This window comes from Engystomops pustulosus, chromosome 4, assembly GCF_040894005.1.
Source record: "Engystomops pustulosus chromosome 4, aEngPut4.maternal, whole genome shotgun sequence".
NCBI lineage: Eukaryota > Metazoa > Chordata > Amphibia > Anura > Leptodactylidae > Engystomops > Engystomops pustulosus.
The window spans coordinates 222,646,833-222,718,921 of record NC_092414.1 but is presented as its reverse complement, the minus strand read 5'-3'; the positions used below and the strand labels follow the sequence as shown (position 1 = coordinate 222,718,921).

Here is a 72,089-nt window from a genome sequence, read left to right as displayed (position 1 = left end):
GGTGAGGACACAATCTATATGGAGTGTAGATGGAGACACGAGGTGAAGTCACAATCTATATGGAGGGTAGATGGAGACACGAGGTGAGGACACAATCTATGTGGAGGGTAGATGGAGACACAAGGTGAGGGCACAATATATAGGGAGGGTAGATGGAGACACGAGGTGAGGACACAATCTATATGGAGGGGAAAAGGAGACACAAGGTGAGGACACAATCTATATGGAGGGGAGATGGAGACATGAGGTGAGGACACAATCTATATGGAGGGTAGATGGAGACATGAGGTGAGGACACAATCTATATGGAGGGTAGATGGAGACATGAGGTGAGGTCACAATCTATATGGAGGGTAGATGGAGACATGAGGTGAGATCACGATCTATATGGAGGGTAGATGGAGACACAAGGTGAGGTCACAATTTATATGGAGGGTAGATGGGGACACGAGGTGAGGGCACAATCTATATGGAGGGTAGATGGGGACACGAGGTGAGGGCACAATCTATATGGAGGGTAGATGGGGACACGAGGTGAGGCTACAATCTATATGGAGGGTAGATGGGGACATGAGGTGAGGTCATAATCTATATGGAGGGTAGATGGAGACATGAGGTGAGGACACAATCTATATGTAGGGTAGAGGGAGACAGTGGGTGAGGACACAATCTATATGGAGTTAGATGAAGACATGAGGTGAGGACACAATCTTTATGGGGGAAGATGGTGACACAAGGTGAGGACACAATCTATATAATGGGTAGATGGAGACACAAGGTGATGGAGCAGAGCAGTGCAGTTATTACATTTTTTTACATCCTAAACAGGAGGGTTTTCAGGTTACATCTGAAGGATTGGACGGTGGGGATCGTCTGAGACATTCAGGTAGAAAGTTCCAGAGTACGGGAAATGCAAAAGAGAAGTCCAGGATACAATTGTGAGAAAAGCTTATTTGCACAGCTTTATAGTCGAGGACCATGCATCATAACAAATCGGGCTTACATTATATTGTGAAAACTATCAGCTGGTTTACAGTTATTCCAGCATTTCACTGTATTTCCTCCATATCCAGGAATCCAATCTGACGGCGGTCACTGAATTTATTCTCTTGGGATTTCGAGTTAGCAGAGACTTAAGGACTGCTCTGTTCTGGCTGCTCCTGGTAGTTTGCTGTGGGACCATATGTGGGAACCTCCTGATCATCGCTCTGGTGTCCACCAGCAAGAACCTCCACACTCCCATGTACTTCTTCATCTCACAACTGTCCATCAGTGACATCTTGTTGACCATAGATATTGTTCCCAAGATGCTTTACATCCTATGGAATAATGGAGGGGCCATTAGTTTCACCAGCTGCATCTTCCAGCTTTATGTTTTCTGCAGCTCAGAAACCTTTGAGTGTCTTCTCCTCACAGTGATGTCCTACGACAGATATATGGCCATCTGTAACCCCCTCCGCTACACCTCCATCATGACAAATGTATTTTGTATCATATTGTCGATCATTTCTTGGATATATGGATTTTCAATTGTTTTGATTTATACCACAACATTAGCAAAGTTACATTTTTGTGGGGCAAATATTATTGACCATTTATTCTGCGATCTCATCCCTTTGCTGGAACTTACATGTTCCGACACCTTTATTGTTCACTCAGAGATTTATGTAATAGGTGCAGTTACCATAATAATCCCAACCACAATCATTGTCATATCTTATAGTAATATTGTTTTGGCAGTCATAAGGATCCCATCTAATACCGGGAGGCAGAAAGCCTTCTCCACCTGCAGCTCCCACCTCATTGTGGTCTCCATATTCTACTGGACTATTTTTGGTGTTTATGTTGTCCCATCAAAGGACCTGACACTCACTGTGAGTAAGATCCTCTCTCTGCTATATACTGTGTTTACACCTTTGGCCAACCCCATTATATACAGTCTGAGGAACAAAGACATTTGGAAAGCCCTACAAGAAGTAGTTGATAAACATGTGATCTGTTAAATCCTTAACTCCTTAAGGACGCAGCCATTTTGTAGCTTAAGGCTCAGCCCAATTTTTTGGATTCTGACTTGCTTCGCTTTATATGGTTATAACTTTTGAACACTGTTACTTATCAAAACGATTCTGAGATTGTTTTTTCCCCCACATGTTGTACTTCATTTTAGTGGTAAATTTTGGCAGATAAGTTTTGCGTTTATATACAAAAAAAAAGAAAATATGATACATTTTTTGAAAATTTTGCCATTTTCGAAATTCTAAATCATTGCGTTTTCAGGCAGATAGATTTACCACCTAAATAAGATGCTGAATAACATTTCCCATTTGTCTACTTTACATTTTCATAATTTCTGAAATGTCACGCGGCTTACAAATAGAATATCGCTTTTCCGGATTTTCAGAATTGACTATTTTGGGGATAAATACAGTTTTGAATGAAATTTTACATATTTAGCATCAAAACCCCCTATATAACCAACCCATTTTCAAATCTGCACCCCACAAACTATCAGAAACAGCTTTTACAAAGATTGTTAACCCCTTGAGATCTTCATAGTAATTGAATCAAAATGGAGGTGAAATTTAGAATGGTCATATTGTTCCCTTATACGTTCATTTAGCCCTAAAATTTACACATTTCCAAAATATAAAAAGAGAAAACTCACCATACAATTTGTTCTGCAATTTCTCCTGAGTACAAAGACCCCCCACATGTGGCTGTGACTTGTTTTATGGGCGCACAGCGAGGTGCAGAAGGGAAGGAGGGCGCGGCAGCTGCCAGGATTTTAGTTTCCTCATTGGCCCCTTTTGAAGGCTATAAAATTTTCGCTTTTTCATTATTGGGGCCATGTGATGCCATTTTTTTTGCGGGATGAGATGCTTTTTCCATTGTTACCATTTTGGGGTTGGTATCACCTATTGTTGAAAATTTTGGAACTTTTTTTGAGGGCAGGAGTAGAAAAGCATCAATTCTGTACTGGATTTTTGACTTTTTTTTTTTTGGTGTTCACCGTATAGACCAGTGATGGCTAACCTATGGCACTGGTGCCAGAGGTGGCACTCGGAGCCCTTTCTGTGGGCACCCAGGCCATTACCAGAGAGGACTCCAGGTATCTTCCTGCAGTCCCAGACAGTCCAGGACTTACTGTGCACAGAGCTATATTAAAGTGACAGCTGTACCTGGGACTATTTTCTGCTTTATTGGTGCCTCAGGTGCTGGTATCAATGAAAACTGTGACAGAGAAGGGAGTATAGATCACAAATTGAATTTCTGTGTTGGCACTTTGCGATAAATATGCGGGTCTTTGTTGTAGTTTGGGCACTCAGTCTCTAAAAGGTTCGCCATCACTGGTATAGACTAATAATCATGTTATCTTTATTCTATGGGTTGATACGATTACGGGGATACCAGACATGAATATATTTTCTTACGTTTTACTAAATTTGTCAAACAAAACCCTAATGTGGGGAAAAATCTATCATTTATGTATTGCCGTCATCCAAGTGGCATAACATTGTTACTTTTTTGGCTACGGAGCTGGTTGATGGCTTGTTTTTTGCGGGACATGTTGTACTTTGCACCAGTATCATGTCTGAGTACATATGGTTTTTTGATCGCATTTTATAGCATTTTTTGTGGGATTGAAAAGATAAAAATCATAATTTTTGGAGGGTTTATAACAGTTTCTTTTTACGGCGTTTATCGTGGGGGTTCAATAATAATTTACTTTTATTCTACGGGTTGTTACGGACGCGGTGATACTATATATGTGGGGTTTGTGTTATGATTTAGACTTTTTTTGAGTTATATGTCTCTTTATATGTTTTGGGGTTTGGGGCATTTTTAGTGATTTATGACTTTATTTTTTTATTGAATAACTTTTTTTTTTTACTTTTTCACTTTTATACCATGGGACATGAACAAGCAATCATCTGATTGCTTGTTCATGATAATATTCTGCAATACTCATGTATTGCAGAGTATTATCAGTGTCAGCCTATACACTTGCATAGGCTGGCACTGTGCCAGTAAGATGACGTCACAGACGCCATCTTACCGGCAGTTCTTGCAAGTAACTCTGGGGTCCAGATCGGACCCCAGAGTTGCTATAGCAACGATCGGCGCCCCCCGAAAACGGTTCGGGGGGGCCGATCGTGGGGGAAAGACCCCCCCAGATGCTTGTTAGATGCCGCGGTCGCGCTGACCGCGTCATTTAACGGGTTAAGCACCCGCGATCGGATACAACTCCGATCACGGGTGTTACACTGGGGTGCCGGCTATTAGTTACAGCCGGCACCCCGTGTTTGGCTCTGATCCGATGCCGGTTTGGCTCTGATCCAGAGCCGAGCCGGTATAAGCGCCGTGGCGGATATATCCGCCACTGAGCGCTAAGTCACTGCGCTCCGTGGCGGATATATCCGCCACGGAGCGTGAAGGGGTTAAAGGGAACCTATCATCAGGGACCAAATTTTTCACTAAATACATGCTCCAAAAGCCCATTAGGCCTTTGTCCTTTATTTAAGAATTTTAATTTCTTTATAACTGTGTATTTTTACTTACCTGCCTCCCTGCCAGAATCCTCTGCTGAGTTCAAGGGGAGGGGACACATTTCAAAGTCAATGCTCATTTTGTGCTTTTCAATCCCTTCTCCCTCCTCCCTTCATCCACTCTCCTCATCTGTCCTGCTCCCTCTCAGCCCCTCCTTCCTGCTCACTCTAAACTGCTCCCTTCTCCTCATCTAGAAGTGCTTGCAGTGGTGGGAGGAAATCAGCTGGAAGAGAGCTGGAGGAAGCAGGATAATGGTTTGTACAGGAGGGAGGGTACTGAGCAAGCATGAAATAGGGGGTTGAGTGAGAGCAGGAAGGACAAGGAGGGAAGGGCAGGAGGAGAGATTGAGCTTCACAAGAGTGTTTACTTCTGAAATATTTGCCCCTTCTCTTGGGACTAAGCACACAATTATGGCAGGGAGCCAGGTAAATTAAAATACACAATTATAAAGAAATTAAAATGCTCAAAGAAATAACAAAATCATCTTTTAAATGGAGGTCTAATGAGCTTTGGGAAACTGTCTTTAGTGAAAAATAAATTTGTCAATGACAGATTCCCTTTAAATATGTTTTATATATTGGCGATAATAATGTAGGCATCAGTAGGAGCCTAACAATATTTAGTTTTTGTAAGGATGACATGTGATATGGACAAGTCCTCGTAGTATAAACTACACATCCAAAAAATACAGGAGAATCTTTCCATATGCTCCCCCTCGCTCAGTGTTTGTTGATCTGTGAGTATGTATGATCTATGAGTATGAAAGCAGAAGGGGAGGGTTTACCAAACTAAAAGGTCCTCTGGTTGTGATGAGTTATACTATGAATGATAGGAAAGATTTCAGGTTAACGGAGAAGACATTGCCCTAACTGAGTGTAGTATAACGTTGTGAAATGTTGTGTAGGGATCATAAAGCACAAATAAAGTTTGGGGATGACTTTCCCTCCTAATTTCTAGAGTTATGGACTTATATTCCTGTCTTAAATGTATCGTGCGCCTGGTTTGCTGTTCTCCCATGCACCATGAGGTCATCAGCTGGTGATTGTCTTCTTTGGTGGCTCCCCGGGAAGTGACTGCTGGACGGCATCCCATGTCAATGTTGGTTTTCTTGCTATTTGCTGGCAGAAGCAGCATTGTTGGAGAAGAATAAACCAGGGGGGAGCCACCTTAAAGATATCATAGTTCATTATTATGTGAGCCGGGCTTTATTCGATGCTGCTCCTCATCTGCACAGCTTGAATTTGCTGGCAGGTCCTTTAAGGTGATGTATTTGCTAACTGCCATATTGGTAAAGTTTCTTTAGAGAGACAGCCATAACATACCAGCCAGTCAGTGGTGAGATGAATAACTGGGATCATCTGTAGAATTAGCCTTTTTTCATTAATTAGATGACTTGGATAGTGTTAATGTTTTTTGCCTCCAAGTTAATGGGGCAGATTTACTTACCCGGTACATTTGCGATCCAGCGGCGTGTTCTCTGCGGTGGATTCGAGGGAAAATCAGCGCAAATCGGAAATATTCGGGTAACAGGTCGGGAAAACGCGAATCGGGCCCTTAGTAAATGACCCCCAATGACTCTGGAGTCTGTGATGGCCACTATCTCAGGATAACATTTAATAATAGTGGGTGCTGAATCCCTTTGGTAAGTTGAGTCATGTGCTGAGGGTGTCAAAGAGGGTTATACATTTATATTTCCAAATACACCTCTCATTTTGCGACCTTAAAGGGAACCTAACACCACGGACCTCATTTCTTCTAAAGACAGGTTGCAGGAGTCAATTACAGCTGCAGTGCAATATATCTTTCTATAAGCATTTGCCTTCCAATATAATTGTGTGTTATAACTTACCTTACACCCAGGCAGAATCCTCTGTGTAGTCCCAGGGGCTGGGCTTTGGTTTAGATGCATTTCAAAAAACAACATGTAACTCCTCAGCTCTCAGCCCCCACCTTTGTGCTCCTGCACAGCTCCTCCCTCCTGCTCCGTCACAGAGCTCACAGCCTGGTGAGCTGACATCATCGGCCCCTGCATCCTGCAAACCCCCAGAAGTGTTTGGCTGCAGGCAGATGTGTCTGTTTATATTTTAACTTTTTTGCTCTCCAACATAAAGGACATTTTGGGGGGACATGAGAATGTGGCCAGGATGTCATATTCCTGCTGTGTTTTGGGATCTGTACCCTGTTTGTGGTAAAATATAAGCACAACTTTGTGGTTTCGGCTCCTCTAGACCCCAACCCTGAATGTCATTAAAAGTTGGAGCCCAACAATAATAATAATGATAACTCTTTATTTATAGTCCAGATAAAGCCCAGCCCCCCTGTTCTCCCACCACTAATGTAAAATTGCTAGAGGCATTTAAATTGCTGTAGCAGTGATGCATTGTCATTTTGGGGAGGATTGTCGCTCCCCAATGTGCACACCTGCAGTCATTTATATTGTGACTGTGACTTTGCCAGTGGCATTTAGGGAAAATATGCAAAGTTTTCCAGGATGGGATAAGGATAACCCCGCCTCTTTTAGCTACCTTGTAAGGCAGCTCCCTTGACATCAAGCACGACCTTCAGGAAGCCTTATAACATGATGCGGGATGAAAACCAAACCAGTAAGGAACAGACTCCCAACTGTAGACAGTGGCATTTAAACAGTTAACACCCGCAATTGGTTCAGGCAGCTATCACGGGTGTTACTGGTGGGGGTATGGGTCCAGATTTTAAAAATTTGGTTTTGGTTGAATTATAAGAGAGGAATGTAGCATTTTTTGTCTGTATTGCTCAGTATGACCATGGGGGGGGGGGCGGTGGGCTCATTAGGGTGTCCTCTCATGTGCAGATAATGTAGTGTCCTTCACCACTCTTTCTCACATCAAAATGGTGGAGATGGTTTGGAAATGGCCTATAACTATTGCTGGCCAGTGCTGGGCAGACACAATGGGGCAGATTTACTTACCCAGTCCATTCGCGATCCAGCGGCGCCTTCTCTGCGGTGGATTCGGGTCCGGCCGGGATTCACTAAGGTAGTTCCTCCGCCGTTCACCAGGTGGCGCTGCTGAAAAGCATCTGAACGCACTGGAATTCACCGAGCCGGACCAAGTGAAGGTAAGCGCGTCCCAAGCGACACTTTTTTTGTTTTAAATGCTGCGGTTTTTCCCAATCTGTCGGGTTTTCGCTTGGTCACGCCCCCGATTTCCGTCGCATGCAGCTCGGCGCCGATGCGCCACAATCCGATCGCGTGCGCCAAAATCCCGGGGCAATACAGGGAAAATCGGCGCAAATCGGAAATATTTGGGTAACACGTCGTGAAAACGCGAATCGGGCCCTTAGTAAATGACCCCCAATAGGCTTGTTGAAAGGAAGAAAATGAAAGCCAAGAAACAACTACACGTGTAGCTGTTTAAATGTAATTAGATATCATCATATCAGGCAACAAGCTCCATGAAAAGTTATTGAAAAGTTAAAGTTTCTTTCAACTCTTAAGTTAACTTAAAAGTCATCTAAAACTTTAGCTTTTTCTGTACTGAACATTAGAAAGTTGCAAGACTTTTCTTCAATTTCCTAAATTTCTCTCTCTTATTGCAACAGGATAATTATTCAGGGTTATTATAAGGTTAGTTATTTATTCTAGCGTTTCTTTTTATATCTTTAGATTTGCTTAAACTAAGTTGAGTCTAGAGATGAGGGCAAAGCATCTCCCCAGACTCCCGGTAGCGGGTACCTTGCCTGATATGTAGTGTATATATATGCTGTATACTGTATACAGCCATGCACCATACATGGACTCTACTGTAGCCATACAACGCGCCTGAGCCGCTGTCACCAATCCCAATGTTCTCCCTCCAAGACTTTTCTTCAGGTCTGAGGGTCATCAAGGAAATATGAATTTTTACAGGAAAATAAAATCTAATGTAAGTAAATAGGAAGCTTCTTATATCAGCGCACGATAAAGATGATGCTGTTATTAATATACAGGAGAACCGATGCAGCAAACCTCACAAATACTCGGTCTCCATTCCATGAAAATAATTGTGCGCAGCGCTGTAGGGTCCTGTAAGAATAGCCATAGAACTTTGCTCCTCAGATATTTTCATTTCTTAGTTAAACTTTTTGAACAATACTTAATAATTTGTCTTCATCTGCACTGTAAATAGAATTGTCTTCTTTTTAAGGATTCTCCTTATTTCTTATGGTGAGGTTCTGAGGTTAGGATTAAGATTTCTAGAATCTCATCCCTATGGTCATACAGATCAGTGCAGGGGGGGGGGGGCTTCCTGTGATTCACATTCAGACTCAACACCGTGTGCAAAAATGGTCCATAAACCCAACACAACACTGCTTGCCAGTCCCCTCTCTATAGAAAGCTGAGCCACCACAAGTCCGAGCAGGATTACGACCTTCCCTATACCTTGTAGTGCGGCCGCTCGGCTCAGTCACGGTACAGTGACACGGTGTGCTCATCGCACTGGGATCTGTTAAAATAGAAGTGGCCATGATCATGAGGTCTTACTCTTAATACTGTTTACAGATAATGAAGCCATCACAACACCTTTTGGTCTTTTTGACCTCATCAAATTCCAAAGTCACTTCAGGCCCAAGCCCACATAGTTTCTGAAACGTAATGTCGTTTCATCTGTCACTGGGTCTTGAATCTCAGTCGTTGTTGCAGGAAGCAATATAAAAAAAATTCTCCCAAAGGCCTTTTAATTGATAATTTTATATCATTTATCATCATATAAATAAATAAAATAGAAAAGAAATTACAAAAATAAAGTACAAAAAAAATATTAATGGAAAAGAGGAAAAAAGAAGAGCTTCTTGTGTGGATCTTCCAATTCAGCAATGTACAGTACACATCATTTAGATGGATTCTCACCTTTAGTGTTGTTTTACCTGGCACAACTTGTGGTTGAAGCCGGCAGTTTGTTGTCCACAGCCGATGCGGAGTTCCTCCGTGCCGGTGGCAGAATCTCCAGGATCCCAGGAAAGTGGCTGGACAATTCTATCTCAGGCTCAGGCCGACCCAATGTGCCATCTCAGTAAAAACTCACAACAAAATGTAAATTAAAGTAAAAATATGTTTTTTCTGAAGGTTTTTTCTTGAATTTGTGTGTAAATTGGAACAGGTATATTTTGTATGTGTAACAACTTTTTCGTTAACAGTTCCAGTGATGTAATCTCTATAGTACTGCTCAAACAAGTGTTTATGTTCTAAAATACGAGAGAATTGTTTCCGATATTTTAAATAGACCCTCTGGTTTTAACGTTTTAAATTTAAAAATCTCTTAGGGTTGAATTCCAGAATAAAACTGGAGGGTGGATAATTCTCTTAGCATTGGCCCATTTACGGTTTATTGTTTATACTGTTATGATTGATGTTGTACCGGTGCTGGTTTAAACTAAAGTGTTAAGGTTGTGTCGTTCTTCTTGCATATTGTTATTTACACTTGTATTCGATCAGAGGAATAGTAGACAATTGAGAAGCAGCACTCCGGAAATTCCACTGAAGAACAAAGTTTTATTCCACCATAATAGTGCGACGTTTTGCCAATTCAATCAAGGCATTATCAATTGTCTACTATTGCATGTTGGGGTCGGTGTCGGACCTCTTAAGAAGACCTGCACCTGAATCATTCTATACACGGTGCCGCTCTACACATTCTGTTTTGGATTGTATTCGATCAGATATGTCACATATTTCATGAGCGACTGTTTTTTATAGTATTTGAAACAGTCCTTCATTTTCTGTAAGACAATCTTAGTTGTTTTGTATTTTACTTAAAAATAGAAATGAATCTCGGAACCGCAGGTCAGGAGAACCCATTCTTGATGAATAGTGACGAGCGGACCAGTTAAAATCTTTAAAATAAAGACCAGTGGGAAGGTGGGTGGTATTTGAGCAGAGCCCGGCTCTGAACTTCAGTAGGGGGGACTGGAACAGTTCATTGTGGACTCCTAATTTGCGGTTCAGCTCCGCTTATCACTATCAATGAATCAAAGAAAAAAAATCTTAATTTTCATTTACACCAATGCCACGTGTGCCACAATTATCAAGAGTTTACGACTTTTTTCTGGTCAATCACTCACACCAAAAATTAAAGGCACGCCTGTCAACGGGATACAGGAATGTAAACTACAGACTGAACCATTTTTCAAACCCAGGATATAGTCGATAACTGGTCACTAGTCTAAAATGGAAAGTGAGGCGCAAAAGCTCCAAAAAGTTGCTGTATCAATGGCATAAACCTGAAATTACAACTTATTCTGGCCGTGCACCTGGGGTGCTGGACATCATACACCGGCTTCATTGCTTCTAATATGAATTTTATTAATATTATTTTTTTATTCATGCAGGAGACCAACCTTACTGTGATCACAGAGCTTTTCCTCTTAGGATTTCAAGGCAGTCAAAGATTAAGAATCTCACTGTTCTGTCTTTTCCTGGTGGTTTACTGTGTGACAATATGTGGGAACCTCCTGATCATCACCTTGGTGTCCACCAGTAGGAAGCTCCACACTCCCATGTACTTCTTCATCTCACAACTGTCCATCAGTGACATCCTGTTATCTACAGATATTGTTCCCAACCTGCTCCACATCCTACTGAATAATGGGGAGACCATTACTTTTATCATTTGCATCACTCAGTTTTATTTTATATGTGCCTTGGAAACATTTGAATGCCTTCTCCTAGCTTTGATGTCCTATGACAGGCACGTGGCCATCTGCAGACCTCTACATTATAAGAGTATCATGACCTGGGGACATTGTGTGATGTTGACCTCCATCTGTTGGCTTCTTGGATTTTCCATCATTTTGACTTATATCATAACAACAACGCAGCTATTTTTTTGTGGACCCAATATCATTGACCACTTATTCTGCGACATTGTTCCCTTGCTGAGACTTTCCTGTTCTGACACCTTCATTGTTAATTTGCTAATTTACGTAGTAGGTGTCATAATTGTCTTCATTCCCACCACAATCATTGTTGTGTCTTATACATATATAGTCAGGGCAGTCTTAAGGATCTCATCCAATACCAGGAGACAGAAAGCCTTCTCCACCTGTAGCTCCCACCTCATTGTGGTCTCCATATTCTACGGGACTATGGTCAGTGTTTATATTGTCCCAACTAAGAGTCAGACCTTCACTGTGAATAAGATCCTCTCTCTGCTATATACAGTGTTTACTCCTCTGGCCAACCCCATAATATACAGTCTGAGGAACACAGACATCATAAAAGCTGTACAAGAGACAATTCGTAAATGTGTGATCAGGTAAATTACTAGAGCTGATTCACTGTGAGTGATCAGTCTGTGATAATGGAATGTGAAAAGTGCCGTACCATGGACTGACCACACTCCTGGGGTCGGAGCTCCGGGCATCTCATTGATGTTCCTTAATATGCAGCAGATCCAACATCACTAGTTCTGGTTTTGATTCACATGGTGATAACAGAACATTACAAATGGCGTGTCATGGACTGACCACGTTTCCAAGGATCAACTCCATGCATTATATGGATCTATGAAACAGAAATTCTGTACATCATATATCGAATTCATGGAGTTCCGTCTAGAGATGAGCGAACATACTCGTCCGAGCTTGATGCTCGTTCGAGCATTAGCGTACTCGCAACTACTTGTTGCTCGGACGAATATTTTGCTTGCTCGAGAAAATGTCATCTCGCGACGTTAAGATTTTTGGCGGCCATAAACAGAGCCAATCACAAGCCAGGAGACTCTGTACTCCACCCAGCATGACGTGGTCCCCTTACATGTCGATAGCAGTGGTTGGCTGGCCTAATCAGGTGACCCTGGAATAGACTAGCCCCTGCCAGCGCTGCTCGGATCATTCTCTGTCTGGATGCCGCTAGGGAGAGAGCTGCTGCTGCAGGCATAGTGTTAGGGTGTTATATTAGAATACTGTTAGGCAGGAGTGAGTCTACAAGAACCCAACAGTCCTTCTTAGGGCTACAATAGCCTTATATATTTTTTTTTTATTTGCTTGTGGCTGGGCTTGCTGGCACTAGTAGTGCAGCTACTACCATATTGTGAGGAATTTGCAGGGAGACTTGCGAACATTCTATTTAGCTCTAAGTGACACACATATCCATCTCAAACACCTAAGTGGGACAATTTATTAGGGGTTTGATTGAATTAGGCACAGTCTGACGATTTATTTATTTTTTTTCAAAACTGAAAGTCACAGGCACAGCACAAAATCCTGTTGTGTGCTGTCAGTGTAGGTTAGAAACGAGCCATAGCAATCATCATCTGCTGTGGTTGCTGTGTGATTTCTTCTGCACGTTTAGTTTTATAAAAAAATAAAAAAAAACACAAAAAATAAAAAACACAAAAAACTGAAAAAAAAAACAAAAAAAAAAATTACAGTTTATATTTCTGTTTTGTCTATATAATAGACTTTAATTTTGAAAATGTTGAACCCGAGGGCTAGGGGTAGAGGATGAGAGCTTGGGCATCCAACTACTGCAGGGGTCAGGCCGTGGTCCTGGGCGGGGTGAGACACCACCTGCTGATGAGGGAGCAGGGGAACGCCACAGAGCTACACTCCCTAGGTTCATGTCTCAAGTTACTGGGACTCATGGTAGAGCACTGTTGAGGCCAGAACAGCGCGAACAGGTGATGTCGTGGATTGCGGACAATGCTTCTAGCCATTTGTCCACCAGTCAGTCTTCCACGCAGTCCACCCATGTCACTGAAATCAGCACTCCTCCAGCTCCTCCACCTCAGCCTCCTTCCCCCCAGTAAGCCCCCTCCCAGGAAAATTTGGCATTTGAACCGGCAGAAGGGTTTTCTGGACCCTTCCCAGAGTCACAAACCACTTGTCCGGTTTTTGCTGAGCTCTTTTCCGATGCCCAGGTTTTCCACCGGTCGCAGTCTGTGGGTGATGATGACCTTCTTGACATAGTGGAAGAAGTGTGTAAAGAGGTGTCGGACGATGAGGAGACACGGTTGTCAGACAGTGGTGAAGTTGTTGTCAGGGTAGGAAGTCCGAGGGGGGAGCAGACTGAGGGATCGGAGGAGGATGAGGAGACAGACCCAAGCTGGGTTGATAGGCCGGGTGAACACAGTGCTTCTGAGACGGAGGCGAGTCCTATAGCAGAACAGGTTGGAAGAGGCAGTGGTGGGGCCAGACGGAGAGGCAGGGCCAGAGCTGGTGCATCAGCGCCAAATGTTTCACGTAGTCAAGCTCCCGTGGCGAGGGCTAAATTTCAGAAGTCTGGAGGTTCTTTAAAGAAACTCCGGATGACCGAAAGACTGTGGTGTGCAACCTATGCCACACCAGGATCAGCAGGGGTTCCACCACTACTAGCTTAACCACCACCAGTATGCGCAGGCATATGAATGCTAAACACCCCACTCAATTGAACCAAGGCCGTTCACCTCCGGCCGGGTCCACCACTGCTCCTTCCCCTCTGCAATTTGCTGCCTCTGCTAGTCAGCCCCCTGCCCAGGACCCAGGCACAAACACCTCACAGGCGGAAACCACACCTTCGCCTCCACGATCCTCCACAGCGTCCACCAATGTCTCCATGCGCAGCGTCCATCTCTCTATGCCCCAGATGCTGGAGCGAAAGAGGAAATACAGTGCAACCCACCCACATGCCCAAGCCCTCAACGTCCACATCTCCAAATTACTCAGCCTGGAGATGTTGCCCTATAGGCTGCTGGAGACCGAGGCCTTTTCGCAATCTCATGGCGGTGGCCGCCCCTCGGTATTCGGTCCCCAGCCGCCACTACCTTTCCCGATGTGCTGTCCCAGCCCTGCACCAGCACATGTCAGACAACATCACCCGTGCCCTGACCAACGCCGTTTCTGACAAGGTCCACCTGACCACGGAAAAGTAGACGAGTGCTGCCAGGCAGGGCCACTATATATCGCTGACGGCACATTGGGTTAACTGCGTGGAGGCTGGGAACGAGTCTGACCCTGGGGCTGCTCATATACTGCCGACACCGAGGATTGCGGGGCCTACCTCGGTCCAGGTCTCTCAGGCAGGCGATGCCTCCTACTCCTCCCACCCCTCCTCCACCTCCTCCTCTGAATTACCATCCGTGGGCATGGCGCCATCAGTCGATACCTCTAGGCAAAGCAGCAGTGCCGTTGCTAAGCGATAGCAGGCGGTGCTCAAACTGCTGAGCCTAGGCGATAAAAGGCACACCCATGGCCGGCGCCAGCACCCGGCTTACCCGGGCAAGTGCCGGGGCCCCAGAGGTCCCAGAGGGGCCCACGGCACACACTGACAACATAAGAAAACTCAATTACATCGGCATACTTTGCCGATGTAATTGAGGAAAGCGCCACACTCACAGTGTCGGCGCGGCTGACAGGGGGGTGGCACCGCAAGCGGGCACTCACAGACCATAATTGCATCGGCGCGGCCGATGTATTTCTGCTGCGTCTAATAGTGTGCAGGACGCTGGCCGACGTGATGACTTCATGCCGCCAGCGTCCCTGCTGCTGCACGATAGACGCTGCTCTCACACAGGAAGATGTAGCAGATGAAGAAGATGCGAGCAGCCCTTGAGGTAAGTTAGCGTTTATAATTTTTTTTTTATGTGTATTTAATTAATTAATGGAGCCTGGGGGGGGGAGTGGGGTGTATTAATTAATAGAGCCTGGGGGTTATATTAATTAATGGAGCCTGGGGGGGGGAAGTATATTAATTAATAAAACTTGGGGGGTGTATATTAGTTAATGGAGCCTGGGGGGGGTGTATATTAGTTAATGGAGCCTGGGGGGTATATTAATTAATGGAGCCTGGCTGGGGGGGTGTATATTAATTAATAGAGCCTGGGGGGTATATTAATTAATGGAGCCTGGCTGGGGGGGTGTATAATAATTGATGGAGCCTGGGGGGCTGTATATTAATATTGGTTTCTTAAGGTCTGCGTTTTTAATGCCACCACATGAGCTACGGGGCCCAGTGAGGCACTCTCGCCCAGGGGCCCAGTGAAACCTGGAGCCGGCCCTGGGCACACCGCCCAAGAGCTATTACAGGGGATCACAGCGCAGACTGATCTGTGGCTGGCACTGCTGAACCTGAAGCCAGGCATGGTTGTGTGTGACAACGGCCGTAACTTTGTGGCGGCTCTGCAACTCGGCAGACTGACACATGTGCCTTCCTGTCCCGTGTGTTAAATCTCATAGTTCAGCGGTTCCTCAAGACATACCCCAATCTGTCTGATTTGCTCACGAAGGTGCGCCGCATCTGTGCGCATTTCAGGAAGTCCAGCACAGATGCTGCCACTCTCAGGGCAGCGCAGCGCCGCCTCCAATTGCCCGCTCACCGACTGTTGTGCGACGTGCCCACGAGGTGGAATTCAACACTAACCATGTTATCCAGAGTTTACCAGCAGCGCAGAGCGATTGTAGACTGCCAGATGTCAACTTCCACCAGAACTGGTAGTCAGGTCAGTCAGCTTCCTCAAGTCTACAATGAGGAGTGGACGTGGATGTCTGATATCTGTCAGGTGCTGAGTAACTTTGAAGAGTCAACACAGATGGTCAGTGGGGATGCTGCCATTATCAGCCTCACCATCCCGCTGCTTGGCCTGTTGAAAAACTCTCTGGTCAGCATGAAGTCGGAAACTTTGTGCTTGGCACAAGAGACGGGGGAAAAAGATTCCCTTGTTCACAAGCTAAAACAGTATTTCCCTTCTGACAGCCCTAGCGGCTGAGGGCGTTCTTCTGCGGGACAAGTAGCGAGGGAGAGTAGGCGAACAGGCAGCTGGTCCAGCACTGGCAGGGGTACGCTTTACAAGGCCTTTGCCAGTTTTATGTCACCCCAGCAAGACACTGTCACCTGTCCCCAGTCTCCGCAGAGTAGGGCTGATCTTTACAGAAAGATTGTGAGGGAGTACCATCATCCTAAATGATGCCAATGATGCCTTGGAGGTTCTTGCCTGCCCTGCCGCTAGCGTGTTGTTTGAGTGGGTTTTAAGTGCAGCTGGTGGCATCATCACCGATAAGCGTACACGCCTGTCGACTGACAGCGCTGACAGGCTGACGCTTATCAAGATAAATAAAGCCTGGATTTCTCAGGATTTCCATTCTCCACCAGGTGAAAGAAGCTCAACCTGAATAATGTATGCACTCCTCCTCCTCATTCTCCTTCTTCTCCTCCTCTTTGTACACTAAAGCAGAGGAAACTGGCTATTTTTTGCCAGGGCCAACTGGCTCTAGCTATAGTACTCTATATACTATGTATTTAATTTTTCGGGATGGCCATCTACCCGCTCCTCTGGTTTGAAAACTTTTTTGGACTGCCACATATAGGCACTATGCAAATTTAATTGTCTCCATAGCAGCCTCCACACGTCGTCCTTATAGCTGCCTCCACACGCTGTCTCCATTGCTACCTCCACACATCATCTCTATAGCTGCCTCCAAAAGTCGTCCACATAGCTGCCTGCATACATCGTCCCCTTAGCAAACGAGCTGTGTCAGGCAGAATTTTGCATTGTTTTCATGGCTTCCACATAAAACTTGTTAACTTTGTCTCCACCCTGCTGTGTTATCCACAAAATATACTGCCAATCTTTTATCATTTACCGATATTATTTCAGAGCTACTTGCGCATCTGTTTACGTTCCCCTCACCCGCCATAACCAAGCCAATTACTTATAAGAACAGTACTACACTTGATATTATACAAAAGGTTCTTAGAAGTGCTGTTTGAAGCCCCAGCCTGCTTTGAAAATTTAAATTTTTTCAAAGTAAACGCATTGGCCCCCAGGCCCATTTTGGGTGGCGAGGAGCCGAGAGACAGGGGCTTGGACAGGTGACCGCCAGCTCCATCCCAAGATCCATTTAACATAGTTTTAACTGCAGCACCTTTAATCTACTACTACCTTAGTGCCTCCATACATCGTCCCCTTTTCAAACGAGCTGTGTCAGGCAGAATTTTCGGGTGTTTCACCAGATACATAATGGAACTCGGCCCATCTGTCGCCGCTATGCTGGAGACCTGAAGTTGCAATCATAGCAGCACAATATGGATGCCCCATACTGTCGCTCTTAATCATGGAACCATTTCCGAAAAAAAATTAAAAATAGAACAGCTATGCTATTCCATTATTCCTAGATGAAATATTCAAACGGCCCCGCCTGCTTTGAAAATTATAATTTTTTCAAAGTAAACACTTCTGGCCCCCAGGCCCATTTTGGGTGGGGAGGAGCCGAGAGGCAGGGACTTGGACAGGCGAAAGCTCGTCTGGCAGCGGACCGCCAGCTCCATCCCAAGATTAGGTAGCCTCAGAGGCATCCATGCATGCTGCCCCTGCTGTTTCCTTTCCATTTCGCCTCCACGATCCTCCACAGCATCCACTAATGTCTCCATGCGCAACTTTCAACTGTCTATACCCCAGACGCTAGAGCGCGAGAGGAAATACAGCACATCATCCCCTTATCAAACGAGCTGTGTCAGGCTCATTTTTTGGGTGTTTCACCAGAAACGTTATGGAACTTGGTCACTATGTCGCCACCATGCTGTGTTATCGACTAAATATACCGTTAACCTTTTGTTGACATAGGAAATCATTTCAGCGCTTCTTGCTCACCTCCTTTGGTTCCTCTCTGCTGCCTTAACCAGGCAAAATACTGATACATACAGTGCTACACGTTTTCTTCGCCAAAAGGAATTTTTTTAATTGGTTTGAAGCCTGAGTCCATTTGGGGTATGTCGCCATGACACTCTCTAGCCTGCTGCCGCTGCCTCTGCATGCCGTCCCCTATAGTGTCAGGGTCAATTATTGGATGTTTTAGATGCTATCTAGCTTCATTCTGTCACTCTGACATGGCCATGCTGTTGCCCATAATTTTGGCATAATGGTGCGATTAAGCAGCCTCAGAGGCATCCATGCATGCTGCCCCTGCTGTTTCCCGTCCATTTCCGTGGTGTTTCCATCCTTTTCTGAGGTTCCCAGGTGTTTGGCCAAGCTTCCCTGTGCAGACCCTTAGTCCCCTTGAAAAATGCTCGAGTCTCCCATTGACTTCAATGGGGTTCGTTATTCGAAACGAGCACTCGAGCATCGGAAAAAGTTCGACTCGAGTAACGAGCACCCGAGCATTTTAGTGCTCGCTCATCTCTAGTGGTCAGTCCATGATAAAACACTTTTCACGTTCTGTGATTATTATTATTATTTTTTAAATAAACTCTTAAATCCTAATTCCGAGTGTGCCATCTGATTTGGACCATGAACTTAGACTATTGAGTGGGGGATAGTATATTCTTGTGTGCCTGCTGAGCTTAGTAAATGTTACCACAGGTACAATATTTGGACAGGCAACACATTTGCCACATGATTAACACCCCCACTTTGATGGTTTAGTTCCAAAAATAGTTTTTGGTCTTTCTGAGTCATAATGACTCTGTAGCAATAAATACTGCAGTTTATTAGATACTGACTGTAACACTGGGATAGGGGGTCACATATTGACAAATTTCTGCCTTTATTTGCAGGCATAATTATTATACTTTTTTTCATTTTGGGGCACATTTACTAAGGGGCTGCACGGCGCATTTTCGTTGGGTTTCCCGACCATTTCCGATTTGCGCCGCATTTAAGTGGGGTTTTTGGCGCATACGATCGGCTTATGGCGCAAATCAGGGGGGGGGGGTGTCTGACGGACAACCCGACTGATTGAGACTGAGCGCGGGATTTGCAATTCTAATTGTGCCGTAAGACAATGCACTCACATACACCTGGAAGATGAAGGTGAACTACGGCGGACCCTACGGGGTTTTTGGCACGCGCGATCGGATTTTGGCGCATCGCCCCAGGCTTGTGAGCAAGCAATTTGTAGCAAACACCCTATCACATGACTAAGACAAGAAATGGATCGGGGATTGCCCTGATGGGCTCACAGTCTGACCGACAGCATCATTGAGCCTGCATGGAGAAGTCAGCAAATACAGATGAAGCACTGGATTACATGACCCGCTTAACCCGTTAACCAGACATGATAACTCAGACATGCAGGGAACCGCCCATTTTCTGTTATAACTAAATGAGTTAACTTCCTTTAAAGGGCATCTACCACCAGGATGAAGGACTGTATGCAAATGAGCCTGAGGGACTCCAGGCTCCATAGGCATTAATGGAGTCTGGAGCCCCTTAGGCTCATTTGCATAGAGTCTTTCATCCTTCTGGTAGACCTCCTTCAAGCCATGTTAACCAGCACTCCACCCGCTTTTATGAAATCACCATCCTGTTTCCAGTTTGTTAGCTGATAATAGTCCTGTCACTGGAGCAGAGAGCACATACTGAGACATAACAGATTTGCCAAATCTAGCTGTGTCCTAGAGATGAAAATGAGCTCCTTCAGGGGTTAATATTTCTGTTATGCTGCTGAAAGAGAAGTGCCTGGATGGATTTAAAGGACTGGATTTCCCTTCCTAGCTGTCGCTACCTAATTGCCCAGTCTGGGGCCGAGGTAGGAAGCGGTTTGGTCTATGTATATTTTTTACAACCCAGGATGCCTCCTCTTGCTCTGCTTGCCTCCAGTTGCCTCCTCTTGCTCTGCTTGCCTCCAGTTGCCTCCTCTTGCTCTGCTTGCCTCCAGTTGCCTCCTCTTGCTCTGCTTGCCTCCAGTTGCCTCCTCTTGCTCTGCTTGCCTCCAGTTGCCTCTTGCTCTGCTTGCCTCCAGTTGCCTTTTCTCCTGCTGAACCTGCTGTATAAAGTGTGCGTCCTCTGTGTGCACTTTCTGTCTTCACACCTGGCTGCTGCCTGAGAAACTTTGGCCACCCATCACCTAACATGTGATGTGCCAACCAGGTGGAATTTCACTTCCGTTCTGCAGGGCCTACAATATGCCACCAGGAGAGCTTCAGGAGAGCTGAACACCCTTAGTCATCGAATAGCTAATACACCCTAAAACATACATCCCATAATTACCTCCGATCACCATCACAGGTATAAGGATGTCTGGAAAACATGGGGTGGTTGTCAGTGTGTTCATGATTTAAAAACTTTACATAATAATAAATATAATTTTTTGGCCCAGTGACAAGAATTAAAAATAAAGTTTCATTATAGACATTTTACAGCTGATCATTGCAGCTTGGGACTAAAATAACATCCAGAGACTTCACCAGAAGTCTCAGTGGGGAGAGAGGTCGTCTGTAACTAGGGGTTGTCTGTAAGTCAGGAGTCCTTAAAGGAAACCTACCATTTAGAATCTCCGGCATTTCCTATGTAGGCGCGTGCACGATCGTGCGCACGCAGCGCCAAAGCCTCTTCTGCTCTAAAGTTTAAAAAGTGTTAAAACCGCGATACAGCGGTTTATAACACTAACGAAAGTAAGTACCGGCACCAGCTCACCCTGAGCTCACCCTGAGCTGGTGCTCGGTACTTACAGCTTACCCCTACCATTCTAAATGGTAGGTTTCCTTTAAGTCGGGGACCACCTATTGTATACTCTGTTTAAGAAATAACAAAAACGGTAATGTAGAAGTAAGTATCACATTCCATGACAATTGGTCAATCCAGTTTGCAGGTGTCTTAGGTGGAGGTAAATACGAAGCTCCCGCGTGCACAAAATGTTCCTGCACGCGGCTTTCTGAGGGCATATGCATCACATGACACAGATAGTCCAATCCTGACACTCACAATCTGCTTAAAGAGAGACGTTTCTAAATGAAATCCTCTTTTAAAACTGAGTAAAAATAAAACACAACAAAGTTAATAGTGAAACATAATGGGACTTGTGTGTTTTTCGTGCCTTTTTCTTTAATTTTTGAGCCTTTTCATGGTGCTTGGGCTCATTTGGGCGTTTTATGCACCTAAATCAGTCTCCTTTCAAAGTCCTCCATTATCTAGTTTTCCGCAGTGTTCCCTGAGGTGTCACCTGATTCCAGATATGAAAGTTACAACTTTTTAAAATTTTTGTGCAAATCTACAGCTGCGCCAGACCAGGCGTAGAAAATAGCTGAGAACTGATTATGGCTTTTGTGACTTGATTTAAAAAGTTGCAAATTCTCTACAAACCAATTGCCACATGTATAAATGAAGAAAAACTCTAAGATACATCTGACCAGCAGGAAATCCAAGAAAAGTCTCAAACAACCGACAAAAAAAAACGGACTTATGTTTTTCCAGAGTCATTTACCATCAAGAGCTATTTGGATTGTACTGGCGATTGTGTTGTGTATATGAGAAGTAGCACCTCCCAATGTCCAATGTAGTATCAGAAGATGTAAACGGAGGTGTCTGGTATATATAAGGGGGATTCAAATTTTAATTGATTGAAGTGCATTGTCACGGGTGCCCCCAAGATCCATGATCCTGTGCCCCTCTCCATGGTGTTGCGCCCCCGGTTTGCACTCACCTCTCCACGCTCCTGCTCCTGTCCCAGCACTCGAAGATGTAAAGGGCCAGCGTACCGCTGATTGGCTGACACTTCCGGGTTTCCCATAAAGACCTGCAGCTCCCATCACTCCCCGCCGGATCTTTGTGCTCATTAGCCATAGTGAAAGCTTCCTTGCGAGTTCCCTGTGTTATTGTTCTTCTACGCCTGATTCCCTGCATCTGTGCTGCCTGCCCTAACCATCTGCCTGTGCCTGACCTCGACCCTTGACGCTGATTCTGTACCTCGACCTTGGCTGCCAACACGGGCTAGTCGCACCTGCGGAACAACCTGGTGGCACCACGCCGCAGCAAGACTATCTGCGGGCTCTAGTGAAAACCAGGTGCCCCTTAGATTCCGGTCCCAGGTGTTGGCTTGTGTCATCTCCTGCAGTGGTCCAGGGGGTTCACTGACCCAAGTCCTCACATGCATTATATCAAATGGAAAAGAAAAAGAGTATTTCATGAGCAATTTAACATTTATTATATATCATTAGATAAGCACATGACACCTAGAAGCCCTGGATATTGAGCAAACTCATCCCCTGGCTAGGGTCCTGCGGGATCACTAGGCTTTCTGGATCTTTCACCTTAACTCTAGATATCCATTAGGTATAAATTAGCCACCTCTGCACCGACTCCACTGCACCTAGTGATCCTAGGATTGGATTATCTGTGTCATGTGATACATATGCCCTTCGGAAAGCCATTTTGTACACGCATGAGCTTCACATTTACTTCCACCTGAGACTCCTGTGCTCTAGATCAATCAATCTCCATGGTATCTGATTCTTACTGATTCTGTTTTTGTTATTTATCAAACACAGTAGGGCTCATTTACTAAGGGCCCCGCGGACACCCCGACGATTTTGGCACAATCGCACCAGCTTTCATGCGACACAAATCGGGGGAAGGGCCGTCGGATGACGGATTCGGACAAACCGCGGGTTTTAACTTCAAAATTGTGTTGCAACCCAAGCACTTACATGAACCGGGAGGAAGATGGTTAAACTCTGGCGGAGCTGAGCGGGGAATCGACACATGCAGGAAATTGGGCGCACGATCTAAGTGAATCGGGGCAGAGTGCATTCCGGATGTACAATGCACTTTGGGAACTCCAAGGGACCGGGTAAGTAAATGTGCCCCAGTGGGTGCAGATTTCTCAAAACTCGTGCAGTCTGTACTATGTGCAGTTTGTCTGTGGATTGTGCAGGGTGCGTTAGATTAATCAAAAGTGTCATCTGGTCTTCAATAATCGGGCACAACCTGTACACACCGATCCTGCTTAATACTGAGCGCACCAATATATATGTAAAGTTTGTAAATCATGTACATGCTGACAACCATCCCATATTTTCCCTACATCCTTCTACATGTGATCATGAATGGGCTGGAGGGTAGGTCACTAATTGTGCCACCCTATGTGTAAAAATGGGACGTCAGAAAGGCGCTGGTCATCAGGGGTATAGAATCTTTTTTTCTGCCTGTGAACCAAAAGAAAAGAAAAAAACCAAACGAGGAAAAAGAGGAGGCCGTAAAAGAAGACAACAGAACCGGCGCCATACCAAAATTGAGGCCACCCAACAAGATTCAACGATAAAAATCTTCAACCTGACTAATTATCCTCTCAGCCAGAATGAAGAATCTCTTCTATCAAAAGGTCTGTCTTACAGTCCTAACAGTCTTCCAAAAGAGTTTGATCTCTTTTTGGATATCAATCAATTTATTAGGAAACTCACCCTAAAACGCCATTTCTCCCTGCAAACAAAACGCAACAAAAGCCACACACCCCAAGAGGCAATGGGCCATATACAACCAAGCGTTGACACGAACAACATGGCACCTACGAATGACATGTGCGTCCGTACCACAAAAATTAAAAACAAATCCAAATTCTATCCCTTACAAGATCAAGGACACCACCTTAAAGTCTTTCAAGACCTAGTGATGGAAGACTTTAAGAAACTCACTACAGTAATTGCTCCACCGAGTTCTAGAACTAATAGGGGGAACCTGCGACCAACAGAGCGCAAAGCACTGAAAGATCTTAAAGGAAACCAGGACCTAGTTTTCAGACCAGCTGACAAAGGTGGAGGGTTAGTCATTATGACTTACACCTACTATAATGAAGAGGCTCTAAACATCCTATCGGATACTACATATTACATAAAAATAGCCGCCAACCCAATGCCTGCACTTCAAAAGAAACTCAAACTACTTCTGGATGCGGCCTTCAAGCAAAAGACCATTACCAAAGAAGAACACAGATTTCTTTTTATACCTTTTCCCACTACACCCTACTTTTATTTTCTACCGAAAATCCACAAAAATGACAAAACACCCCCCGGAAGACCCATCATATCGGGCATTGGCTCCCCTACCAGCAACATTTCACATTTTCTAGACCTATATTTACAAGACTACGTTATACAATTGCAAAGCTATCTGAAAGATTCAGACCACCTCATCAGAGACCTAAATGCCACAGAATTGCCTGAGAAGTTCTCCTTTCTAACAATGGATGTGAGTGCCCTCTATTCCAACATCGATAATGAGAAAGGAATCGAGTGCACAGCTTATTTTCTGAACAAAGATTTGGAACTCCCTACAGAGTTTAAGAACCTTTTGATATCACTCTTGAGGATAACTTTGGAAAACAATTTCTTCTCATATGGATCTTCACTATACCTACAGCAACGTGGTACGGCCATGGGCACCCGAGTGGCCCCGTCCTACGCAAATCTCTTTATGGGTTTGTTTGAGGATTTGTTTATTATATCACAACACCCATTCCGGCAGCATATATTTTCTTATCGCAGGTACATCGATGACCTATTCTTCATCTGGACTGGTTCAAACAACGATGCCATTTCATTTCTGCAATCACTCAACCAAAATCCGTGGGGTATCTCCTTCACCATGGAGTACAGCGACTCTCACATCCACTTTCTTGATCTGAACTTAGAAAATAAACATGGACGAATCATCACCTCCACATACTTCAAAGACGTTGATACTAACAGTTACCTAAACTACGAGAGCTCCCACTTCCAGAAATGGAAAGACAATATACCATTCAGCCAGTATCGGCGAATCCGGAAAAACTGTACCGACACCTCCACTTTCAAGTCCCAAGCAACGATCCTAAAAAAACGTTTCCAAGAAAAAGGGTATCCTGCACATATTCTTAAAAATGCATACAAGAGGAGCTCCAAACTCACCCAGGAAGAATGTCTCACTACCGGAGCTAAAAATAAAGACCCGATCGATCTGCCGTTGGCGTTCATCACGCGATACAACGACAAGCACAAACAAATCAAGGACATTCTCTACAAACATTGGCACATCCTAGAAGGTGATAATGTACTAAAGGAGATCATCCCCAAACACCCCAAGGTTACCTTCAGGAAAGCGGCCACTCTCAAGAATATTCTAGCCCCGAGCCAGATTAAACAACATGGGATCAAGAGAACAGTATCCACTGGACCAGTAGTCAACAGATGTGCCCAACCTCTATGCCTGTGTTGCCACAACATTAAACACAATGCTAATACCTTCCGGTCTAACACCACCTCTGAATGCTTTCAGGTTAAACACCATATGACGTGTCAGACCAAATACGTCATATATCTCCTGGAATGCCCCTGTGGACTCCAATATGTGGGGAGAACGACACAGGCCCTGAACAGAAGGATCAATGGCCACAGGGCAAACATAAAGAAGGGCTTCCAACTGCATGGGCTGTCTAAGCATTATCTCATGAGACACGCCAAGAATGAGAACTTGCTAACAATCATGCCTATCGACCATATTATGGAGGACGTCCACAACAGATATGAGACACTCTGCAAGAGAGAGGTCTTTTGGATTTTCAAACTTAATACCCTAAGCCCCACCGGTCTAAATGAAGTTACTGAGACTATCATTCATTGAATTCATTCCATTCTACCTCTTCCACTGCCCCAGACAATAATCCTTCATCTAATCAGACCTCTCCCCCTTCCCCTCCTCTTCAAAAAATTTTAGTTTATTTTAGTTTATTTTATGTTATTCCCTTTTTCACTATATATATAATTTTTTTTTTTTTTTTTTTAGAGACAATCCCTTTTTTTTTTTTTTTTTTCTTCTTTATTTAGAGACAATCCCTTTTCTTTTTTTTTTTTTTTTCTCTTTTTTTTCTCCTTTTTTTTTTTTCTCTTTATTTTATTCAGACACTCACACCTATAAATTTCCGCCAAAACAGGGGAACCTAGATCACTTCTCCAGCACAACAAGCCTAGGTGAGACAAGCCTCCAGACTTCTATTTAGACATCCATCACAACCAGCTACATAGACTATTGGCCCACAGCTAAACACAACTCCAGGGCCCCTCATCTTTAAGCCATCCGATGCATACTCTTTGTCACAGGTCACTATATTTATGATTATGTTGTACTATGTAATATTCCATGATTTTAACCAATTGGTTGTTTTTAGCCTATAGGTTTATTCATGTATATGTATGTATGTGTATATATATATGTATATATATATTTTTATTTTTTTTATTTTTTTATTTTTTTTATCATGTATTATCTGTCTCTTCCACTTCCAATGTGATCACCAATTACCTTAGAGAAGGCCATAGGAATATTTATTTCCCTCAAATGTATCATTTCCTAACTTATATGAACTTTTTAAAGCCTATGTTTTATCCTTTTTGGTATACCGAGCCTCTGCTTGCTATTCTCCTTTTTAACTTACCATAAATATTAAAATTAATTTATTTTTGTGTATTGTATTAGACCTGAGGAAGCACTCGTTGGAGTGCGAAACGCGTTGTCCTAAATATCTCTGAATAAAAGGAAACCTCTTACCCCTGATGACCAGCGCCTTTCTGACGTCCCATTTTTACACATAGGGTGGCACAATTAGTGACCTACCCTCCAGCCCATTTGCTATACGCCCTTGTTACCCAGCCTTGGAGCGAGGGTGGGGACGCGGCAGCGGTTACTTACCACATATGCCTGACCCAGCGTTGTGCCTGTCTCTAGCACAACCAGCAAAGGTGAGTACCCAATCTCACCCAAGAGCACCTCTTCCTCAAGAGCACCCCCGAACTAACCAAGGATAATCTCGCACTAGGTAGCGCTGTTTCTCTCTGTTCCCATCCCTTTTTCTCTGCATATCCACAGTGATTACATGTGATCATGATTGGAGATTATGGGGCATATGCGTTACGTTGTATTAGCCTTTCGAAGGCCGTAGACCACACCTGAAATGTGCAGCCAAGTCCTTCCACCTATTCTCTGGTCAATGTACACCGGATGTCTATGAGGGAAATGTCACAATAAAGTTGGAACTAAGTTTTAACCTCAATCTGGTGCAAAAATACATTTTTCATTGTTTGTCATGAATATCTGCCTGATTGTTTCCATTAGATAGAGAAACTTTTCTAAAAGTTTAAACTTCTCACATAAAGTTTTACTATATCACTGAGAAAAGTTTTTGTAATCTCTTGACAACAGAAGTAATTATCAGAAGTTTCGATCCTCCATAAGTCGGACACAAGAGACACGAGGTCACAGCTGATGTTATCCAGAGGGTTTGGTTCTTCTTCCATCATGTGTTCTCTATATATGTACGATCCTGTATACAGCAGAACCTCACATAGGAGACAACACTGCAAAATATTTGTACATGATCATTGTTATCCTGGTTATTATTAACAAAGAAAAGATGGAAAGTATCTACAAGAAACCGGAAGAGAAATCTTTCCAGAGGAATATGAAATTATATAATGTAAGTTATTATTATTATTATTATTATTATTATTATTATTATTATTGTTATGTTCTATGTTTGATGCTGTTATCTTCAGAATGGTGACATAAAATGTCTGTACAATTGTAATAATTACCAAATAAATATAATTTTAGAAGAAACTAAAGAAATACAAATCAGCTAAATTACAGATGGTGGGAAAGTCAGACACACAGGGGGAGATTTATCAGAAGTTTCTGAGAGCAGAACTGTTCTAGTTGCTCATGGCGATCAATCAGAGCTTGGTTTCCATTTTTTCACAGCTGTCGATTTTATTAGACCTGTATTCTGATTGGTTGCCATGAGAAACTAGAACAGTTTTACATCAGACATTTCTTATAAATCTGCTCTACAGTGTGAAAGGATTTATAAAGAGACAATTGAGCAAGTGGCCTGAAGACACTAGCGCAGAGATGGTGGGAGAACAAAAGGAGGGGTGCTGGAAGTAATGAAACAGGTGGTAGAAGAGGGGAACTAGAGCTAGGCTACTGAAGCTGGGGTAGAGATAGCTGTAGAGATCAAGTGGGGCTGGGGAAGAGGGGAACTAGAGCTGGGTTATTGAAGCTAGGGTAGAGTTAGTGGTAGAGATAGAGGAGGAGTTGGGGAAGAGGGGAACTAGAGCTAGCTCCTGAAGCTGGGGTAGAGATAGTGGTAATAATAATAATCTTTATTTATATAGCGCCATCATATTACGTAGCGTGTGGTAGAGATGGAGAATAGGTGGGGGAAGAGGTGGACTACAGATAACTACTGAAGCTGGAGTAGAAATAGTGGTAGAGATGTAGAATGGGAGAGGGAGGAGGTGGACTACAGATAACTACTGAAGCTGGAGTAGAAATAGTGGTAGAGATGTAGAATGGGAGAGGGAGGAGGTGGACTACAGCTAACTACTGAAGCTGGAGTAGAAATAGTGATAGAGATGGAGAATAAGTGGGGAAGAGGTGGACTAGAGTTCGCTACTGTAGCTGGGGTAGAGATAGTTGTAGAGATGGGTAGGGTTTGGGAAGCAGTTGACTACAGCTCACTACTCACTACTGGGGAAGGGATGGTGGTTGAGATAAAGAAGGGGTGGGGAAGAGGAGGACTAGAGGCAGCTGCTGGTGCTAAGATACAGATTGTGGTAGAGATAGAGGAGGGGTTGGGGAAAAGGTGGACTCGAGCTAGCTACTGAAGCTGGGGCAAAGATGGTGGTAGAGATGGAGGTGGTACTACTACTCAGGTATACATGGGCACAGCACAGTACTACTACTCCTTTCCCATATATGTGGGCAAAGTACAGTATTGCTACTACTATCTTGTAAATATTGGTATGGTACTTCTACTCCTATCAGATATTTATGGGCAGAGTACAACATTACTACTTCTATCCTGTATATATGAGCCCTGCACAGTACTACTACTCCTATCCTGTTTTACTCCTAGTCCTATCATGTCTTTATGGTAGTGTATAATATTATAAATCTCCTATCAAAATCATTAGAAGCCTTTCACATCTTTTTTCTGGAAACAGCATTGAGTCGGTGTTGTGGGTGGATGTCCCTCGGAGTATCGGGCCTTATCTAGATTTTACATCTTGGCTCCTTTATTCATGGAAGAACATACGTTGAGGGGGATATCTAGATTCTAACCGCTCGGTTCTTTGATTCAGTATTTTATTATTTTTCTTCCACCAGGTTATTCTTTTGTTTCAGAATCTTATTTTCGATGTTTTCTTAGCTATTCCACAGCCTCATGTTCTTTATGATACTGATACTTACATATTGGGCTTGATGTGGTTGGAAGTCTAGTTGGGTTTTCTTTACATTTTCTTCCATTGTTCTTGCAGCAAAATCTGACTGTAGGCGCAGAGTTTTTCCTTTTAGGATTTCAAGGAAGTCAACGTTTAAGAAACCTTCTATTTGTTCTGTTCCTTGTTGTTTTTTTCGCAACAATATGTGGGAACCTCCTGATCATCACCCTGGTGTCCTCCAGCAGGAGCCTCCACACCCCCATGTACTTCTTCATCTCACAACTGTCCATCAGTGACATCATAGTAATAACGAACATTGTCCCCAACCTTCTTCACATCCTGCTCCATAATGGGGGGACTATCCATTTTGGTGGATGTATGTCTCAGTTTTACTTTTTTACAGTATTAGAGGCTTTTGAGTGTCTTCTCCTCACGGCGATGTCCTATGACCGATATGTCGCCATCTGTAACCCCCTCCGCTACTCCTCTATAATAACTATTAAATTGTGTGTGGAGTTGGCCGCCATGTCTTGGGTGTTGGGGGCCTTTGTTTCGTTCATTGTCACCATCACACAATCGTACCTTCATTTTTGTGGACGTAACACCATTGACCATTTGTTCTGCGACATCGACCCCTTACTAGAACTTGCCTGTTCAGACACGTTTATAATCCACTTGGAAATTTACCTCATGGGAATTCCAATTGTATTAATCCCAACCATAATCATTGTGGTGTCTTATACTAATATCGTATTGGCAGTATTACGGATCCCGTCCAGTACCGGGAGACAGAAAGCCTTCTCCACCTGCAGCTCCCACCTCATCGTGGTCTCCATCTTCTACGGGACTCTTTTCAGCGTTTATGTCTTTCCAAAAATTGGAGAAACTTGGGTGGTTAATAAAATTCTTTCCCTTTTTTATACTGTCTTTACTCCATTGGTTAATCCCATTATTTACAGTTTAAGAAATCAGGACATTAAGAAAGCCGCACAGGAGACATTTCACAAAAGTAGAATTTTGTAAATATTTTACGGGTTTTCAGTTTAACTACTTCAAAACTAAGTTTTTTTTAGCTTTTTTTCGTTCGTTTCAGTTTTTACTCCGCTCCTTCCACAAGCTGTAACTTTAAGATTTTTTTCCTTTACATGTTTTATCTGTAAGCTCTTTCTAGTGGCTTCATTTAATATTTGGGGCCATGTACTGGAAAGCTGGAAAAAAATCCATTTCTCTCCATCTCCTTCATTTATTTGCTCTATAAGATTACTGAAATACCAAATGTATATATTTGATGTATTTTTTTTTATATCTTTTAAAAAACGGAAAAGCCTTGCATTAAAAAACGCCTAGTGTGGCCTCATTTATACTTGAGGGTCATTGTGTGCAGGATGGGATTACATTTCCAGTGATAATTTATTGAAAACTGTACGACCTTTAATAACTTCTTTAAAATAATTTTATTGGAGTCAAAATGTTACAGAAGTGGTGACTCAGAAATTACTTGAGTATAAGCCAACCTGAGCACGAGCCAAGGCACATAATTCTACCACCAAAAACTGGGAAAACCCATTGACTCGAATATAAGCCAAGGGTGGGACATGCATTGGTCACAGCCTCCCCAGTATATAGCTCGCCAGCCCCCTGTATTGTATAACCTGCCAGACCCCTGCAGTACATAGCCTGCCAGCCCCTTGTAGTATATAGGCAGCCAGCCCACAGTAGTATACATCAAGCCCCCTGTAGTATATAGCCAGCCCCCTCTAGGATATAGCCTGCCAGCCTCCTGTAGTATATAGCCAGCCTTCCCTCTTTAGTATATAGCCAGCTAACTCACAGTATTATACATCAAGCCCCCTGTAGTATATAACCAGTCAACCCCCTATAGTATATAGCCTGCCCGCCCCCTATAGTATATAGCCTGCCCGCCCCCTGTAGTATATAGCCTGTCAGCCCCCTGTAGTATATAGCCAGTCCCCTGTAGTAAATAGCCTGCCATCCACCTGTAGTATATAGCCTGCCAGTCCCCTGTAGTATATAGCCAGCCAGTCCCCTGTAGTATATAGCCAGCCAGTCCCCTGTAGTATATAGCCAGCCAGTCCCCTGTAGTATATAGCCAGCTAGCACACAGTATTATACATTAAGCCCCCTGAAAAATATAGCCTGCCAGCCCCCTGTAGTATATGGCCTGCCAGCTACCTGTAGTATATAGCCTGCCAGCCCCCTGTAGTATATAGCCAGCTAGCCCACAGTATTATACATCAAGCCCCTTGTAGTATATAGCCAGCGCCCTGTAGTATATAGCCAGCTAGCCCATGGTATTATACATCACGCCCCCTGTAGTTTATAGCCTGCCAGCTACCTGTAGTATATAGCCTGCCAGCCCCCTGTGGTATATAGCCATCCATCCACATTTAGTCTATAGCCAGCCACCCCCTGTAGTATATAGCATGCCATCCCCCTGTAGTATATAGATAGCCAGCCCCCAGTAGTTTATTGCTTGCATGCCCTTCTCTAGAATATAGCCTGCCTGCCTCCTTTAGTATATAGCATGCCAGTCCCCTGTAGTATATAGCATGCCAGTCCTTTGTAGTATATAGCCTGCCAGCCCCCTGTAGTATATGGCCTGCTAAATACATTTTTTAAATTTAGTTATTTTTACTATAATTTCAAGCCTTCTATGGTACTTAAACCTGAGGGGTCTGATCACTTATACAATTTTGTATTGTACTGGATTGTGAATATACTGCTCCTGTTTTACAGTCTGTCACTGACAAACTAAAGTTGTTGCCTATTTTTCAATAAATCACTTCCTATAGACATGTCCCTGCATATATATGTACATGTGTCTTTGCCTCTTTTAAAACTTCAGTCTTTCCTGTTCACCCCATGCTGCTCTCTGCTTATACACACACCTTCCTCTGTTCTACTGTTCTGTAGCGTCACCCACTGTGTCTTTCTTCTCATATGTTATCCTCTCTGACAGGGACAGAAAGAAGGGAGAGGGAGGGAGTGGGATGAATCTTAACGCTCCTTCTTCAGTTCCTTCTTTTTAGTTCATACATGTAAAGAAAGAATCACGGAAGGGCTGCACACAGCACAAAAGTAAGTAGCAAGACTGCTGAATCACTTGATGAACTTTCAGGGGACTATTATTATGATTATCTGGATTGCTCTGTGGTGGGTCTGGCTATCCACAGCTATCATTTATACATGATTATCTATACCCACAGCTGATATGCTTAACCCTTTGATTGCTGCATGTGTGAGCTTTTGATAAATGACCATGTACTGACCTGATGTACATTGGCAATTTTAGTACCCTTATGATTTTAAAGAAACAAATTGCTTTAACATTGCTTGAAGTAAAACAATTTTCTACAAGGCAGCAAAGCCACATGGGCAACTTATGTAAAAGGGTGGAGTCGGGGTGGGGACCATCATTTATTATTGAAGATAAAATCATTAGAGATGAGCGAGTATACTGGTCTGAGCTTGATGCTCGTTCGAGTATTAAGGTACTCGAAACGGATCGTTGCTCGGACGAGTATTTCCCCTGCTTGAGATCGAGCATTTAATTAAAAAAACACAGTGAAGGACAATGAAGAATAGAATAAAAACAGTGAACACAGTGAACACAGGATCATTTAAGTGAAAAACGCAGTGAAAAACACAGTGAAGAATAGATTACAGATGTTCGGCACATCTGCTTACTTGTCGGAAGATACGCGCGGAACGGTGCGAACAAAATAGTATGTGAAGAACAATATATATGTGTGAAGAACACATTGAAGAACACGGTGAGGAGGACAGAGACATCGGGCAACAGGACAGAGACATCAGGGAGCAGCACAGAGACATCGGGGAGCAGCACAGAGACATCGGGGAGCAGGACAGAGACATCAGGGAGCAGCACAGAGACATCAGGGAGCAGCACAGAGACATCAGGGAGCAGCACAGAGACACCAGGGAGCAGGACAGAGACACCGGGGAGCAGGACAGAGACACCGGGGAGCAGGACAGAGACACCGGGGAGCAGCACAGAGACATCGGGGAGCAGCACAGAGACATCGGGGAGCAGCACAGAGACATCGGGGAGCAGCACAGAGAAATCGGGGAGCAGCACAGAGAAATCGGGGAGCAGCACAGAGACATAAGGGGAGGACAAAGACATCGGGAAACAGAACATAGACATCGGGGAGGAAGACAGAGAAATCAGGGAACAGGACAGAGACATCGGGGAGGTCACAGACATCGGGGAGTAGCACAGAGAGATCAGGAAACAGGACAGAGACATAGGGAAGGGCAGAGAAATCGGGAAAGGCAGAGAGAGTGATGAGAATTCAGTGGAAGAAGAGGAGCGGAACCCGGGACAGCAGACAAGTAAGCAGATGTGCCGAACATCTGCAATCTATTCTTCACTGTGTTTTTCACTGCGTTTTTCACTTGCTAACTTGTCGGGAGATAATATACGCGCGGAACAGTGAAGAATAGATTGCAGATGTTTGCATACATCTGATCACTTATCAGAAGACATTCTTTTTCAATTAAATAACACATTTTATTCCTGAACCATGGTCCCTTTGAAAAATGCTCGAGTCTCCCATTGACTTCAATGGGGCTCGTTATTCGAGACGAGCACTCGAGCATCTGGAAAAGTTTGTCTCGAATAAAGAGCTCTCGAGCATTTTAGTGCTCGCTCATCTCTAAAAATGATACATACTTTTCCAAATGAAAAGACTGGTGAGTGTGAATTTCATGTATACAACCACCCAAATACTTTCCAAATAGTCCCAGGTCTGTTGGGTTCTGTCTCTAGCAGATTTGCACATATTGAAGCTTTGTCCATTCTTCTTTAAAGCAAAGTTCTAGCTCAGTCACATTGGAGAACACACAGAATCTATCTCCAGGCCACAGGTTCTCCATGAGATTTAGGTCTGGACTACGAATGGACTTTGCACACACAAGATTATGATATAAATTGGAGGGAAGGGGTTGGTTAAAGAGAGAGTTCTTTGTGCTATTTGTATTATACTCAATGTAAAGTAAATGTCTAATTGTCGGGCCGTGACCCTCCTGTTCAGGACACTGATATAAATATTCCCCACATAAACTAAAACTAGGCTGAAAGTTGTGCAGACATTATCCTCGACATGACCGAACACCTCTCATCCCCTCCTCTCTTTAGAACTTGAATGGAAGGGTAGGAGAATGATGTCTTATTGTTTACCCACAATCCGGAGGACAGCAGATGAGAAGAAATGTATATCACAGAAGATTGTGATAGTCGGGACACATGATCCGACCGGATACCAGATATGTGACGTCCAGGTGTTCACAGAAGGTTCACAGAGACCACAAATAACTGGTATCCGAAACCTGAATAATAGACGGATTAGAAGAAACCAGAAACCTACAGACAAAGAACCTGAGAAAATCTGAGAAAATGAAGAAATCCTAAGATATTTATTCTTTAAAAATGTCATACGGTTCCTGTCAGCACAAAGATCAGGGGACTTATATATTATATACCAGTGCATGGCGTCACATCGAGGAGGACACATAACACTAAGCACATGGCGCTGATCCGGCTCAGCCCGATACATCCAGGAGGACACATAACACTAAGCACATGGCGCTGATCCGGCTCAGCCCGATACATCCAGGAGGACACATAACACTAAGCACATGGGGCCAATCCGGCTCAGCCCGATACATCCAGGAGGACACATAACACTAAGCACATGGGGCCAATCCGGCTCAGCCCGATACATCCAGGAGGACACATAACACTGAGCACATGGCGCTGATCCGGCTCAGCCCGATACATCCAGGAGGACACATAACACTAAGCACATGGAGCCAATCCAGCTCAGCCCGATACATCCAGGAGGACACATAACACTAAGCACACGGCGCCAATCTGGCTCAGCCCGATACATCCAGGAGGACACACAACACTAAGCACATTGGGCCAATCCGGCTCAGCCCGATACATCCAAAAGGACACACAACACTAAGCACATGGCGCTGATCCGGCTCAGCCCGATACATCCATGAGGACACACAACACTAAGCACATGGCGCTGATCCGGCTCAGCCCGATACATCCAGGAGGACACACAACACTAAGCACATGGGGCCAATCCGGCTCAGCCCGATACATCCAGAAGGACACACAACACTAAGCACATGGCGCTGATCCGGCTCAGCCCGATACATCCATGAGGACACACAACACTAAGCACATGGCGCTGATCCGGCTCATCCCGATACATCCAGGAGAACACACAACAGTAAATTGCTTCTATGGAATTTATAAAGTGTTTTATTTTAAGGGTGTGATCGGAAATCTAAGTTTTTCTTCCTAGAATAAAAATAGATCATTTGTATTTCACCTTCATTTTTACTATAGGTTTCTAATGTGTCCTGTCTCTTCTCCCTCTGGTAGCTGATTATATATCTCCTTATTACTTTCTATGTAAAGGAGTATGCTCAGTTTTTCTTTAATAATTCTGGAGATGATCCTTTCTTTCCCAAAGAAGTTGGACAGAACATTGTTTATGGTCGTTGCTAAGCAGAGAAAAGATTGTTGCTATACAAAGTCAAGAGGGTTGCTATGCAGAGATCAGAATATTGCTTTAGAGAGCCATGAGGGTTTCTATGCAGAGACTACTGGTTTACTATGGACAGAACATTGTTTATGGTCGTTGCTAAGCAGAGAATAGATTGTTGCTATACAAAGTCAAGAGGTTTGCTATGCAGATACCAGAGTATTGCTATAGAGAGACATGAGGGTTGCTTAGAGAACTCCTGAGAAGCAGTTTTTTTTAATCTTCCTCTATCATTACTAGAGATGAGCGAGCACTAAAATGCTCGGGTGCTCGTTATTCGGTACAAACTTTTCTCGATGCTCGAGTGCTCGTCTCGAATAACGAGCCCCATTGAAGTCAATGGGAGACTCGAGCATTTTTCACTGACAGAACAGTAAAAGAACACAGTGCTTAATTACACATTACACATGTTTCCAGATGTTTTACTTGGAAGAACTCATTGAAATAACACTATTCCTCACATTGCAGGTGTGCGCGCGTATCTCCCGCTAGGTTCAGAGATATGAGTGAACATCTGGAATGTGAAGAATAGAATAAAAACAGTGAATACAGGAACATTTAAGTGCAGAACACATTGAAAGAACAATATTCTTCACATTCCAGATGTTCTGAACATCTCCGAATCTAGCGGGAGACACGCGCGCACACCTGGAAAGTGAAGAATAGTGTTATTTCAATGTGTTCTAACAAGCAAAACATCAGGAAACATCTGGAATATGTAATTAAGCACTGTGTTCTTTTACTGTTCTGTTTTAGCAAAAAATTTTAGTGCTCGCTCACCTCTATTGTTGATTAAACAATCTTCTTAAGGCTACATTCACACGAACGTATGGGGGATGTATATACGGCCGACGTTTATACGGCATATATATGTCCCCCATTCATCGCAATGGCCTCACAGCGCCATACGGGAGCGGTATGGTGCAACTACTAGCGTCAACGTACCGTTCCGTATCTTGTAAAAAGATAGGATATGTTTTATATTTCAACGGAATACAGGACCATGTAAGTGCAGAACACATTGAAAGAACAATATTCTTCACATTCCAGATGTTCCGAACATCTGCGAACCTAGCGGGAGACACGCGCGCACACCTGCAAAGTGAGGAATAGTGTTATTTCAATGTGTTCTTACAAGGAAAACATCTGTAAACATGTGTAATGTGTTATTCTTCACTATAAACATTGTTCTTCACTGTCTTTTATTAATTTAATGCTCGAACTCGAGCCGGCAAGATACTCGTCCGAGTAACGAGCCGGTCCGAGTATGCTAATACTCCACCGAGCAGTATACTCGCTCATCTCTAATCATTACTAAAAATATTTTATTTGGTCCTTAAATATAAACAAAAAAAAGAGATGTCAAAAATTCATATATAAAAGTTAATTGTTACTTTAAAAAAGTAAATAAAACTCTTTGGTGTTAGTGGAAAGTAACTAATATAAACTAAATAAATAAAAAGGATATCTTAAAAGTCAAAGTTGAGCCCTTATACAACCCATTGGTTAGACGACACATAGAAAATTGTGTACAGCACCGAGTATCAGTGTAGAAGAAAGAAATAGGTGACCTCATAAATAATTGTGACTGTTTGGAGATAATCCCCTGGGCAGCAGTTTCTAAATGAAACCCGTCATAAAGATCAGGCACAATAATCCTTGCATGCTCCCCCCCCCCCCTTTGTTGAAAAGTGCAGTTCAGGCATCCAGCTTAACTTTGCCTCCTCCAACCAGTAAAATCTCTCCCCAAATTTTTCTGTCTTTGTCTATGTTGGGTCTGCCCTCCGCTGCTTGGCTCTGCCCATGTCGATGTCCTTGAAATGGTGACAAGATATGCACCCAGTGCGATGGACAGCATTCTAGTAAGAACAGGAAGAGACGCCCTGTCAGAACTTGAACCAGTGGACTCCACTGTCCCAGGCTGCATCTCTACCAACTGAGCTATGCAGTCCTCTGGACAGCTCCAGTGCTGATCCCTGGCCTAGTTCTTGATCTTTCAGTTCCTGTTTCCCTGGCTTTGCTCCACCTCTTCCTTGATTGGATTTCCTATATAAACCCAGCCTTGCTTACACTTCCTTGCAAGATTATTGTGCTTCCAGCCTGTAGTATAGCTGGTCTCCTTCTCTCCTGCGTCTGACTTCTCTACTGTGCAATGACTACCAGCTTCCTCCTGACTACGATACCTGCCTGCTCCTCTGGGTCTGGTTTTGGAGTCTCAGTGTGGAAGCTTACTTGGGTATTGCAGGCAGGAATCATAGTCAGGAGGCAGGGGTCAGCACACAGGAGAAGCTAAGAGGTACAGAGGAGCAGACAGGAATGGTATTCAGGAGGAATCTGGTGGTCATGGCACAGAAGATCAGCATCAGTATTGAGGGAGCAGGCAGGTATCGTAGTTAGGAGGAAGCCAGTGGTCATTGCACAGTAGAGAAGTCAGTCGCAGGAGACAAGCTAGACTACAGGCTGGAAGCACAATAATCTTGCAAGGAAGTATATGCAAGGCTGGGTTTAAATAGGAAGTCCAATCAAGGAAGGGGTGGAGCAAAGCCAGGGAAACAGGAACTGGGAACTGGAAGATCAAGAACTAGGCCAAGGATCAGCACTAGAGCTGTCCAGAGGACTGCAGAGCTCAGTTGGTAGAGCTGCAGCCTGGGACAGTGCAGTCCGCTGGTTCAAGTCCTGACACGTCCTGTCTGTTTGGATTTAGATTTGCAGAGTCACAGAGCTGTCAATCAAAAGAAGGAGATGGGGTTCACTGAAAGCCCAGAGAATCCATATCTCTTTTTTTCAGGGATGACTCATTGTCTACTCATTTGCATATCAGAAAAAAAACATCTGTAATAAGATTGATACGTGGCTGATAATTTTAGGTGATATAGGGAGGAATTTTAACCCTTTCCCAGCAGGTATTGCTGTTGTGAGGGGTAAAATTGTGGTGATGGGTCTTCTTCAAGTAACAGTTTATAAATTGGGATACCTGTCAACCACAGCAAGTGTCAAAAGGGCTCCATAGAGGATCCATAGTGGAGCCCAAAATAGAAGGGAATTTTGTTCATATTGATTTAATATTTTTGCATAGATCTAGGATGGGAACGATTCCACTAGTGAGTACCGGTAGTCCCAATCCAATGCCGACCACATTTAGGCCACAGGGGAAAGTGTTCAAGGAAACCTCGTTCAGGTGACCATACACCTGGATCACGTGATTATGGAATGTCTAAAACCAACAAAGGAACAATAGGTTTATCAATCTTTCAAGTATTTTTACATTGCAATAAGATTGCCCTGTAAATGTTGGCTCCCACACTAGTCCATGTGTTGTGTCATGTATGGGTTGCATGAGGGCAAAACATTGTCCTTGTGAAAAGGATCTATGTTTTCCATGACCTATAATGGGAACCTGTCACCAGGAATATACTTTTCAGCTGGTGACAGGTCCCAATTGCAAATGCTTTGCTAATCTTAAAAAATGCCTTTGTCAGCATTCTGAATACTGTCACCACTTCATAAAACTTTATTTTACATTACCTGGCTCCCTACCAGCAATGTGTGCTGAGTCCCGAGGGGTGGGGGTTGGCTGTGTAATTACATTCTTAGTAATTACATTGTAATTTATTTGCCTTGGAAGTAGCTGCCTGGAACTGGGCATTGAGGTTTACTGTCCACCAATAATCCAGACTTTTATTCAGTCTTTCAGGGTAACAAACTGCTTCTCGGGAGCCTCATTAAAACCAATCATCGATTTCTATTTGCTGCAAAAATTATAGAAACTATAATTCATACAGTATTTATTGTTGGAATGTACAGCCCCACAGAATGAGCGTCTCTATGCATATATAACATTTATGATTGTACTGTTCCTCTTGGTAGAAATTCTCACATCATTTATAGTTTATTATAATTCGCCGGTCTTACAAAATGCACATTTATTAATCAATTCCTGTAGAGACTTTTTTATTTCCTTATTCCGCAGACTGTATATGATGGGGTTGATCAGTGGAGTAAATACAGTGTAGAGCAGGGAGAGGAATTTACTGAGGTTCATGGTCCTTCCTCCGGGGAAGAGGTAAACGCTCAGTAAAGTGATAAAGAATATAGTGACCACAATGAGGTGGGAGCTGCAGGTGGAGAAGGTTTTCTGTCTACTCACGCTGGACTGAAGCCGTAAGATAGTGGCGATTATTTTAATATAAGATATGACTATTGTCACTGAGAAGAATAAGACTAGGAAGCACACAACATTCACCTCTAACTCGATAATGTGTGTACTAGAGCAAGACATTTCTAGTAAAGGAACAAGGTCACAGTAAAAATGGTCAATGATATTGGGTCCACAAAACGTCAGCATAGATATAGTTATACTGTAAATCAATGTAATGGAAAAACCCAACACCCAACACGCGACGGCCAATACTATACAATGGGCACTCGTCATGATAGAAGTGTAACGGAGGGGATTACAGATGGCCAGGAATCTGTCATAGGACATCACTGCGAGGAGAAGACTTTCAAATACTTCTGCAGCACTGAAGAAAAAAAACTGAATCATACAAGCAATAAAACTAATGGTCCCCCCATTATTCAGCAGGACATGAAGGATATTAGGGACAATGTCTGTGGGCAACATGATGTCACAGATGGACAGTTGTAAAATGAAGAAGTACATGGGAGTGTGGAGGTTCCTGCTGGTGGAAACCAGGACGATGATCAGGAGATTACCACATATTATCCCACAGTAGACAACCAAGAGGAGACACAACAGAAGGATACTTGAACGTTGGCTGATTTGGAATCCTAAGAGGAAAAACTCAGTAACCAAAGTCCAATTTCTCTCCTGGAAAAGCAACATTGGAATGAATTAGGAGGAGAAGGTCTCAGGCTTTCTTCATTCAATCCTCAGTTTTCTATTACACGTAGGACGCCCAGCTTTCCTCCACGACATATCACCCCTAGATCCTGGTGTGGGGTATAGCCAAGATGCCTTTATGCAACTTTACTGTTTATTGGTATGAATTATTTCTTATAAAATGCTCAACCTGATAGAAAAACGTTTTGTTTGAACTAAGATTTATGGTGATAAATCGGAATGGTCAGGTGATTTATCAGAGTCTGGTGGAAACATGTGAGATAATTGTACATGGAGTTGTAGGAAGTCTCCAGTAAAGCTTCTTTCATTACTTTGTTCCTAGAACTTTGCTGGACATCGTCTTCTGCATATTGGAATGTCTGAGGATCTAGAAAATACAGCGTCAGGCAACGGGCCAAAGATGGAGGGTTTTCTCATAGTGTTTACTTGAGTATTGGCCAACATTTTAGGAAAGGAGGCTCATTACAGAAAATATCTGAATATTTCTAAGACATTCTGTCACTTTCCTTCAACCTCAGTGAGCCTGAAAGGAGCTGATAGACTTGTCCTTGACCTCAACATAGACTTGACCTCAACATAGACTTGACCTCAATGTAGACTCGACCTCAATAGATGTCAGGAGAAGTGGTAGAGTATATTAAGTAGAGTCTAAATTAACAGAGATTAAGCAAATAACCAAGAAAATCGAAGATCACCTGGTGCTCTATATTAGTAATCAGTCCTATGTATAACAATATAGCAGAGACACGGAGATTACGATGGCCTCACCTCAGACAAGGACATGTTCTGTTTTCCAGAGATAAAGATCGAGTTGATTTCTAACTTTGAACTGCAAAGAAAATCTGAGCAGAAGTTTTTTCTATGTGATTACATTCAGTAGATGCAGCTCGTATGTCAGATCTTAGGATTCTCCTAGATTCTCACTTCTGGGTTCATATGTATAAGCAGAAGAAAGGCCCATGGAGGAAACAAGTCTTCAGAGATTCCAGATGATCGGACTCATTAGGGAAAAATGATCAAATTAAAAATAAAAATATAATCAGTGATAACGACAATGAACAGAAGTCTGTAGTGCAAATAACAGAAAACTCTCCCAAAATCAGTGATCACTATTGTGAGTGTTAACCCTTTAAATGGAGTTGGCAAAGATTAGCAAGGATTCCCCCTCCCCCAAGGAGACATTAGAGGGTAACGATACTGTGTCATACACTAGTATTACAGTATATATAAATAAACAGGGTGCGGTGTAACAAAGTATAATATTCTCACATCTGAACAACTACATCCAGTACACAAAAGGCAGATGTGATATTACGGTAATTGCACATATATTAAAACACTTAAAAACCTACACGAAGGGATGAGAACAAAGAACCTCCCACCCAGAGATCAAAATGTCAAGATAGAAACACTTACATCACAAAGACATATTTTGGTGAAGCAAGAAGATCGTAAGAAAAAACATTACCATGAGTGGAGGAGATGAGTGGAGGAGAAGAGTGGAAGAGATTAGTGGAGGAGATGATCGCCCTCTACACGTGCTTTGTCAGTGTTACAGTAAATGGTATGAGTGATTAAAACCCCTTGGGGTAAAAGGAGTCTAGGGGGCCTGCATAACCAAAAAAATCTAAAGAAAAGCCTAAAAGTTTAAATCACCCCCACTTTTCTTATATTGTAAATAGAAACAAACATAATCCCAAGAGTCCAGATCTATCAGAATATATAAATGATCATTCCCCTTCGTTTTACAAAAGGTGGTCGAAAGATTGTACAGTTCCCAAAGTGATAACAATGAAAACATCTTCTTGTCCAAAACCAATGACATTGCCGACAGGTCTATACTGTGTAGTATGAAAAAGTATTTGGGGTCCGACTATGGTAGATTGGTGAATTATTTTTTTTTGTACAAAAGGTTTTCAAATCTATAACATAATAAAACTTATATAAATTCTGTGTGGTTGTAGGGAGGAGTCATTTTGACCTGGTGGCTGTAAAAACAGAACCCACAAGAACATGGTCCCGCCCTTCTTTCCACCATTCCCTGATGTTGTTTACGTGACCAAGCTCTCGGGGGCTGTAACGCACACGCTTTAGCACTTGGCTTCTGCAAACCAGCCGGCTGCGCTCTACCAAATGCTAGTGCGCTTGTGCTGCAGCCCCGAGAGCTCGGTGACATCACTGGTTCTTGGGAAGGGGAAAGGTCGGGCGGGTTGTGCTATGGCAGGCATGCTGGAGGTGGGAGTAATTAGAATAATAACAGAGCTCCGAGCCGTCTGTGTGAACTCTTGGCTGTGATGACAACTGATCAGCACTCCATGATAATGTCACAGCAACGCCAATTGGCCATTTAAGATGTTGCCATCCACAAGCAACACATATTAGGTCAGGTTCAAGCACATAACAGATTAACCGCCCCATTGGGTATCAGCACCGATCAGGGCAGTAAAAGTCCGAAATCAGTTGAATAATAAAGATGACATCAGCCGTGTATGGACAGAGCTCAGACCTCTCCATACAACCCCCACTGGGGCAAAAGGTACATAGTATATAACATAGTATACATAGAAATCTGTGAGCCCCCCCGTACTGTACTTCCATGTACCACTTAAAATAGAAATAAATTAGAAATTTAGCAAGATGCCTGTGCCAGAATTCTGGAGTAAAAATATATCTGAAATGTCTTGCACCACAAATATGAATTGTTTCAGACCATTTTTAGGCACTTTTCCGACTTGTATGAAAAAAGGGAGTGGTCTCTGGAAAAGAGGGCGTGATTTCACATGAAAAAGTCCATGAATCATAAGAGTTGATGTGCCAAAACCATGAATCTTTTTGGGCAGCAAACTAGACCAACAATTCATGTCCAGCTACAATCCTGGAACATGAATGCACATATTACAGGCTGCTACTAACAACATACACATTACACATCTCTCTGTGCACAATACATAACACCGGCTGCCGCCATTCCTGCTGGTAGACTCCCTGCCGACACTGCATTGTGTACGGTCTGTGGGACAGTAGATAGTAGGATTCTAGGTTACTTACAGTATCCATAGGTGGATAATTTGATAGAAATGATCATTTATCTTTGCCACTTCATCCTCATCAGGGTGTTGCTGAGCGTTAGTTTTCCTTGCTTCTCTTGTCAGACCTTATCAAATATATGATTTACATCTGTTACAGGGGAATAACCTGAAGATGAATATAGATTTTTTTTCTCTTGGGCTTCCAGGTTGGTCGGCATCAGAGTTATGGATTGTTCAGTTTTCTTCTTCTTGTGACTTTATGTGGGAACCTCCTGATCATCGTCCTGGTGTCCACCAGCAGGAACCTCCACACTCCCATGTACTTCTTCATCTCACAACTGTCCATCAGTGACATCTTATTGAACTCAAACATCGCCCCCATCATGCTCCATCTTATACTAAATAACGGGGGGACCATCACGTTTTTCGGCTGCATCACTCAGTTCTATCTCTTCAGTTCCACAGATACGTTTGAATGTTTCCTCCTGACGGTGATGTCCTATGACAGATACGTGGCCATCTGTAACCCCCTCCATTACTCTACCATCATCACAAGAGTTTATTGGGTAAAACTAACAATTATCTACTCTTGGGTTCTTGGTTTTTCCTTTTTGTTGAGTGACACCTTTTCAACAGCCACTCTGACGTTTTGTGGACCATATATCATTGACCATTTCTTCTGCGATCTGATCCCTCTGATAGAAATTGGTTGTTCATAGTGAACCTGGTGATCTATTTCACAGTTATTCCAATCCTTACAATTCCATGTATAATAATCCTAATATCTTATGCTAATATTATCATCACCGTCCTGAGGATTCCATCCACCACAGGCAGACACAAATCCTTCTCCACCTGCGGCTCCCACCTCATTGTGATCTATGTGATTTACTGGACTCTGTTCAGTGTCGAAGTCTCCACAACAGAAGGACAAACATTGAATCTCAGTAAGATCCTCTCCCTGCTCTATACTGTGCTATATGGGGTGACATTGATTAACCCCATAGTTTTAGAAATAAGGATATTAGAAAAGGTTTAGAATTAAAAATAAATTATAATATTTCATAAATTCACTTTTAGAAAATAATATTTGCTAATGTCACAGATGCGTTAAAAGAATTGGAACGCTTAATTGTTAGACAGACCTTACCATAAGAAACACACCAGATTTAGTCATCCAAAAAATTCTTAGTCAGTCACGCACAAGCACAGCACACATAGCTTTTCTACATGCATACACTCACACACAGCTATGGTACATCCATATACTCACACACAGCTATGGTACATCCATACACTCACACTCAGAGTCAGGCTTCTGGGGTAGTGGACCCGCTGTACCACCACGGAAGATGATGTAAGCCGACACCTGGGACCGGAGTCTAAGTGGCACTCGGTTTTCGCCAATTTCTGTCGCAAAGCCGGTTGGACTTACTATGGCATGGTACCACCAGATCGCTCCACAGGCGTGTCTTTGTCCACGGTGGCAGCCAAGGTAAAGTACATTAGGCAGAACCATGGTTGAGGACAGGCAGGAGGTCGAGACAGGCAGCACAGGATCAACGTCAAAAGCAAAGCAGGAGGTCAGGGCAGCCAAAAAAGGAGTGTAGAAAGGGAACGGAACCAGGGTCACAAAAGGGAATTCCCCAAACAATCCCTAGGCACAAAGGGCAGGTGGCCAGTGCCAATTATTGGCGCTCTGGCCCTGTAAATTTCAGAACGCAGACAAGTGCGCGCCCTGGGGGACACACGGGCCGGAGCAAGGAGATTGTCAGTGGATTGTGGGAAGGTAAGATTGCCATCTGCAGGGGTCCCGAGGCACAGTGAGGGGCACGGGCGCACCTGCGACCCGGGAAATGGGTCGCAGGAGCACCCGTGACACGCAGCTCTGCTACATTCATACACTCACACACATCTCTGCTTTATCCATACACTCACACATCTCACACATAGCCCTGCTACATCCTTACACTCATACACAGCTCTACTACATCCATTCACTCACACACAGCTCTGCTACATCCATATACTCACACACAACTCTGCTACATCCATATAATCACACACAGCTCTGCTACATCCATACACTCACACACAGCTCTGCTACATCCATTCACTCACAGCTTTGGGGCTTCTGTTTTCTGCCCTGGCGTCTCATAGGATGTGTGGAATAATGATAAATAATGTGTTGTTAGCTGGTGGTCATGGAGGGGAGGATCAGATCACATTTTTTTAACATATATTGTTGAATAAAACAGGCAACTAGTTTCATCAGGAAGAGATATATATATATATATATGTGTAAATGTTACCATGGACTGAAATGGAAAGTCTTTAAATGGTGCTGGAAAGATCATCAATGGCAGCAGAAGCACCAACCTGCGGAGCACCGCCATTTTGGGGAGCATCATCACCCCCCGATTACATCATTCGGAGAATTGCACCTCCCCAAAATATCATCACTTAGCTCTGCCAATAGGTAAGTGCCGCTGCTCGGACGATACTCACTGGCTTAGATGTCACTGGTGACTTTGCTGGCGACATTTAAACAGCAGGAATTGCTGCTAGTACTGATCACTGGGGTTACTGGTTGCTGCCTTGGCTCAGTACCAAGCCCAGACCCAAATTAGAATTTCAAAAAACTAATGCTGAATGTACTGAATTTGACAAAAATAATGCATTTGCGCCATTTTCTTGTGGGCTGTTTTTACGGCTTTCTCTGAGTGCTCTGAATGACGTTTCTACTTTATTATTTGGATTTCTCCGATCTTGGGGACACTGAATTAAAATAGGTTTTAAAAGGTTTTAATATATTATAAAAAATAAAACCTTCTGTACAATAAATGTTTTAATTTCACCATCTTCTGATGCAGATAACGTTTTCATACTTTGGTGTACAGAGCTGGGAGAGGTGTCATTTTTGCAGTAGGAGCCGATGTTTTCATTGCTATCATTTTGGGGACTGTTTGACCTTTTAATCGCTTTTTATTTGATTTTATTATATGTTGCAAAATGACAAAAGAGTTGTTTCGGATAATAAAGGCGCTATTCTAAATAAGGCGGTTGAATTCTGGGAAAAAGCGTTATTATATTTTGATCAATCATGACTTTTGGGATGTGGCAATACCTAACAAGTTTGGGATTTCATTTGTTTATTTGTATATCAGTTCTAGGGAAAGGGGGGGGGGGGCAATTCAACTTTTAATTTTTTAAATTATTTTTTTGTTACTTTGTTTTACTACTTTAACCCTAGGTTGTCTGATCAATCCTACCGTATCCCGTAATACAACTGTATTGCAGTATATCAAGAAATTGCTTTAAATTTGCAAAAGTTTGCCACTGACACACTGTTACAAATCTCCAGCAATGACATGTCCTGAAGTCTTATATAGACTCCAGACTGTCATGGCATCTGATCTACGCTCTCAGATGACGTCATAGGGTGCGACAATCCAAGACAATATGGCGGCGCCTATAAGGGAAACTTAACAATGAAAGTGTCTATTTCTATTCTTCCTTGACTTGCCACCTTTCAGCAGGACTCTGTAATAGAGATAAGTTCACCCGTTCAGGTTTACCGAATTTGGTCCAAACCTCAAACATCAAAAGCCTGTTTCGAGTACCGGCACCGATTGCAGTTGTAAAGCTTTACAATGCTTCTGGCAAAGCCACCGGGGGTATTTAGATGCCGTCAGAGTCCAAACCCAAAAACTGAACTTTTGGCTGCAATCCTTTACACCCTACTACTTAGTCCTGACATTTCGCACATAATTTTTAAGATAAATAGTTTAAAATGGCTTTTAGAAACTTGTGTTTCTATTGATACCCTTAAATGCATGAAGAACTTGTTGGGTCTTATACAAGCCTTAATAAAGGCTTCAAGAGTGTCAGGAATAATGGCCCTGGATTCTTAACTGGTGGTAACTATAGATCCTAGATACCCAATAACAATTGACGTCTAGTGGATTTCAAGACAAGGTCACTACCACGAACTCTTTGTTATGTTCTATGAACAACTTTTAAACAATCTTTTTGTGTTATTTTTGACTGTCACACAGTCATTAGAGGCCACAAATGCCATAATGACTGGCTCTGCTAATAGTTAAGCTAAAAGATGTGATGGTAACTCCCACATGATGTTGGAGCCTAATGTCCAGTGCAGAACATTTCTCACACCATCACTCTGCCTCTGCTGCCTTCTTCTGAGTGTGTCCTACTGTCATCCCTTTCCCGTGTAGGTGACACAATACCCACTTTTATTGAAAGTACAATATCAGGCCGACTAATCATTTTACAAATCTCATTTTCAAGATGTTCTGATCCGTTTGCTATAATAAATGATCACTTAAAGGTAACTTGTCATTAACAAACATTAACATCCATGTTTGGTGGTCTGAAATCTTCACATGTCACCAGCATGTGTGTGCTGCCATTTTTCCTCAAAACACCATAGGAGACCATCAATTCACGGAAAAGGTTGCCACCAGCACTTACGTGTCACTGGTGACTTTTACCAGCAATGGGTGAGCCAAAAGCTGAACAAGAACCCAGACTTCTGGTTGAAGTCTGAGTTTGGGACGTGAACCTGCAGTATTTGGCTATTCACTACCTGTCACCAGATGTAACCCCAGTAAACTACTTGCCCCCTCAGGTAGAGTGTGAAATATCCTTCCTAGAAGTCCCTCTTTTATGTGAAAATCTCCTCCAAACTCATGTGAAAATGATCAGAGAAAAGTCATATTTTGTCTGAGACAAGATTAGAGTTTGCAGGGGCAGGAGCACTTCACATGCCTCAGCAGGTCTCTAGTTCTGTAGGACTAAGGAACATACTGGTGATATTAACTTAAGATAAGATGTTCAGGCATTTTGATACACATGTTATTAACACATGATAGGGAGGTTCTGGCTCAGACCAGGGAACGGATACGTAGTCTGGAAACTAAATTAGCAGGTTTTGACTTAACATCACTTGTTCAACCCTTTCAATTACAACTTAAGGAAAATATAGACAAGTTTGAAAAAGAAATTATAGAGGGTAAGAAGCAAAAAATGCGGAGGGATAAGATGGATTTCAACAAGGGCAAGGCATATAGGTGGAACCATAAGGGGAACCGTAGACAACCAACCTCTAGATTTTGGAAACCTACTAACACTACCGAAACAACCACAAGTGATGACTTTTTATCATCCGCCACGAGCGACATGGAATAAAAATCAGACGGGGGAAACTCAGATCTACCAAACCCCAGAAAACGAAATCTACGCAACAAGGAACGCTCCCCGCAATACAAGAAGGGCAAGCCACGACACAAATAATCCCACGGGAGAACCCCGGGTCCTTGGATGGTAATTTACAAATTATCAACTTGTCTAACCATATTCTTTCCCCAGTTGAAAATGAAGTCCTGAAAAAGGGACTCACTTTCTCACCCATGAAAATGTTAAATAAATTTGAGCTAACAAAAGATGTTTTTTTGTTCTGTAGGAGATTGGCATTTAGCACATTTTATCAACAGCCTTCCCTGATGGACTCGGTACCGGTAGAGGACCAACAAACCTTTCGCGACCTTTTGGACCTCCTGAGAGAGAACGAACAGGAGGTCCCCTCTCAGATTACTCCCAATCTCGGTTTGGTCCCAGCTATACAAATGTTTTATCAGAGTGTCTGCAACGAGATTGAACGTTTACCGTCCAATAGAATCAGTGGAGAAAACATGAGCCGAGCAGAACGACAGGCGATACAACAACTGGCCTCAAACCCGAAATTCTTGATCAAGGAGGCTGATAAAGGGGGGAACGTGGTCCTATGGCCCACCGAACTATATCTTACCGAGGCCAAACGCCAACTTTGTAATAGAACTTATTACACCCCCCTTCCTTCAGATCCCACTGAAACATTTTTGAGAAAATTGAACAATCTTTTGGACGCGGCTTTCCATCATGGTATAATCTCGAAAAAGGAATATAACTTCCTTTGTGTAAAGGATCCGGTGGTCCCTACTTTTTACATGTTGCCCAAAGTCCACAAATCCCTGTCCAACCCTCCAGGCAGACCTATCGTCTCAGGGATTGGTGGACTGGGCGAAAAATCATGTATGTATCTGGATTTCTTTCTACAGCCCCTGGTATTTGAATTGAGGTCCTACATTCGCGACTCATCAGACCTGATCCAGAAAACCAGAAACCTACAGATACCTGAAGGTGCATGGATCGTCACACTTGACGTGGAAGCACTCTATACCAGTATAGCACATGAGGATGGCCTGGGGGCTATTGCATATCAACTTGATCGTAAGACTACTGGTGATAGACGGCACGATTCCTTTCTTCTGGACCTCCTGGGGTATGTACTAAAGCACAATTATTTTATCTTTGATGGTACATTCTACAGGCAGACCTCAGGTACGGCGATGGGTGCACGTTGCGCACCCTCCTACGCCAACCTATTTTTGGGTTGGTGGGAGGATGCGCACGTGTACCCAAGGGCCGATTTTTTACGCTGTGTGGTGGGCTGGTTTCGGTTTATCGATGACGTCCTTCTGATATGGGATGGCCCCCTTGCTTCATGCCAGGAGTTCATCCAGTCGCTCAATCGGAATTCATGGAACATTGTACTAACCTCCCATTTTTCACAGACTTCTGCAAGTTTTCTGGATCTGATGGTTTCGGTGGAGAATGGCGCTTTATCAACTAACTTGTATCGGAAAGAGACAGCTACCAACAGCTTATTGCACTACAATAGCTTCCATCCGGGACATCTCAAAACCGGGATCCCGGTTGGACAATTTGTGCGATTAAGGAGGAATTGCACCAAAGATGAAGACTTTCGGAATAATGCTATTGAACTCACCCAACGTTTTCGACAGAGGGGCTACCCTAGGAAACCTCTTTCTCGAGCCTATACCTGGGCATTGAAGTCCAACAGGGAAGATCTATTCTCACCTCGAGGTCGCCAAAGGGAACACAAACCAGGTATAGTGACAACGTTCAATAATCAATCGTCGGATCTTTATAACATCTTGCAAAAACATTGGAACATCCTGTTGGCAGAACCAAAATTAAAACAGGTTGTGACCAACAAGCCAAGGCTAATAGCGAGGAGGGCACAAAACCTAAAGGACAGACTAACTCGCAGCCACTTCAAACGACCCACTACTCCAATTGGAACTGGGTTGAGGCAAAAGGGTTCTTTTCCATGTGGTGAATGCTCCATCTGTCCCCTTATGCAGGTCTCCAAGAACCATCTGACCGTCCCTGGCCATGATACAATCTTTCTACATTCCTACATTAACTGTAAATCAAGAAACGTAATCTATGCATTAATCTGCCCCTGTGAGAAGATTTATGTGGGCCAAACGACCCAGGAGCTCAGGAGGAGGATCCAGCAACATTTGTCTACCATCACCCATGCTGAATCCAGTTTCTCACAAGGCAAGACCCTATCCACCGTTGCTATGCATTTTCGCCTACATCATGCAAGTAGGACACATGGCCTCAGAGTTGTTGCTCTCGACATGATCCGTCCATCGATACGGGGTGGCAACATCACACTTGAGCTTCTACGCAAGGAAGCTTGGTGGATTTACAAGCTTGGTACTTTGGCACCCAATGGCATTAACGAGGATCTTTTATTTACAGGCTTTTACAAGCAAAAATGAGGATCACTTGCACTCTGATTGTTTCGTCATTAAAAGCCTGGTCACTTTAACAATCTTTCATTCACTATCCTCGGATTTCTCCAAGATCATGTTGAGAACAAACCAACAACAATCAAAAAAACCTTCCTCGAAACTCTGATACTCACCTGCGAAGTCTCAATACATTTGAGACGCGGACCTCTCCTCAATGTTTAAATTGTGTTTTATTGTTGTCCGGTGGCCAGCCTGTTTCCATTTCACATGAGGACTGACTGACACTCTGTTAGACCAAATCGTCTCTGATATACCAAATGATTTATATATTCATTGATTGTATGTGATATTAATATTTAGCACTTGCTTTTGATATTTACTTTCCGACCAGATATTTCTTCATTGAAAGGAATTTTTTGGCATCTGTGTTTATGTGTGAGGGTCCCCCCCCACAACCCTACTTATAAGACTACACTAGGGGTCGTACACTAGGGGCCGTAATTTCTGGTGCTTCTTGTGAATGCTGTAAGCTGCGCCCCTTTTCTACTGCTCGACATATCTCTTTTTCAATACCCCCGTTGGGTTTTGCTTTTGTGGTCGCCGAACATGGATCTCTGTCTGTAACGTCTGTTCCTTTATATGGTACTATTTTCATAGTTCGACATTGTTTGAGGGGTACATGTTCTATGCACGCTGTGGGTTCTAATAAAATGCGTTTCATATATTTATCTATCTATTCATTACACCTATTTTACTATATGTAGGTTTCATGCCACCACGCTTTGGCACTTTGGAATTTATGTAAGGCGCCGTTAATTCACGGATACTCTATAACTATTTATTCTGATCCTGTATATATTTTTTTATTTCTCTTAATTGGTGAGGCACTATTTTAGTGTATCTCACAATTTGATCTTCTGATCAATTACGTGGCACTGATCATTTTATTCTGTGGCGTTTACACCTTACTCTCGTACACAATGCACAAAGCCACTACCCAGCAGTTTCTTTCGCGCAACTAAAATTGGGCGCATGTGCAGTAAATACTCCGTGTGACAGATTTGGGGCGCATGCGCCACAATAACCTATCGCGGCCTGACTTGTGCGCACGCGCACTTCTAGCCTGAGTCATCCACAAGCGCCGCCCCGGCACTACCGCCGATCTGACCGCAACTATGCACAGGTGAGGATCGCCGCTCTGGTAGGTGGGGGGACCCCTCGATATACACATAAAAGGATTCCATGTGAACTCTGGGCTTCATTCCCCTGATGAAGTCACCTTGAGTGACGGAACGCGTGGGGTGGTAATGCCTATACCCTGGTTTGCTCTGTTGTGAGCTCTTGTTCAGTAGCCATGACTGTTTTCTGACTTTGATGTTTGTACTTTTATAGTGTCCATCTTATCCTGGTTACTTTGATTTATACTGCATTGTCTTTTGATATGTATTGACTGCACATATACTGTCTACTGGTTTAATATGTGATAACCATTGTTGAGCTCACACTGCCTTGATTTGTGCAATCAGAGGTTGAGTGTTGGTGACTTTACCCTACTCACCACACCGAGTTTTGAGTGTCTTAGCACACTTTTTTAAGTGATTTTATATTGTGTGTCTGGTCTTTTTGTAATTAATAAAGGTTATTCTTAATTTACCGTTGGGTTATTATGGCACATCTTTTCTGGGAAATTATGAGTTGTTAACAGTGTCCATATACCCACTCTTTTGATATTTCGCTGTGCAGGATCCCTCATTTGCTCAGATACATTAACTTAAGATAAGATCTCATCCGTGAGATCACATTAGGAATGTGGAATATTTGAAGAAATGGGCCGGCATCTTGGATAAAATTCTTTATTTCTTCAATGTAAAACAGAGGGCATCATAGTATGTGCATAAGGAGTAGTGTCCGATAGACTCACGTTTCAAAAGAAAGTCTTTGTCAAGCTCTAATTCTAACACCTCCTTTCCCCCTTTAAAAACAAACAATCATGTGACCATCCCACCACTATTTAAAAAAATATAACCATTTATAGACACTTTAAGAATATAATACACAATGGGGCAGATTTATCAAGCTGTCTGAAATTCAGAATATTTCTAGTTATCCATGGCAACCAATCACAGCTCAACTTTCATTTTACCAGTGCTCATGAATATTTTAAAGGGGAGCTGTGATTTGTTGCCATGGGCAACAAGAAATATTCTGACTTTCAGACAGCTTGGTAAATCTGCTCCAATATGTTAGCAGAAGGATCTAAAAATGAAATGCTGCATCTTAAAAGTAACATATAGCTCAAAAAGTACATAAGAAATTCAAAAGCAGTGGATAAGATCCGGTCTCAAATGAATATCCATGGGGTGACGTGTTTGTAATAATAATATCTAACATGATTCTCAAAATAATTTTTTCACATGATCACCACCTCTTCTAGATCTTGAGATATTGGGATACATTTAGTTACCCGTCCGGGGGAGTTCCCCGATGTGCATTGTCTGTGTATAATGAACTCTGCCCGATTCACTAAGGTCATCCGCCGAAGTTCACCTTCTTCTTCCCAGTGTATGTAAGTGCATTGGTTGCGACACAATTTTAATCTTAAATTCCGCACTCAGTCCGAATCAGTCAGTTCGTCCGATGACACCAACCCCCCCCATTTCTGTCGCATGAAATCCAATCGTGTGTGACACAATCCCCTCCTAAATACCTGTCCCAGCGGCGCAAATCCTGAATACCATGAACAGTCCGATGGAAATGAGATCCGCGGACCCTCATCAAATAAGCCTCATTATGTTGGTGGTTCTATAAGCATTCAGTTAAAAAAAGGCTAGAATTGGAATTTTTATTTCCGGTTTCATTCCCAATTATGTGCTTAACTGCATTTTTCTCCAGATCTCTAGATTATAGAACCACAAACAGGCAGAAACTCTGAAATTAGATACTTATCATTAATATGATACCAAATTAATGTTTTGAGGTAATATAGAACCAAATATGGGGGAGTCTGAAGTGAAACTCCCCCTGAAGCATCTAGCCTTTTCAGGCAAATATGACTCTTCTCAGCTTATATTCACATGACTATGTAGGTAATTATTTTATAGGTGAATGGGTGAAACTTCACAAGAGGGAATTCTAGAAAGGACTTTTCATCCCCTACCTAAGAGGGCTAGTAGTTTAATGGGGTAAAATCTGGTGAAAGGTTCCCTTTAAGGGGAGGGTGACCATATATTCAGCAGAGTGCAAGTAATTAAGTAGAAATTCTACTCAGGAAGTCCAGGCAGTTGATTTTAACACCTTAATATTTTGGATTGCTGTCCTCAAGAACTGACCATTGATTCCCTGCAAAAATACTTCCTCCCTTTTGTGAATACCCAATGATAATCCATGTTAGCAAATCTCTCATCAGTTGTTGTGATATTGTACTTACAAAAGGTGGAATAGGGTAGGAACCTAATTGTCACTGATGACTCCTCTGAATGTTACATAAGTCCCTCACAATGTTTTCAACCACGTTTTGCAAGTCTTTGTTTCGAAGACTATATATAATTGGGTTCATCAATGGAGTCACCACAGTGTACAGCAAGGACAGGTACTTGGTGATGGTCCCGGAGTTATTTCTGTCTGGAACCAAGTAAACACACAGAAGGGTCCCATAATACATGGACACGACAAGTAGGTGGGAGCTGCAGGTGGAGAAAGCCTTCTGCCTCCCGGTGATGGACAAGATCTGCAAAATTGTGAAAATTATAAAAATGTATGAAATAATGATAATAAAGAAAGGGATGACCACCAGCAGAGCGCTCAGCAATGTAACCTCTAGCTCCACCACAGTGATATCCGAACACGAAAGCTGAAGAATGGGATCAAGGTCGCAGAAGAAGTGATCGATTCTGTTGGGTCCACAGAAGTTGAGTGTGGTTATTGTTATGGTGTGAATTAGCACAACGCAAATGCTCAATGTCCAAGTAACCGTGACCGTCGTAAGGCAGAACTGGTGATTTACCATAGACGTGTAGTGCAGCGGCCGGCAGATGGCCAGATATCTGTCATAACACATCACGGTTAGAAGGAGACAATCAGCGGTCTCAGCGACATCAAAGAAGTAAAACTGAGCGAGGCAGTCTCCAAAAGACATTACGTCGTCCTTAACAACAAGAGCTTGGAGAATATTAGGAAGGATATCCGTCGCAAGGATGATGTCTGACAACGAGAGATGTGTGAGGAAGAAGTACATGGGCGAGTGGAGGGATCTGCTGTAAGACACCACAACGATGATCAGGAGGTTCCCAAAGATGGTCACACAATAAACCACAAAGAACAGGGAGAAGACAACAAATGTTATTCTATGGGTGTCCTGAAACCCTAGGAGATGGATCACAACTACGGTGCTCCGATTTATTCCCTGCATTATCTAAAGAGAAAAGGAAAAATTATTCAGTCAATAATTATTCAGTCTAAATCCCACATTGGTGGCAAATCTCTCCCTAACTAGTTACTGATTCCAGGACTTTTATAGAGATATGATACAACTTTATTGATCCCGAAGGAAAGTCACAACAGAGAAGAGAAAAAAGGGGAAAATGAGCACATACATCAATAGAGGCAGGAGGTGGGTGGTTGTCAGGAGTGAGCATATATGGGAGTATATGGGAGGGCTAGTTCATAGTTTTCCAGGTGCCCAGAATTTGGTTAAAGAGTTTGGGGATGAAGGAGTTGTGGCCTCTCATAGTTCAGCAGCACATCTGTCGGTAGCGATCACGGATGGAGCTCCATTGCCGTTGTAATGTCAGGAGCATTGGGTGCTGTTTGGTCATTGAGATGTGCCTAAACTGAGGTGTCTGTCCTCCCATACATGAGTGATTGAGCTCAGAGGTACGATAGTTGTGCTCTTTGCCCTTTGAATAACCTTTTATGGGCTACAGGATTTATGGGACCTTTAGTTTATTGTACTTCTATAGGCTTTCAATGACATTTTGGAATGATCAATTGATTTCTGTATTTTTAATGTACAGAAATATCAGGGACCTTCGCTTCCAGGTAAGAATATCACATATGGAGTGTGGTGGAGCCTGAGCTGCAGTGTATCAAAGTTACTGTTTCTACTCACTGTCATGTGGGTTCGAAGGAAGGTGCTAGCGTGATACCCCTATAAAATGGCTTCCTGTTACACCCGTTTTTTTCCTTTCCACTCAGCAACTAAAAATAAAGACAATTGGAAATCCTGAATGAAGTACAGTATAGAGAAAGCATAACGTGTGAAAAACTTTGATTATCCAACCCATCCCTAAAGTCACTATAAGCAAAAAAGCAAAACAAGGAAGAAAAAATTATATTTTTAAAAAAATCTTTATCTCCTTTCGTCAAAATTCAAAAACATTGAATGATACAAAATATCCTAAACAACATTGAAATAGATAAATAAAAGAAATATTGTTTCCAGACCAAAAACAACTTGATACCAAACATCTTCTTTCCAATATTTTTGGTGACTTTTACCTCCTTTGAAAAGTCTTGATACAGTAGATGAAAAATACCCAGTCCTCCTCGTTAGGATTGTGAACTCTTTGGATTTTTTGTGAATGGTTTTGTATCTTTGTATAATTTCTGTCTGCTTGATACACCAAGAAATGTTGTAGACTGTCCCGATGTGCCGCTATTTATGTATCCTGGGCACAACTGGGAACATAACATTAAGCAACTCATCGGGGAATCTCTTGTATTTCATGAACAAAGCCTAAAATATCTCTTCTATTTATCTATTTCTGCTCATCAGATGATTGTTTTTTAGGATTCCTATATACACAACAATAGAAGAAGACTCCAACAACATGTGGGACCAAATAAAGGAGAATTCTGGAGACCTGGTGTGACATTGTATAATGTAAATATGTATCCACAAGGAATATTTTGACTCTTGACATTTTTTTTTTTTTAAAGTGAGGACTAGAAATGAACAGATCGTTTTTGACTTTGTTCTGAACTTCAGACAAAGTTTGATTTGTCATAAATATGAACTTCATGGTGATTTGTGGTAACACGGTATTTCCTAAATTAAACTGATTAAAGTATAAAAAAGCAGAAGTTTAGATTTTTTCCTCCCCGACTTCATAAATCTGTTTTATAAAAACTTCCTAAAAACGTAACATTTTTCCGTGTATGGAGATGTATGAGGGTTAGTTTTCTCCATTCAAAATTCTCCTTCCTAGTTATGATATTTAATATTCCTTGTCTTGTACTGGGAAATCATCACTCATAACTTGGATGTAAGGTTCCTAAAGGTGCTGTGCTGTGATCACTGATCATGACTAAGACGCCCAAGCATCGAAAAGCGTCGATATTTTAAAGGCTGTAACTACATGTTGTTCTGGAGATGTGAATAAAGAGAAAGAAATTCATCCAAATCAAACCTGGTGGCTTTATGTGATTGCCGAGATTCCTTGCACATTTTCCTGTTTTGGGACCTTGCGGTGGTCTTTCTTATATCGTGCACCAAGGCTGATACCAGAGGACATTGGACCATCACACTGTGGGGTGAGCTGCACACGCACCTACTGGGGTGCTACATGTATATGTTTCACATTGTTGACTGGTGTCTTCAGCATGACATTTTTTTGACAGAATGCAGAAGATACAACACGTGTCATCTGCACACTTCGCCACCAGTCCATATATCATGGCCAAAGCTTTAACAATCTGAGCAGCTTCGGCTTGGCCAGGCACCTATAGAGTATACATGAGCTGAAATGGCTGAGACACCAAAAATACTTGAGCCTCCACCTGCTGCTTCAGTTGACTCAGTCTGTACCACCGCCTTCCAAGTCACAAGTCCGCCTCTCTCCTTGCAAATGGAGGATGTGATACCATGACCAGCACCACAGTAACCGTAAACAAGCTTATCCACACCACCTGTTCAGCTCTCCATCTCCCTAATAATGGAGAGAAAGCAAAGCAAGTTTTGCCATTGTATTCAAAAGCTCTGGTCCTGAAAAGGAGCATTTCCAAATTGCTGGCCTTTGAAATGCTCCCATTCAGGCTGATACAGCATCAAGTTCCCAGATGCCACTACTATTCCCATTATGGAGTCCCAGCCCTGCACAACAGTTTGTGGACGACATCAAATAGCCCTGCACAATGTCATTAGTACCGAGGTGCACCTCATTACTGACACATTGACCAGCAAGTATGGGCTAGGACATTACAGGAGGCAGGAGGTGCTTTGGCTGACATTCTGCACCCACCCTTTATTGCCAGAAATCACTCATTGCCTCCTCCACCTACTCAGCTTCCTCCATCCCTGCTTCCTCATCACGTCAGTGCAGTGCCAACACCAAAACTTTTAACACTTATGCCAAAACTGCAGCAGCCTGTAGTAAAACTCATTTGTCTGAGTGAAAGATTAAAAACCAACAGAGACCTGTGGACTGGGTTCCAAGAGCAGATGAGTGGTTGCGGCCACTGAACCTTAAGCCCAGGAAGGTGTTGTGAGACAGTGACCAGGACTTTGTAAAAGAAGCCAAGTTGACATACGTCCCATTTATTCCACATGTGCTCTTGCCAATTATATAGCCCTGACAGTACTGCTACTTGAGGTCCGTGTGGTGTGTTCACATTTTCAGCATTCATGCCATGCTGCTGCACTGCAGAGGAACTTTTGCCTAGTACAAACTGGGTGGAATTCCACTTACATTTGTTGGAAAGGATGTCAGCAGCAGAAGGCTGTTGTGGAATACCAGCTCCAGAATGTCTTGATGAGTAGAAGTAATGACCAGCATCACTACCAATTGTTTGAACTTCTTCAAATACGCCACCATTATGGTCAGTGCTGATGACATCATCATCAGCTCTACCATCCCCCTCTTTAGCATGTTTAAAAAGGCTTTCCGGCCTAAATTGGGGATGTAATGGTGGAATACGAGGATGAAGAGGAGGAACAGGGGCCAGGACACAAAAGACTAGCACGATGGAAACCCAGACCAGTAGTCTGCTACTGTCCAGTACTGCCAGGAAAAAATGTAAGAAGCAGGACAATGAGGACAAGAAGGGGTAAGAGTTAGGTGACATTCAGAGCAGCCCACAGATGTCATCAGAGCAAGGCTGGAAAGATGCAGAGGAGGAGGAAACACCACCCACCAAACCAGCTTGTCCTTGCCTCTGGGCAATGTCCCAAGTGCCTGTGGACAGCCTAACATCCTTCATTCCAATGCTAGAGCATGAGACTAAATTAATCGCACTTTGGTGCAGGCACTACTAGTCAATTTCTCGTGTGACATTGAGAGCGCAGCATGATGAGGAAGAGGACTAATTTAACAAACCAGAAGGAAGACTGTCTTGGTCATAATATGGAACTTTATGTTGACTTCGGCTCCACCTCATTGGATAGGGCACATAGGAGAAAGAATGTGACATGGTGGCGGATTATCTGTCCACACATGTCCTGAAGGAAGGGCTCTCCCCTTTCAATTTCTGAGTGGGAATATTGGACACGTGGCCTGGGCTTGCCCTCTATGCCTTGCAGGTGCAGTCCTGCCCTACAACAAGAGTCCTGTTAGCGCGTGTGTTCAGCACAGCCTATGGTGCAATCACCAACAAGAGGATCCACCTCTCCACAGCCAACATAAGTGTCCTAACATTTATTATTTTAAAAAAGCATGGATCCCACACCACTTAGTTTTAACAACTTGGTTCCACATTCCGGGAACATCTGCTTCAAATTCTAACTTAACATTGTCACGATCAGGGGTAGTGGATCTTTTGAAGCACCGAAGACAATGAGACAAGCCAACACCTGGGACCGGAGGCTAAGTGGTACCTGATTTTCACCAGAGCATGCCGCAAAGGAGGATGGTCTTGCTGCAGTGTGGTACCATCAGGTCATTCCACAGACGTGCCTTTTCCGCGGTGGCAGCCAAGGTCGAGGTACAGAAACGGCAGACAATCTCATAGTTGGGGACAAGCAGGAGGTCAAGACGGGCAGCACAGTATCATATGAATACCAACGAAAGATATCCCAGTACCTTATGTACTCGTCCTACTACTAACAAATAAACAAGCAATACCAATGGGAGTATATAGGATGCCACAGTAACTAAATAAATAATAAATCATGTAATTACATACTCGATTCAAAATTCCAATGTATCTTTATTTAATCGGCCATCAAAAAAACATCAAAAAACGGTTAAAAAACACACACATAAAAACCACAAAAGATGTGGCGGTGGTCATAAATAATGCAGTATATGTTAAATACATCCAGAATAACAAACACCAGTATGCACAACATCAGGCTATAACCAAAAGTATTACCCACCAGGGTGTAGTAAGTAGCCAACAATTGTAAAGGTAGTAATTCTGACCACCGCCACAGCACCCCGACGCGCGTTTCGCCGTCGCTTCCTCTAGGGGTGCACAGTATCATAGTCAGGGATGTAGCAATAGGTCAAGGCAGGCAGCAAAGGAGCATAGTTAGGAACGGAAATGGGATCACAACGGGAAATCCCAATAACAGCGCAAGGCATCAGACAAAGCATTCTCTAAGGCAAAAGGCTTGAAGATCAGGCAAGGTGTGCAGGAAGAGGCAGGCTAATATGGAATTCTGAAAATGGCCACCGCCAATTAATGGCACCCTGGCCCTTTAATCTAGAGAAGTCGGGAATACGCACGTACAGTGGAGGGAGCCGAGACAGAAGCCGGGACAGATAACATGCTCTGGTGATACACCAGTGGTGACAGAGGGTTACAGGTGAGCCCACGACCCGTGATATGGGTTGTGGGACCATCCGTGACAATACCCCCCTCCCTTGGCCTCCCCCTCTACTTGGGCTGGAGGAATCTCTGCAGTAGATCATGGTCCAGGATATTGTCCTCTGGCTCCCAAGACCTCTCCTACGTCCCGAACCCCTTCCTGTCAACCAAAAAGAACCACCTCCCCCTCACCGTCTTCATGTCAAGGAACATCTTTACCTCAGGAGCAGGGGGAGGTACTTGCCAGGAGAAGCGGTTAAGGATGATGCTTGATCAGAGAGACATGAAAGGAGTTTGGGATTTGCATGGTGGGAGGAAGATGCAGCTTGTAGGACACCGGATTGATGTGACTCAACACCTCGAAAGGACCCAGGAATCGTAGACCAAGCTTGTATCCAGGTATCTTCAGCCGGATGTATCTTGTGGTTAACCAGACCTTGTCACCAGGAGAGAAGACAGGAGGAGGCCTGCTTCTTGTCAGCCTCGAGTTTGGTTCAGGCAGAAGCCTGTAACAAGGAAAGGCGAGTTTGCTCCCAGAAGGACTTTAAATCTTGTACCAACTCCTCAACAGCAGGGATGTCCGAAGACACAGACAGAGGAAGAGGAGGGCATACATGCAGTCCATAATTTATAAAAAATAGAGGAGAACCTGCGGATGCTGAGTCCTGATGGGCAGAAAAAAATGGCGGCAATAGCAACCCAGGGTCTCATTAACTCTTTATACCTGACCATTAAACTGGAGATGATTGGCAGAAGAAAAGTTCAATTTCACTTGAAGTTGGTTGCACAGAGATTGCCAGAGCAAACTGAACCCCTTGGTCAGAGATGATGTGCTGGGGGAGTCTATGAAGTCGGAAGATGTGAAGTAAGAACTGGCTGGCAAGACATGGAGCAGATGGCAGACCTGGCAGAGGAACAAAATGGCCAATTTTTGAAAAACATTTAGTTACCACACAGATGGCGGTATTGCCTGATGAAGGCGGCAGGTCTGTGATAAAGTCCATTGCCATGTGAGTCCACAAGCAGCTGGGTACCGGCAATGGTAGAAGACGACCAGCAGGTTTGAGACATGATGGCTTATTCCGGGCACAGGAAGCACAGAAACCCACAAAGTCCCGAACATCCTTGGCCAGATCTGGCCTCCAGTAGAATTGGAAATGAGGGCGAGAGAGCGCTGCACCCCAGAATGCCCTGCCACACACGAGCGATGTCCCCAAATCAGAATTTTCCTCCACAGAGCAGGTCGTACATGGGTCTTGTGAGGGGGTAGTTGTCGAAGATCCATGGGCACGGTCAGTACCATTACTCAGGTGGGATCAGTTCTTCCCCAATGACATCCAAGGCATGAAAGAGGGTGTCAGCCTTGATGTTCTTCTCAGTCGGGCGGAAATGTATAAGGAAATTAAAATGGAAAAAGAAAAGTGACCAACGGGCTTGGCATGGATTGAGTTGCTGTGCAGCCTGGAAATAGAGGAGGTTCTTATGATTTGGGGAGAAGCAGACCGGAAAATTAACTCCCTCCAGAAGGTAACGCTAGGCAAGTTTTATCGCCAATAGTTCCTGATCTCCGATGGAGTAATTCCTGTCTTTAGAGGAGAAGTAAAGAAAAGAAACCGCATGCGGCCTTTAGGACCTTTCCAGGTAAGCACTGCTCCTGCTCCTACTGAGGAGGCATCAACCTCTAGATGGAAATGCTCAAGGCAAGAATACCAGAATGTTTTCCAGATAGACAACAACACAGGACTATAGCAAGTCTCTAAATATGTTGTTAACAAATTCCTGGAAGACGGATGGTGCGTTACAGAGTCCAAATGGCATCACCAGGTATTTGAAGTGTCCATCACAAGTATTAAAAGTGGTCTTCCACTCATCTCCCTCGCGGATATGAATGAGGTTGTAGGCCCCTTGAAGATCCAGTTAGGAGAAGATCCTGGCACCATTAAGATGGCCAAACAGCTCTGTAATTAATGGCAACGGTGGTGGTTTTTAACTGAGTGACCCGTCGCTTTTGGTCACAAAGAAGAACCCGGCACCAGCCTGAGAAAAGGATTTGCCCTGTTATTACCACCATTTTTCAGCCTTCTAGCCCTTACTAACCCCATTTTACATTCATTATTGGTGTTAAAATCTAGGTAGCATTGACTTCAATGTGGTGCTTGGCTGGGTCAAAGTTTGGTCTGAAGTCCGGATTGAACCTGTCGAACCTGAATTTTGACCAATCTGCTCATCTCTTTTTCTGAAAAATTGTGACTTAGACCAAAATATAACTACGTTTTATTATAATTTAATGTTGGAATCCATGTTGTTATTAAGGGTTCACTTACTTTTGCTTGCAATTGTACAGTATCATAAGATATAGTAAATATATTCATGCTGTTTGTTATCTGGAGTCCGTCAGTGGAACGCACCATAGGAGACAATACCGAAAATCTCCATAGACTATAGTATAAGGCTTCCATATCAGGTATATATACAGCACATGCAGCAGTATATGGCTCCATTCATATGAATTACAGACCTCGAGAGCTTGCTGTAACGTGATATCTTCTCACAGAACACGACTAGCACCATGAATGGAGCCGATGAAGCACCTTTGTCAAAGGATTGTTAATGCATTAAGTTAAACTTTGCTGCTTCTGTACAATATTTTATTCTATGGTTTTGTAGTAAAATCTTCACACAGACAGTATCAGGGACCTATGTAAGGTTTGATTGTCCGTATTTAGTTTGGGACCTATTTTATCAAATAACATCTTGCATAGATGAGCACTTGAAGACAACACATATATAGTATTTGTAGAAGTTAGAATCTCAATTCTTCTCATTTTAACACAAAACTGTCTAGTGAATTTTGTGAAAAAAAAAGAATGAACAGAGTAACATTTGACATTCGATCTACTGTGGAAGTGCACCACCCAAAGCATCAAAAGGTCAGTAATCTTCCATTCTATGAAACATGTATGTAAATGGAGCCAACAGTCAATGGGGCAGATTTACTTACCCGGCCCATTCGCGATCCAGCGGCACCTTCTCTGCGGTGGATTCGGATCCGGTCGGGATTCACTAAGGCAGTTCCTCCGCCGTCCACCAGGTGGCGCTGCTGCGCTGAAGAGCATCGGAACGCACTTGAATACACCGAGGCCGGCTGAGTGAAGGTAAGTGCAAGCTCCGCAACAGATTTTCCGTTTTTAAATGCGGCAGTTTTTCCGAATACGTCGGGTTTTAGTTCAGCCACGCCCCCCGGATTTCCGTCGTGCGCATGCCGGCGCCGATGCGCCAAAATCCGATTGCGTGCGCCAAAAACCTGGGGCAATACAGGGAAAATCGGCGCAAATTGGAAATATTCCGGTAACACGTATGGAAAACCCAAATCGGGCCCTTAGTAAATGACCCCCATTGTCTACAATAAGAGTCCATATATGTGTTCCAGGTAGGGATGAGAGGGTTCGGGTCCCTGTACATGGACTTCCGCCAGAAGCTTAGCCCCCCCACAGCTAACATTGGTGATCGGTTCTAGCAATGATTGCAGGGCTGATGGTTTGGGTTCTAGTTCCTGAACCAAACATTTTTTCAAGGTATAGTTGACCCCACCAAACCCAAACCCTATTGGGTCCGCTCATTCTTAGTCGTAACATGTTTGTATTTTATGTTACATTGATGTAATTTGCAAAATAAATTAAAAATATTTTTTTTATATTTCTAAAAGGAAAATAACTGGACTACGGTTATAGAATTTTTCCTCTTAGGATTTCGGTGCAGCCAAAGTATAAGAATTTTCCTGTTCTGTCTTCTCCTGGCCATCTATTGTGGCACAATATGTGGGAACCTCCTGATCATCATCCTGGTGTCCACCAGCAGGAGCCTCCACACTCCCATGTACTTCTTCATCTCACAACTGTCCATCAGTGACATTGTATTATCTACAGATATTGCTCCCAATTTTCTCCATGTTGTATTGAATGAAGGGGGAAAAATTTCTTTTATTGGCTGTTTGACGCAGTTTTCTTTTTTCTGCACCTCCATAGCATATGAATGTCTTCTCCTCGCAGTGATGTCCTATGACAGATATTTGGCCATCTGTAACCCCCTCCGTTATGTTTCTATCATGACTGGGGCATGTTGTGTGAAGTTGACCATCATCTGTTGGGTGATCAGTCTTTCAATAATATTGATTGATGTTTTAAAAATATCAAGGATAGATTTTTGTGGACCAAATATTATGAACCATTTTTTCTGTGATCTTCTTCCATTACTGGAACTTTCCTGTTCTGATACTTCTGCTGTTGAGTTACAAATCATGTTATTTAGTATTCCTTCAGCTATCATACCTATGATGATAATAATTCCATCATATTCCAAAATTGTATTCACTATATTAAAAATCTCATCTAATATCAGTAGACAGAAAGCCTTCTCCACCTGCAGCTCCCACCTCATTGTGGTCTCCATATTCTACTGGACCATGTTCTGTGTTTATGTCTTCCCAACAAAGGGACAAACTTTGACCATCAGTAAGATCCTGTCCCTGCTTTATACTGTGGTTAGTCCTCTAATCAACCCCATAATCTACAGTCTGAGGAACAAGGACATCCAGAAAGCTGTACAGGAGACATTGACTATACACAAAGCTCATCACTATCCATAAAAGCTTCGTAATTTAACAGTTCAGTGTGTGGGCTTTGCTGAGTCTAGACAAACTCTGTAGGGGACTATCACTACCTGCACACCATTGATGTTCCAGCACAGGATCACCAGGCCGCTGGCTCAATTCTCTGTACGTCGCTTGATTGAGCACCGTATATAAGAAACTGAGATAACAGAAGTGGTACATATCACTTTTGTCTTTTCTTCAGGGTCCCTTGCAGCTGTGGCTTCAAAAATGTTATGGTGCAGGGTTTTGCACCAATTAAAATTTCCAGTGAGTTGTCCAGAATCTAGAATTCTAGAAATATGATTCTTGAATCTATGACACTAGTGGAAAATTGGAGGGTTGGCAACATTTTACTACAATGGGACCACTGAACTCATTGATAACAGACAGGACAGTGAGCCCTCAGCTTCTGTGTATCCTAAACAATATGGGACCAGTGCGAGGACAGTCCCTCAATAAGCCACAGTGCAGACCCCAAAAAATACAAACAAACACAATATGGGCTGGTAAACAATCAAGGTCACAACTGGTCATACAAGGAACATAATCTCAAACAGCAAAGCATAGTCACAAAAACAAGGCAAGAATCAAGTAACTAGAAATACTTGGGTGGAAACCTACAGCAGAAAATATAACAGATCTAGAAAACTAATTTATTCATCCTGTAATGAGCAGGATATTTGTAATGAGGAAGACCTCTGCCCCAGGAGATAAGAGGAGACATTCACAGTCACGTGGTGTTAACTTTTGCTGGTCCAGAGCTTGGCTTCAGAGAGATGGGTATAGTGAATTAACATTCAGAGAAAAGAAAGAAAAGAGCTGGCACTCACCGAGTAAAAGTAGAGTCTTAATTCCATAGTTGTGTTAAAACATAGCTGCGGGGGTAAGGATCAAGCAGGAGCCCACTGGAGGTGACAGCCCGTTTCACGCTTTGTCATTGCCATTACTTTTTGAGCTAGAGCACCTCCATTTCATTTGACAATCTATACCCCATAATTTATCTGTTAATATTTACCTGATGATACATCTTGTGCCCCTCACGCATCTTAAGGGTGTATTGAATTAAATTCCACTAGAGCATAGTTCACACTGCCAGATGAAAGTAAACCATAGGGAAAGTCATCATCTCCTTAGCCTATTAGTTTGAACCGAGGAGGACGCAGACACAGATGTAGAATTGAGCGAGCACTAAAATGCTCGTTATTCGTGACAAACTTTTCCGATGCTCGAGTGCTCGTTTTGAATAACAAGCCCCATTGAAGCATTTTTCAAAGGGACCAAGGCTCGCCAATAAAATGTGTCATTTTATTAAGAAAGAATGTATTCTGATAAGTTAGCAGATGTACGGAACATCTGCAATCTCTTCTTCACTGAAGAACATATTGGAGATGTTTCCGTACATCTGCTAACTTATCCGAAGACACGAGTACAGAAAGGTGTTCTGCACAATAGTATGTGAAGAACAATATGTGTGAAGAACACATAGCAGATGTTCCATACATCTGCTAACTTTAACAATTTGCATTGACTCAAGCATTTTCTCGAGCGGGTGAAATACTCATCCGAGCAACGAGCTGTTTCGAGTACCTTAATACTCGAACAAGCATCAAGCTCGGACGAGTATGCTCGCTCATCTCCAATTGCTGTCTACTTGTTCTACAATGCAATAGTTAAATGCGTCTGCGGAAACATTTAGCACCAAAAAGGAAAGGACCACCAAGTAAACGAACTATACTACAACTAAGAGGTGGAAAATAACCCAATATCTATTTAAGCGTGTACATTTTGGAGAAAAGCTAGATTGGAGGTAAGAAAGTACGAGATGGTAGCATCTATTAGCTAAGATCATGATACATTGTAGTGTTCTGCATCTCTCAACTACACAAAATGAACTCATGTTGGTTTTTTAGTACCATGGAATAGAGCAATAACATAGAGGCGGCCCCCTACATCCGACATCCGACTTACAGACGACCCCTAGTTAGAGACGGATCCCTCTGCCCATTGTGACCTCTGGTAACCTCTCTGGATGTTACTATGGTCCCAGGCTGCAATGATGACCTGTAAGGTGTCTGTAATGAAGCTTTATTGATAATCCTTGGTCCAATTACAGCAAAAAATGTTAAAACTCCAATTGTCACTGGGGCAAAAACATTTTTTGTCTGGAACTACAAATTCAACTTAAGAACAAACCTATGGAACCTATCTTGTACTTACCCGGGGACTGCCTATAGTTATAAAAATGATCCATCAAAGTGCTAAACAAGCTAATACAAACAATACACAATACACAATGCAAACAATACACAATACGGACTGGTGTCTAATTATTGGGCTGTCAAGAACCAAGGACCATTCGTTTTACCAATACTTATGTCACAAAAAGGCACTTCGATCATTTTTGTGGTTTAAGCCGATTGGTCCATAGCATCAACTTTTATGATTAAATTAGCTTCCTGATGCAGTAGTGCTTTTGGGCGACTCCCCACCCCATAAGAATTGGGCTCAATTTTCTCTACTCCTGGGAATCACAAGGCACCTGGATTTCATGCATGGCGCTCTCGCATATGCTCAATGAGTCGTGGACATCCTTTTCCTGTGCTTGTAAACAGGTTTCGGATCGTCTTACCTCTATAGTGTCTGTCACAAGGACATTTTATCACGTACACAACAAAAGTTGACCTGCAATTGATAAACACTTCATGTTGAATTTTGTATTGTTTTTATTTGTATGATAAAGCGGCAAAAATTGCAGGACCCAAATCTTTAGTTTCCTATCGGGTCACATTTCTTCAACCAATTTTGGTGAGGTGAAGAGAAACGACTCTGTAGTAACTGTGTCCTAAGTGTGGGACTGCGTCTGAAAGAGATCAGTGGTTTACATTTAGTAATTTCCTCCTGTTCCAGGATTTTCCGGTTCCGATGAGAAAGCGACACGTCCACTTCCTTGTTGTTAATAATACCGCCACACTGTCCCTTGTCTTCTTGTACTTCTTGAGTATTATTTTGACATACTTTTTTTTCTTGCTTTTTCAACGATTGAAATGGCGAAGCCACGGTCTAACAATCTGTGTTTTAAATCATCAGCTTGTGTCTCAAACATCCGGCCTTAATTGACGTAGATAGCGTGTACACACGAATCCTGCAAGATCTGGGTATTGAGCGTGTCCGAATGGTGTTGAACAATGGGGCAGATTTACTTAACCGCTCCCGTCGCGATCCAGCGGTGCATTGTCCGACAAGGATCCGGGTCTGGCGCAATTCACTAAGATCATGCTCCCGAGTGCCTGCAGGTGTTGCTTCTGCGCCCAGGTCCGCCACAGTTCACCTTCTTCTTCCTGGTGCATGTAAGTCCTTGATCTTGTGACACATTTTGTTTTTTAAATTCCACAGTTATTCCGAATGCATCTGGTTGTCCGACGGCTGCGCCCCCGATTTCTGTTGCGTGCAAGCCGGTGCCGATGCACCAAAATTCGATTGCGTGCGCCAAAATCCCAGGGCAATTCTGCACAAAACATATATTTGGGATACCCGACGAAAGTGCAGCATTCGGACCCTTAGTAAATGTGCCCCAATGTTTTGTGTTGAACAATGGTCAACAAGGGGAGGAGTATGTAGATTTTGTCTGTGAAAGCCTTCGATTCATCCTTAAGCACAAAGGGGCTCATTTACTAAGGGTCCGTGGACCGCACAAACGTTGGATATTCCGACGATTATCGTTTAGCTAATCATTTTAAAGGGGATTGTGCCGCATGCGATCGGATTTTGGCGCAATCGTGCTGGCTTTCATGCGACACAAATTGGGGGGTGGCCATCGGACGATCTGACGTACCTGGGCTGAGTGTCACAAGCCAAGCACTTACATGCATCGGGAAGAAGATTGTGAACTCCGGGGACCTGAGCGGGGAAGTGACACATGCAGGATATCGGGCGCAGGATCTTAGCGACTCCCCGCACAGCGCATTATACATGGACAATGCACTTACATGCACCAGGAAGAAGAAGGTGAACTCTGGGGACCTGAGCGGGGAAGCGACACATGCAGGATATCAGGCGCAGGATCTTAGTTACTCCCCGCACAGCGCATTATACAAGGACAATGCACTTACATGCACCAGGAAGAAGAAGGTGAACTCCGGGGACCTGAGTGGGGAAGCGACACATGCAGAATATCAGACACACAATCTTAGTGACTCCCCGCACAGCGCATTATACACGGACAATGCACTTACATGCACCAGGAAGAAGAAGGTGAACTCCAGGGACCTGAGCGGGGAAGTGACACATGCAGGATATCAGGCACACGATCTTAGTGACTCCCCGCACAGCGCATTATACAAGGACAATGCACTTACATGCACCAGGAAGAGGAAGGTGAACTCCAGGGACCTGAGCGGGGAAGCGACACATGCAGGATATCAGGTGCACGATCTTAGTGACTCTCTGCACAGCGCATTATACACGGACAATGCACTTACATGCACCAGGAAGAAGAAGGTGAACTCCAGTGACCTGAGCGGGGAAGCCACACATGCAGGATATCAGGCGCAGGATCTTAGTGACTCCCCGCACAGCACATTATACACGGACAATACACTTACATGCACCAGGAAGAAGAAGGAGAACTCCGGGGACCTGAGCGGGGAAGTGACACATGCAGGATATCGGGTGCATGATCTTAGTAACTCTCCACACAGCGCATTATACACGGACAATGCACTTACATGCACCAGGAAGAAGAAGGTGAACTCTGGGGACCTGAGCGGGGAAGTGACACATGTAGGGTATCAGGGGCAGGATCTTAGTGACTCCCCGCACAGCGCATTATACACGGACAATGCACTTACATGCACCAGGAAGAAGAAGGTGAACTCCAGGGACCTGAGCGGGGAAGCGACACATGCAGGATATCTGTCGGATAACGAATATTTCTCGCTGGGATTGAGGGATTGTCTAGGATATTCTTTGGTTCATGATTTAGTCTAAACCTACCATGTATGGTTATTAATAGAGACGATTTAGATTGAAGCTTTTCTTCACTTTTAACACAAGTAAATTTCATGTCTGTCAGTGTAAACAAGGTTTTTCCTAAAATGGTGATCAAGGTTGAACATGGAAATGAAAACTATGGTAACCCTACATCACATGTCAGGGCAAGCCAATCAGCAGTGACTCTCTCCCTAGTCACTAAATTGAGAGCAGGCCATAGAGACAGTGGGGGGATAGGAAGGGAGACCCCTGAGGCTCATAGTCTTATGTCACAACAAGAAATATTCATAACCTTCAAATCAGGAATTCAAGGAATAGTCAGGGACCAGCAGTATGTAGATGAGGAGTATGAGGCAGAACAGACGTCAGGTCAAGCAGTATGTACCCTCTCGGAAATAGGGACCTAGGTTGTCCCCACCATTAAAGTTATCCTGTATTTACAGAATAAGCAGATTGGGGGAAGTACAATGATTAGGACCCCCACAATCAGGAAACTGGGACCCCCAGCAATACAGAGAATCCAGTGGTAGATAAATGATTGAACGCCAGGTTGACCATGTGTCCTGCCTCATAAATACATTATATGGGAGTGACAAAAATAGCCGTAGGACGCCATCAACAAGTTAGGCTCCCATCTTGTTGTTTTGGTAAGGGTCCATCATGTAGTTGTCCCACTGCTAAATGTTTACTTTAGGGCTATTGCTCCACAAGCTACACCCCCGCATGTACCTGGCTATTTCCACCATGGTGTTGGTAAACCTCCCTATCTCCATCTCCAAGACATTCTGCCAGGATGTGTCATAGGGTTATTCCCTCCAGCTCCAGCTCTGGTCCTCCCCAATCACTTGACATTTAATGCCGGCAGTCCGTACATGAAGTCTTTGCCTCTTGCGTATATATATTTATAAATTGTCTGCCCCAGTTTTGTGTCACGGTTGAACTGTGTCCGACAAGAGAGAAAAATCTGCACCTGAAGGGGTTTTGTCCCAGTTTGCGCCACATTTATTACTGCAACTTGACAGGATTGTGTCACATGCTCTATGTTAAAGATGCACCAAAAAAGAAGATGGTGCCCCTTCCCGAGCAGTGCACTAGTATCCAATAATTGTAGGACGCCGTAGTATCCA

General features: G+C 43.4%; 5 protein-coding genes across 5 annotated transcripts in view; 4 read left to right on the top strand and 1 right to left on the bottom strand.

Annotated features, from left to right (window-relative positions):
* Nucleotides 1-2,003, top strand: part of LOC140128747 (olfactory receptor 5G9-like) — a 2,026-nt gene extending 23 nt beyond the window's left edge. Inside the window, exons 1-2 of the mRNA XM_072150448.1 lie at nucleotide 1; nucleotides 1,074-2,003. The exon at nucleotide 1 is cut by the window's left edge and continues 23 nt beyond it. Of these exons, the coding sequence (XP_072006549.1) occupies nucleotide 1; nucleotides 1,074-2,003 (931 nt within the window). The remainder of the gene's footprint in view (nucleotides 2-1,073) is intronic.
* An 8,884-nt stretch (nucleotides 2,004-10,887) lies between these two features.
* Nucleotides 10,888-11,823, top strand: LOC140128746 (olfactory receptor 11H6-like). Its single transcript, XM_072150447.1, has one exon. The coding sequence runs from the start codon at nucleotides 10,888-10,890 to the stop codon at nucleotides 11,821-11,823; it is 936 nt and encodes a 311-aa protein (XP_072006548.1).
* Nucleotides 11,824-27,594: 15,771 nt separating this feature from the next.
* On the top strand, nucleotides 27,595-34,882 carry LOC140128745 (olfactory receptor 1468-like). The gene is made up of 3 exons (XM_072150446.1): nucleotides 27,595-27,696; nucleotides 29,543-30,455; nucleotides 34,629-34,882. The coding sequence occupies exons 1-3, from the start codon at nucleotides 27,595-27,597 to the stop codon at nucleotides 34,880-34,882; spliced, it is 1,269 nt and encodes a 422-aa protein (XP_072006547.1).
* A 20,153-nt stretch (nucleotides 34,883-55,035) lies between these two features.
* Nucleotides 55,036-59,389, bottom strand: LOC140128744 (olfactory receptor 11L1-like). Its single transcript, XM_072150445.1, has 2 exons — nucleotides 59,264-59,389; nucleotides 55,036-55,989 (listed from the first exon to the last, which is right to left on the bottom strand). The coding sequence occupies exons 1-2, from the start codon at nucleotides 59,387-59,389 to the stop codon at nucleotides 55,036-55,038; spliced, it is 1,080 nt and encodes a 359-aa protein (XP_072006546.1).
* Nucleotides 59,390-59,538: 149 nt separating this feature from the next.
* Nucleotides 59,539-65,967, top strand: LOC140128743 (olfactory receptor 6N1-like). The gene is made up of 3 exons (XM_072150443.1): nucleotides 59,539-59,621; nucleotides 62,915-62,963; nucleotides 65,029-65,967. The coding sequence occupies exons 1-3, from the start codon at nucleotides 59,539-59,541 to the stop codon at nucleotides 65,965-65,967; spliced, it is 1,071 nt and encodes a 356-aa protein (XP_072006544.1).
* The last annotated feature ends 6,122 nt before the right edge of the window (nucleotides 65,968-72,089 follow it).

Excerpts from the sequence above, each read along its gene's own strand:
- LOC140128746 (XM_072150447.1), top strand. The coding sequence starts at position 10,888 with ATGCAGGAGACCAACCTTACTGTGATCACAGAGCTTTTCCTCTTAGGA.
- LOC140128745 (XM_072150446.1), top strand. The coding sequence starts at position 27,595 with ATGATCATTGTTATCCTGGTTATTATTAACAAAGAAAAGATGGAAAGT. Across the intron at positions 27,697-29,542 it reads GGAATATGAAATTATATAAT|CAAAATCTGACTGTAGGCGC; the intron begins GTAAGTTATTAT and ends TTGTTCTTGCAG. Across the intron at positions 30,456-34,628 it reads ACAGGAGACATTTCACAAAA|AACTTGAATGGAAGGGTAGG; the intron begins GTAGAATTTTGT and ends TCCTCTCTTTAG.
- LOC140128744 (XM_072150445.1), bottom strand. The coding sequence starts at position 59,389 with ATGGTGGCGTATTTGAAGAAGTTCAAACAATTGGTAGTGATGCTGGTC. Across the intron at positions 55,990-59,263 it reads TGACATCCTTTCCAACAAAT|ATAATGCAGGGAATAAATCG; the intron begins GTAAGTGGAATT and ends TTTTCTCTTTAG.
- LOC140128743 (XM_072150443.1), top strand. The coding sequence starts at position 59,539 with ATGGAAACCCAGACCAGTAGTCTGCTACTGTCCAGTACTGCCAGGAAA. Across the intron at positions 59,622-62,914 it reads GACAATGAGGACAAGAAGGG|AGGAGAAGTAAAGAAAAGAA; the intron begins GTAAGAGTTAGG and ends TCCTGTCTTTAG. Across the intron at positions 62,964-65,028 it reads GGCCTTTAGGACCTTTCCAG|GAAAATAACTGGACTACGGT; the intron begins GTAAGCACTGCT and ends TATTTCTAAAAG.